Source organism: Vicia villosa, linkage group LG1 (genome assembly GCF_029867415.1).
Source record: "Vicia villosa cultivar HV-30 ecotype Madison, WI linkage group LG1, Vvil1.0, whole genome shotgun sequence".
Taxonomy (NCBI): Eukaryota; Viridiplantae; Streptophyta; class Magnoliopsida; order Fabales; family Fabaceae; genus Vicia; species Vicia villosa.
The window spans coordinates 124,886,788-124,958,876 of record NC_081180.1 but is presented as its reverse complement, the minus strand read 5'-3'; the positions used below and the strand labels follow the sequence as shown (position 1 = coordinate 124,958,876).

At 35.7% G+C, this 72,089-nt stretch overlaps 2 protein-coding genes across 2 annotated transcripts; one reads left to right on the top strand and one right to left on the bottom strand.

The window, feature by feature from the left end:
- Positions 1-40,986: 40,986 nt before the first annotated feature.
- On the bottom strand, positions 40,987-43,541 carry LOC131616277 (uncharacterized). Its single transcript, XM_058887562.1, has 7 exons — positions 43,365-43,541; positions 43,201-43,284; positions 42,803-43,107; positions 42,629-42,718; positions 42,352-42,458; positions 42,165-42,249; positions 40,987-42,001 (listed from the first exon to the last, which is right to left on the bottom strand). Exons 1-7 carry the CDS (start codon positions 43,474-43,476, stop codon positions 41,909-41,911), a joined length of 876 nt encoding a protein of 291 aa, XP_058743545.1. The 5' UTR covers positions 43,477-43,541; the 3' UTR covers positions 40,987-41,908.
- A 10,491-nt stretch (positions 43,542-54,032) lies between these two features.
- Positions 54,033-57,841, top strand: LOC131653363 (uncharacterized). Its single transcript, XM_058923479.1, has 7 exons — positions 54,033-54,597; positions 54,682-54,906; positions 54,952-55,017; positions 55,149-55,901; positions 55,989-56,207; positions 56,313-57,170; positions 57,264-57,841. The coding sequence occupies exons 1-7, from the start codon at positions 54,033-54,035 to the stop codon at positions 57,839-57,841; spliced, it is 3,264 nt and encodes a 1,087-aa protein (XP_058779462.1).
- Positions 57,842-72,089: the final 14,248 nt, after the last annotated feature.

Below are 72,089 nucleotides of genomic sequence, written 5' to 3'. Positions count from 1 at the left end.
AAGCATGATGGTTTTTAGGAGAAAAAGAAAAAAATCAGTTCATTGGGCTTGAAAAAAAAAACAAGTTTGGCCCATAAATAAACAGCATTGCCAAAAAAATAGAAACTAAACTGGATCGGGTCGATCCAGACCCGCCCCCTATTCTTATGCAAAATGAGTGTAATGAAAAACCCTATTTTTTTTCTTTTCAGCGGCTATCACTCTCTCTCACGATATCTCTGCTTCTCACTCGCGATTCTTTCTCATTCTCTCGGCTCTCTCTCGCGATTCATCTCTGTTTCACGATTTTGCCTCACGCCATGGATACAGAGCTTCGAGCTCTCTCATCAATCTCTCAATCTCGCTCTCAGTGAACGTTGCTTCTACACCTCTCACCTCTCTCGATTCACATGGTTTCTAATAAAAATAGAAATATACTACAACAATGAAACCTTCGATTCTCACTTCTCACCAAAAGGTTCTCATGATTCAACCTTCTCAACAATGCATCCTCTTATGATTTCTTACGATCTCTCTCGCAATATAGCCATGGAATATTCAGACAAAGACATGGAAACAACAAGTAAACCAGAGTCCCAACAAACCCTAAAACCCCAAATAGTTAATATTCAGCAATTGAAAGTTACAGGAAGCATAGTCAATACAAAAATGGAGAAGAAATAAGGTACTATATTTTGTTGTTTCTGCCCCCGCTTGATATTTTCTTCTCTCTTTGCACTGTTATCTCGTTGAGTTGCTGTGTGTTGTTCTTGCTGAGATATGATGATGGTGAGTTCGAGTAATTTGTGTTGCGTCCTGCGTGTGTGCGAGTTGTTGATTGTTCTGTTTGTGAGGTTAATGGTGGTGAGGTCTAAGAAATAAGGTATCGAGTGAAGATTGAAAATTGTGGCTGAGATTGAGGGGTCTGTTTGTTGAAGGTTTACGAAGGAGTATGGTGTTTTTTGGAGAGTGATTCGAGTAGAACTTTAGCAGAGGTTTTCTTAGGTTTTGGTGGCTGCCGCTCTAGGGTTTTTTCCGCCTTCCCCTTCTTGTTGTGAATCCCCCTGTTTTATAGACAGAATTATGGGTTTTGGGGGGAAAATATGATAGGTTTTGAACAATTATGGTAATTGTTTTTGTGCTTTTTCCTTTTGCAGGTTGTATGGCTATTTCAGTGCAAATTTTGGACAGATCATGCAGGGTTGATGGAGCAGATTATGTAGCAGGGTGGCAGCAAGAGGTGGAGCAGAAGAAACAGGGCTACAACGGGTAGAAGGACCATGTGGCTGTAACAAAAACCGTGAAAAGACAAAACCCAAATCTCTTTTTGTTTGACTTGTAATATTTGCAAAAATGTAACATAAAAAACATTATAAACTTCTATTTTTTTGTAATTTCAAAAGCAAGAAAAATGTAATAAAAAAAGTTACTTTATTATTACTAATGTTATTTAACACTAAAACAATTATATGTTTTTTCTGATTTTTTTTTTATAAAAGAAGAAGCTAGTTAAAACTTTATTATAACATTTAAATGCAAAGTTAAGTAAAAAATAAAAAATGCAAATATGATTTACTTATGCTAATTTAGATTAATAATTAATTAAATTATTAAAAGAAATATTAATTTCAATAATAATAAAATTGACTATTAATCCAATTAACAAATGATGCAAGAAAAAATAAATATCCAAAGTGTGAAAATCGATCACAATTCGGATGTGACGTGATTAGCAAGATGACTAGATCAATGGACTTCACAAACAGTCAACTATTAATTTGTATACACGAAAAATACAAATGATGCAAACGAATTTGATCGATGCTAATGCGAATGAATTAGATGAGAAAAACTTAGGTCAAAATTTAGGGTGCGACAGATGCCCCTATTTAATTATCTTTAGCCAGATAGCTCGAACGACTTTAGTCTTCGGGATATCAAGGAAAAAGGTAATTAAATACTAAGTGACCTGAATTTTGACCCTTGATGCGATGAAACGTCATGAATGCATGGATGCACGAACTCTTGTTGAGTGTATGAAGATGAAAAAAGTAAATTTTGTGGGGATTGATGAAATGATTGGAGAATTAATGGTACAAGGTGTCACAGGAGACAAACTACCACCATAGTAAAAAACGAATGAACTCCACAAAGGGAATATCTACAAAGCGACCCAATTGGAGAAAGAATTGTAACAAAAGGATATCCAAGTCCATTAGGGAATGGAATCCAACTCCATTGGAGAAGAGATTACAAATCTACAGGGGAAAATACCTCACTGGCGGAGAAACAAAAGAGATACACCGACGTTTACTGAAGGTGAGCTACCGACTTTTACTGAAGGTAGAGGAATGAAAGGTACACCGACGTTTACTGAAGGTGAACTACCAACGTTTACTGAAGGTAGAGGAATGAAAGATACACCGACGTTCACTGAAGGTGAACTACCGACTTTTACTGAAGGTGAACTACCAACGTTTACTGATGATAGAGAAATCTTCATCTGGACATCGACTTTTTACTTGAAGATGCAGGAATCTTGTCATCTGGATACCAACTTTCACTGAAGGCACAGGAATCTTCGTCTGGACATCGACATTTTACTTGAAGATGCAGGAATCTGGTCATCTGAATACCAACTTTTACAGAGGGCACAGGAATCTTCATCTGGACATCGACTTTTTACTTGAAGATGCAGGAATCTGGTCATCTGAATACCAACTTTTACTGAGGGCACAGGAATCTTCATCTGGACATCGACTTTTTACTTGAAGATGCAGGAATCTGGTCATCTGAATACCAACTTTTACTGAGGGCACAGGAATCTTCATCTGGACATCGACTTTTTACTTGAAGATGCAGGAATCTGGTCATCTGAATACCAACTTTTACTGAGGGCACAGGAATCTTCATCTGGACATCGACTTTTTACTTGAAGATGCAGGAATCTGGTCATCTGAATACCAACTTTTACTGAGGGCACAGGAATCTTCATCTGGACATCGACTTTTTACTTGAAGATGCAGGAATCTGGTCATCTGAATACCAACTTTTACTGAGGGTACAGGAATCTTCATCTGGACATCGACTTTTTACTTGACGATGCAGGGATCTTGTCATCTGAATACCAACTTTTACTGAAGGTACAGGAATCTTCATCTGGACATCGACTCTCACTTGAGGATGCAGGAATCTTGTCATCTGAATACCAACTTTTACTGATGGTACAGGAATCTTCATCTGGACATCGACTCTCACTCGAGGATGCAGGGATCTTGTCATCTGAATACCAACTTTTACTGATGGTACAGGAATCTTCATCTGGACATCGACTCTCACTCGAGGATGCAGGGATCTTGTCATCTGAATACCAACTTCTACTGAAGGTACAAGAATCTTCATCTGGACATCGACTCTCACTTGAGGATGCAGGAATCTTGTCATCTGGATACCAACTTTTACTGAAGGTACATGAATGACTTTATTAAAGGTGTAAAATAAATTCACTCTTGATCCAAATTTCATTGATTTGAAAGGTCTAAATGATTAGAGACAAAAATCAATACAGGAATGAGCTGGAGAGAAACGGTCAACCAAGACTCTTCCTCATGAGGAATAAGCTCATCTAAGGATTTATCCTATCCAAAATGGAAAGGAAAGCTAAAGCAAAACACTCCCACGAGGGATAAACTCAGTGGGGAATTTAGAAAGGATACATACTTTTCTGCTTATAGCTGACACTCTATTGGAGAGAGGGAATACACTACTTAGTGATAAACACAACCAAAATGGATTTAGGATCATTAGGAAATGCAAATGTGCATGAAAGGTGTAAGTATGAATGTATGAATGCCGTGCATATGCTGACAAAACGAACAAAACAGATAGACTGGAGATCTTCAAAACATCATAGTACAACGGGATACTCGACTAATCTTGACTGGATGGAGACTTCTACATAGAGCCTGTCTTTTATAACATCTTCTAGAAGAAATAAATTTATGCTGGAGATGAGAAAAATTTGATGGGAATAACATCCATTAGGGAAGTAAACCCTAGAGGGAAACCACACTTGTCAGAGAATCTTACTAGCGGCGGAACCACGCTCACTGGGATAACCCAAAGCGAAACTGCAAACATCAATTGTTGGAGAAGCTTTAGAATTGCTTGGGGAATCAGGATCGCCACTTAGGAAAAAACAGAATCAACTTACTCTATTGGGGAAATTAAAGATCAACTAGAAAACCCCCAAAATTCGTAAGGTTTCAAACACTCTCAATACTGAAACAAATAAATCAGTCGGAGGAGAACCACCATCAACCAATCAAATCATGATTCACAAATCACTGAAGAATCTTATGCACTGTTGTAAATGAGGATCTGAGATCTTATGCCCCTATGCTTGGCACTTGGAAGGAAATTGCCCCTGAATGTTGAGCCCTTTAAGTAATCGGCTTCACTATTTCAGTAATGTAACATGCCCCAGTGTGAGCCTTTGAGAGACTTTGTCTCGAGGTAACTGCCCCAGATCAACTGGATCTTGAAATAACTTGCCCCAAGTTAACTATGCTTGGGAAGAATGTGCCCTTGATTGAATCACTTGCAGATACCTAATTTCACACATATGCAATTCCTTTAATGCTAAGTGCTGACTTGCAGTTAATTCAAAATGGTAATTTTAATGCAACATATATGCAAAATTTTGAAAACAAATCATTTATTGGAATAGTAAAGGTATAACAAAAGGTGAATCCTTATGAGGAAATTTTTTGAAATTCAATTTGTGAAAGATAATGTGACAGCATGATGTCAACACAGATGATTAGCAAATAAATTAGGAGTCAAGTTAACACAACCTTGCAGTAGTATGCTTTCAAAATAAACCTTGCTTCAATTAGGTCTTTTTAGGGTTGTAATGTGGTCAGGTTCACGGTTTATGAAACAAAGGATATAGGCTCAAATTTTAATTTTAACCCACCCATTCTTCGTGATGTTCTCCAGTCCTATGTTCAGTTACTTGACACATGTATTCAATTTCCAAGAGGATTTGAAAATGGTGGTTTGAGAACCAATTACCTTTGAGGCGACAATTAACTATTCTTCTTTGGAAGTCACACAAGCTTATTCTTACTTTTCTTTTGACAATGATCTTTTATGATATTTCAATCTAGCGGAATGCCCTAATTTTTGCCTAAGTCTCCTTTTTAGGTTTTGACTTAGCGGGCCTTTCTATTTTTTCTTCTTTTTTTTTTTTATTTATTTTTTGAACAACTTGTGTGACGTTTGTCCATTTGATTAGAGAATTTATAGACTGCGTCTGCCACATTGATGGTTCCAGAGAGTACAACTGTCATAAGCTTTGGATTTTCACTACTTCTTCGACATTGTGTACGAAGAGAGGACACAGTTGAACCTCTTTTGGGATGGTCCCTTCAGAAATGAATGATTCTCTTGGAAATCAAATGAATTAGTCATTGTAACTAAATAACTACCCTGCCCCAGGTTAATATTTAAGGGTTTTGATTTTTTTGGAAATAAACACCAACTTCTAGGCTCAAAGGGGTTAACGAGGGATTATCTTCCTTATAACTCCAGTGTTTGGGGATTTGAAACAATGCCTGTACATCGTTAGCAAAGTTTTATTCGAAAGCATACTATTTCAATTCGTGTATTTCGTTTTCATCATTCTCCCTCCAATACTTGTTTAAACAAAAGTACGATAAAGGAAATGGGAGAAACAAAGACATTTTTTTGTTTTGTTTTTGTAAAGAAAGTAAAAAAAACAGAGTGAAACGAATGGATTGATTCATTTCATTAATACTACCATTAAGTTTAACAATGTTTTTTAAAAGCAAATAAACACTTAGTAATCAAGGAAAAAACTACAAATGCAAATGATAAAAGTGGCTCAATGATCTTCTTTGATTGGCTTTGAGGAGACGATTCAGGAAGTCATCACACTGATCATGGCATAGGATTGGTGACCATATTAGGACTGATATCCTTGAAAGAGAGTATCTCATTGTCAACCAGACCTTGAACTATTTCCTTCAGGACATTGCAATCTTCAATGGAGTGACCTGATATCCCACTATGAAAATCACACTTGACGTTTGGATCGTATTCCTTGGGAAATGGAAACTTTGCAGGTCGGGTTGGTCTGGGAGCCACCAATGAGTTCTGAATCAACACAGGATACAACTCTGTATAAGTCATAGGAATAGTATCAAAGCGGCGAGGCCTCTTTTGTTGTTTCCTCAATGTTTTATTCAGCTTCTTTCCTTGCCACTGATAACCTTGGCTTTGTCGAGGGACAAGCAAAGATTGTTGATCAGGAATTTTTGAAAAGGAGGGTTGAGAAGGATCCATAGGAGACAGGCCATGGGTTTCCACTTGAGCAACCACTGGATAATACTGCCTTTGGGCTATAGGAGCTTGCACTTCTGATGCAATGATCGGTGGAGAGATTTTTCCACCTTTCAGTAAGACTTCCAGAATTCCCACGATATGATTCATCTGCTCCCTCAACTGGCCAACTTCCGCTCTCAACAACTTTTGGTCTTGTTGAAGTTCTTCCATAGTCTTGAGGAATCAGCTTCTAGTCAATGTTTCGAGGAATCAACTTGACGATTGAGGGTGACAAAATGAAAGAGACAGTTGGAATGAGGTATAAGGACAACATGGATGTATGCATGATGCAAATGATATGCAATGGCATGCAATATTGAATGTAAAGCGTGATAACAAAACAACCTATAGGAAGGCTCTTTAAGTTAGGATAGTTCTAAGTTCTTTACCCAAAAAATCCCCTCACAAGGTTAGCTCTAAAGTTTTTTGGATATAACGGTTCCTAGAGGCACCCAAGCATGATCAGAATTTCATCATGCGACAGGTGAACCGTCTTATAACGAACTTCATGAATATGCAACCTCTAGGCGAGGTTATTGTATCAATCAGACAAGGAGTGCACCTTGGGGATCGATACATAACTTCTTTAGATGGAACGGGTTCTAAAAGGTCCTTGGAGTTAGCGACAAAATCAGATTTCGGCCATGCGATGGGCGAACCATCTTATGACAAATCTCATGACTAAGTCTCCTCCAAGTGGGGTTTTCGTATTAGCCATTCAAGGTGTTCACCTTGGGGGCTAGCACTACACAACCACCTCCTAACTTATGTTTTTTCTCTTGTTTTTCAAAAGCTCGGGTTGAGAGCTTCACTCAAGCATCATTCCCATTCCCACAGATGAATATATATATAGCAATATAAATACAAGTAATAAAGCAAGAGTAAAGAAACATAAATAATACAGGAGTAAACATAAATAACACATGAGCACAAGAATAAGCATAAAGAACATAATTATAAACATAAAGAACGTAAGAGTAAGCAAACAAAGGCAAACACTTAAACATAAACTAAACTAAACTAGGGTTGACTCTCTTAAGATTTCTACCTGTCCCCAGCAGAGTCGCCAATTCTGTAGCGCTAAAAATTACTCGAAGTGTCTACACACTCGAAAAAGAACAGAGTCGCCACCGATCTTTATTTATTCCAAAAATGGAAAGGGAAAATGTCGAATAAAACCCATGAATAAAACAAATGGATAAGACGGTCATTGTAACCAAATTAGGGTTCGGGAATCGGTTAAGCAAGGGGAAGGTATTAGCACCCCTCACCTCCATCGTACTCGATGGGACCCATTTAGCTAGTTTTATGAATGGGTGTTTGCGTAATGTTTGCGTTCTTTAATTTATTAATCGATAAAAGAAAAAGGATTTTTATTTTTTATTATTATGCTCGCCAAGACGCTTGTATCTTGTGCCTACGTATTCCCTCGTGCAATGGGAAAGTCAGAGCAATCGTAGTTCGAACGAACTACGAGTTTGTTGGTTAATCTTATGAAGGATGTTTAGTGTTTGGTTCAAAGGATCAAAGGTATTCAAGAGGTGTGCACCCCTTGTCACTTAATCACTTTGACTTAATTAAGAAAGATGTTTATTCAAAGGATCAAAGGTATTCAAGAGGTGTGCACCCCTTGTCACTTAATCACTTTGATTTAATTAAGAAAGATTTTTTTAAGTTTGATTCAAAGGATCAAAGGTATTCAAGAGGTGTGCACCCCTTGTCACTCGATCACTTCGATTTAATTAAGAGAGAATTTTAATATCTGATTCAAAGGATCAAAGGTATTCAAGAGGTGTGCACCCCTTGTCACTCGATCACTTCGATTTAATTAAGAAAGAAGATTATTCAAAGGATCAAAGGTATTCAAGAGGTGTGCACCCCTTGTCACTTAATCACTTTGATTTAATTAAGAAAGATTTTTATTCAAAGGATCAAAGGTATTCAAGAGGTGTGCACCCCTTGTCACTTAATCACTTCGATTTAATAAAAAAAGATTAACAACTTGACGTTGGATCAAGCGTTTTAAGGTTTATGAAATGAGTCTAATCGCACTTGGGCGGAAAAGACAATTTTTAAAATGAGATTCACACTTGGGTGAAATTTGCACGTGGGCAATGGAAAGACTTCGCGCTTGGGCGAAGAAGAAATAATGAGTTTGAATTGTTTTTGAAGTTTTTGCGAGAAGTTTTGAGATGGACTCGACATTAGATCGAGTATTTATTTGAATGAAAATTGTTTGTGAAAATGAATTGATTTTTATCATGATAGAGTTTAATTAACTAATTAAAATGTATTTAATTCATTAATTAAATTAATTAAAAATTAACTAGCATCATTAATTAATTTTAATTAATTAACAATATAGTCAAAATTTAATTAAAATGATTAATTAATCAAACTAATTAAATAATTAATTAAAATGAAGCATGATGGTTTTTAGGAGAAAAAGAAAAAAATCAGTTCATTGGGCTTGAAAAAAAAAAACAAGTTTGGCCCATAAATAAACAGCATTGCCAAAAAAATAGAAACTAAACTGGATCGGGTCGATCCAGACCCGCCCCCTATTCTTATGCAAAATGAGTGTAATGAAAAACCCTATTTTTTTTCTTTTCAGCGGCTATCACTCTCTCTCACGATATCTCTGCTTCTCACTCGCGATTCTTTCTCATTCTCTCGGCTCTCTCTCGCGATTCATCTCTGTTTCACGATTTTGCCTCACGCCATGGATACAGAGCTTCGAGCTCTCTCATCAATCTCTCAATCTCGCTCTCAGTGAACGTTGCTTCTACACCTCTCACCTCTCTCGATTCACATGGTTTCTAATAAAAATAGAAATATACTACAACAATGAAACCTTCGATTCTCACTTCTCACCAAAAGGTTCTCATGATTCAACCTTCTCAACAATGCATCCTCTTATGATTTCTTACGATCTCTCTCGCAATATAGCCATGGAATATTCAGACAAAGACATGGAAACAACAAGTAAACCAGAGTCCCAACAAACCCTAAAACCCCAAATAGTTAATATTCAGCAATTGAAAGTTACAGGAAGCATAGTCAATACAAAAATGGAGAAGAAATAAAGTACTATATTTTGTTGTTTCTGCCCCCGCTTGATATTTTCTTCTCTCTTTGCACTGTTATCTCGTTGAGTTGCTGTGTGTTGTTCTTGCTGAGATATGATGATGGTGAGTTCGAGTAATTTGTGTTGCGTCCTGCGTGTGTGCGAGTTGTTGATTGTTCTGTTTGTGAGGTTAATGGTGGTGAGGTCTAAGAAATAAGGTATCGAGTGAAGATTGAAAATTGTGGCTGAGATTGAGGGGTCTGTTTGTTGAAGGTTTACGAAGGAGTATGGTGTTTTTTGGAGAGTGATTCGAGTAGAACTTTAGCAGAGGTTTTCTTAGGTTTTGGTGGCTGCCGCTCTAGGGTTTTTTCCGCCTTCCCCTTCTTGTTGTGAATCCCCCTGTTTTATAGACAGAATTATGGGTTTTGGGGGGAAAATATGATAGGTTTTGAACAATTATGGTAATTGTTTTTGTGCTTTTTCCTTTTGCAGGTTGTATGGCTATTTCAGTGCAAATTTTGGACAGATCATGCAGGGTTGATGGAGCAGATTATGTAGCAGGGTGGCAGCAAGAGGTGGAGCAGAAGAAACAGGGCTACAACGGGTAGAAGGACCATGTGGCTGTAACAAAAACCGTGAAAAGACAAAACCCAAATCTCTTTTTGTTTGACTTGTAATATTTGCAAAAATGTAACATAAAAAACATTATAAACTTCTATTTTTTTGTAATTTCAAAAGCAAGAAAAATGTAATAAAAAAAGTTACTTCATTATTACTAATGTTATTTAACACTAAAACAATTATATGTTTTTTCTGATTTTTTTTTTATAAAAGAAGAAGCTAGTTAAAACTTTATTATAACATTTAAATGCAAAGTTAAGTAAAAAATAAAAAATGCAAATATGATTTACTTATGCTAATTTAGATTAATAATTAATTAAATTATTAAAAGAAATATTAATTTCAATAATAATAAAATTGACTATTAATCCAATTAACAAATGATGCAAGAAAAAATAAATATCCAAAGTGTGAAAATCGATCACAATTCGGATGTGACGTGATTAGCAAGATGACTAGATCAATGGACTTCACAAACAGTCAACTATTAATTTGTATACACGAAAAATACAAATGATGCAAACGAATTTGATCGATGCTAATGCGAATGAATTAGATGAGAAAAACTTAGGTCAAAATTTAGGGTGCGACACAGGTGTCTCATCCCACAAAAAAGAGGAACAAAACGATTTTTCGCCCGCGACAGAAAAATGGCGACTTCACTGGGGACCATCTTTTTATTGTTTCCAAAGGAAGGGTTAATTCTAATTATTGTTTTTATTTTAATTTTTGTTACATGCGTGATTCTTTGGCTCTGTTACTTGTGTGGTTCTGTTACAAGTGATACATTATGGACAAATCCTAACCCGGATTAAGTACACATAAGAAATTAGGTGGAGGGTATAGTCATGTGCAGGCGCACTTGAGAATCCTTCCGCTCAGTGGAGGTTCCTTGTTGGTAATATATGTTTAGCATGCTTTCGTAGCGAAGACATTATTGCCGCATTGAACTGTAGAAGCTGAGAGACCGTAGAACCCCAACCCATCCTGGCCTTATTAGGACGTGGTGCAGAAACGATCCAGGTGAAGACTTGGATAGTTGTCATGCGGAGAACCACACTCAGACGAGTTTTTCTTGAGAATATTTCTGGCTCATCAGTTTAGTTGTGAAAGCCGGTAATATCCGAAAGAAAAATGTAGACTCTGACGTATCAGTAGAACATGTTGTACAGGTGATTAACTAGATATATCCCTATTTGGTTCTCTGACCTCATGCTCGTGACGCTGGACCTTTGAACCTGTGTGTACTATGTTTGAATTACCACGTTTGTGTACCATGTTTGCGTTACCATTATCATGTCTGTTTTACCATGTTTGAATATGTGGCATTCATGCATCCACGCATTCATACATTCAAAAAAAAAAAACCCATTTTTTTTCATAAAAACATGATTTTTCCAAAGATTTAGAGAAATTTTCTTTGCAAACATTTTAGGATTTAGTCATGGAAGAAGTAAAAAGGCATACCAAGAAATACGGTTTCAAAGCGCCTGATGTGGGAAAACTGATAGAGTTAGCATCTTCTGTACAAAATCCTTCCAATTTTAGGAAAAGTTATGGAAAACTTTTGCCTATCTTGAACACTCATGTTGATGAAGGACTTCTCAAAACTTTGGTTCAGTTCTATGATCCCGTCTACCGTTGTTTCACCTTTCCAGACTACCAGTTGGTACCGACCTTGGAAGAATATGCCAATCTTTTGGGTATCCCTGTGTCTGACAAAATACCCTTCAATGGTTTGGAAGCCATTCCTAAGTCACATGTCATTGCAACAAATATCCATTTGAAAAAGTCTGAAGTAGAGAGTAATTGGACTACCAAAGGAAACCTCCCGGGTTTAACCTCACACTTCCTAATAAAGAAAGCCTTTGATTTCATCGAAACTGGTAGCATGATAGCTTTTGAAGCTGTACTAGCCTTGCTCATCTATGGGTTGGTTCTGTTTCCCAATGTCGACAACTTTGTTGATATCAATGCCATAAAGATCTTTCTGATTGGAAATCCTGTTCCGACTTTACTTGGTGACATGTATTTCTCTGTCCATCATAGGAATCGCCAAGGCGGTGGAATCATTGTATGTTGTGCACCTTTGTTGTTCAAATGGATTGTTTCACACTTACCTGAGTCTCCTATTTTCACAGAAAACCGAGAAGGTTTGCGTTGGCCTCGAAGACTTATGTCTCTTACTAATAATGATATCCGTTGGTATACCTTGGCTCGCTGTGGTACAGAAACCATTGAAAGTTGTGGAGAGTTCGCCAACGTACCCCTCATTGGTACACAAGGAGGAATTAACTACAATCCGATCTTAGCCCGACGACAACTCGGGTATGCAAATTCAGTTAAACCTGTTGGTCTCGCAGTAGAAAGCTACTTCTATCAAGAAAGGGAAGATCCTCAAAGGTTGAAGACAAGAATGATGAGAGCTTGGTACGACGTCCGATGGAAAGAAAAAGGTGAGGAAAGGAATTGCATTGCTACGGACGCCTACACCTGCTGGGTAAAGAAAAGAGCAAAGGAGTTTCAAATGCCTTATGATTATGAAAAACCCATGTCTCTTGCAGTATCTCAATTGCCCAACATTCCCACTATGGAGGAATACCAAGACACTTTAGCCAAGATGAGGTTAGAGAAAAATGCTTGGGAGCACAAGTTTCGCAGGACCGATATGGAAAACAGAAGGTTGAAGAAACAAGTGAAAGATCACGAAGAAACTCTCTACTGTCAAGATGGATGGCTCATGAGTAAAGATGAGAAGATTCGTCAGAAAGACGCTGCAATCAAGAGGTACATCAAAGAAAGCAAGAAAAAACCTGAAGGTTCAACAAGCAACGCTCCAACTCCTGACGATTGGAAGAATATTGTTGACAAGCTAAAGACCGAAAAGGCCGAATTGAAAGCTTACTATGGGAAAGAAATCATGAAGCTCAAGCTGCACAATGCATTTGGTTCTTCGTCTGATGAAGATGCTTAGGATTGTTTAGCTCTTTATTTATCATTTGCTTTTGTAAGGAGCTACGCTCCAATGTTGTAACATTTCCCATTATTGTAATAAAAAAATGAATGAATAAAAGATCAGTTTGTGTACAAATGTTTGCAAGAAAATAATCTTTAAAATATTTGGAAAAATCATAAATTTCTTTTTACATACATCATTCTGCATATCGAGTCTGTTGTATAGGGTCTCATCTTTTGGATCTTTCTCCATTAGATCGTCAAGCTGTCGCGTCTCAAAGTTTCTCGACCGCGCTCGCAATCAGATCACAGATACAATACTCGTTCAAGCAGAAGAAGAGTAATGGAACACTCTGAACAAGAGAATGTTGAGCTCCGTGGTACAGTGACCACCCTTCAGGAAAAGTTGGAAAGTCTCACTACTCTGGTTGACTCCTTAATGGCCGCACAGAATCAGCCGCCGCCACCCAACAGTCAAGCAACAGTAACATCTGAAGTCACTACTCCAGTTTCTACGGTTGCATTCGGCATTCCATCTTTCTCCATGCCAGAAGGTTGGGGCACGCCTTTTAGCTTTGGTACAGGTTTCCGCCATAATGTTTCTGGGGTTCAAACATCCACAACTGAAGCGCCTGCTGCTCAGAGTTCACAGTTCACTCCAAATCAGGGGATAACTTTTTCTCAAATCACTATGGCACTTTCTCAACCCACTATGACGGTTCTGACTCCTATGGTTCACACTGTTCCTTACGGAGACAATGAGATTTATCATGATCAGGGTGATAGCACAAATCAGCGAAGTCTTGTGGGAGATCTCCAAGAACAGTTTAACAAGATGCAGTTGGAAGTTAAAGCTATCCGTGGAAAAGATTTGTTTGGAAAGAATGCCCAGGAGCTATGTTTGGTTCCCAGTGTACAAATACCAGCTAAATTCAAGGTCCCAGACTTTGAGAAGTACAAAGGTAGTTCTTGTCCGCAAAGTCATCTCGTGATGTATGCCAGAAAGATGTCTACTTATGCAGACAATCATCAGTTGCTTATCCATTACTTTCAAGACAGTTTGACTGGTGCCGCACTGAAGTGGTACACAGGTTTGGATAGCACCAATATTCGGACTTTCAATGACCTAGGCGAGGCCTTTGTCCGACAATACAAGTATAACTCGGATATGGCTCCAGACCGAGATCAGCTTCGATCCATGGCTCAGAAAGACCATGAAGCTTTCAAAGAATATGCCCAACGATGGAGAGAAACCGCTGCTCAGATTAATCCACCGTTAAAAGAGAAAGAGATGACAAAGATCTTCTTGAATACTCTCAGTCCGTTTTATTATGAACGCATGATTGCTAGTGCTCCAAGTGATTTCACCGAAATGGTAAACATGGGGATGCGTCTAGAAGAAGGAGTCCGAACCGGACGTCTGACTAAAGAAGGTGGATCTTCAAGCGGAACCAAAAAGTTCGGAAGTGGTTTCCAAAAGAAGAAAGAACAAAGTGTTGACATGGTATCCCAAGGGAGGCCGAGAGGAAATGTCAATCGTCAGCGACAGGTTGCTTCTATCACACCAGTCGTTAACACAACACCAAATCCGGGATTCACTCCTCAGTTTCAACAACAACAGCCTCGACAACAGGCTCAGCAGTTAAACAATAATCAGAATCGAGTACAAAGAGCTCCACAGTTTGATCCGATTCCGATGACCTACACAGAATTGTACCCTGCACTGATTGAAAGAGGCCTTATTCAAACTAAAGCACCACCACCAGTACCTGAGAGACTCCCATGGTGGTACAAAGCTGAGGTTTCATGCCCTTATCATCAAGGGGCACCTGGCCATGATCTTGAGCATTGCATAGCTTTGAAATACGAAGTTCAGAGGTTGGTTAGATCTAATCTCCTCTCTTTCAGAAATTTGAATCCTAATGTGCAAGCAAATCCGCTGCCCAATCATGGAGGGCATGTTGTAAACATGGTGTATGGATGTCCTGGCCAATACCGAGTCTATAATATCAATTTCTCAAGAGCCGATTTGGTACAAATGCACGCTACTCTTTGTCGAGGGCCGAATTTTCGCCAGCATCAATACGGTTCCTGTAGAATATGTTGTGTGGATCCTCACGGGTGTTCGATTGTGAGAAGAGATCTCCAAGTTTTGCTAGATAATGGTACTATTGAGATCTACAGAAATAGGGATGAAAATGAAGTTAACATGATAGGATGTTATCCGCATGAGCTTTTAGTCTCAGATATCAACTCGGAAATGCCTACAGTTAACGTCATCGTTCCTCATTTCAACATGCCTGAGCGCATGGAAGTTACTTACAACAAGCCGAAGGTTCCTGTTGCTCCTTTAATCATTTGTCTACCTGGACCTGTTCCTTATGACTCTGACAAGGCAGTTCCATACAACTACAATGCCACAATGATAAAGAATGGACAAGAAGTTCCTTTACCTACTCTTTCATCTGTCGTGAATATAGCCGATGTGAGTCGAGTAACAAGAAGTGGACGTGTGTATACTCCACTACCTCCGAAGCAGCCTGTTGCTCCTGCTACCGGGCAAAATCCTGTCAATACACCAGTAGAGAATCTTGTGGAAACTCCTGTCAGTAATCCAAACACTGATGTTGGTCAATCCAGTGGAACCAATGTCAATCCTGACTTTGATGAAATTTTGAAGCTTATCAAAAGAAGTGAATACAAGATTGTGGATCAGCTTATGCAGACTCCTTCAAAAATCTCAATACTTTCATTGCTGTTGAATTCAGAAGCCCACAGGGAAGCCCTGATGAAAGTCTTAGATCAAGCTTTTGTAGACCATGATGTGACTGTTGATCACTTTGATGGGATAATAGCCAACATAACAGCTTGCAACAATTTAAGCTTCTGTGATGAAGAACTCCCCGAGGAGGGTAGAAATCACAATCTTGCTTTGCACATTTCTATGAACTGTCAGTCAGACTCTTTGTCCAATGTGTTGGTAGACACCGGATCTTCCTTGAATGTTATGCCAAAGACGACTCTTGCTCGCTTGTCTTACCAAGGAATGCCTATGAAATTCAGTGGTGTAGTAGTCAAAGCATTTGATGGATCGCGAAAATCTGTTATTGGTGAAGTCAACCTTCCCATGACAATTGGTCCACATACGTTTCAAATCACCTTCCAAGTCATGGACATTCAAGCTGCTTATAGCTGTCTGTTAGGACGACCATGGATCCATGAAGCAGGGGCAGTAACTTCTACGCTCCATCAAAAGTTAAAGTTTGTAACAAATGGAAAATTGGTAACAATAAGTGGAGAACAAGCCTTGATGGTGAGCCATTTATCCAATTTCTCCTTCATTGGTGCTGATGATGTGGAAGGAACTCAGTTCCAAGGTCTCTCTTTAGAAGACGAATCTTCCAAGAAGAAAACATCGATCTATTCTTACAAAGAGGCAGTGAAAGTAGTGAAAGATGGAACTACCACTGGCTGGGGGCAAGTTGTGATCCCGACCAAGAATGAAACTAGAGCAGGTCTCGGATGTTCACCAACATTCTCAAACTGCACCAAGAAGGATGAAACCCTTCGTCCGATCAAAGAAACATTCATTAGTGGAGGATTCCTTATCCCAATTCCTCAAGAGGTTAATGTCCTTATCGAAGAATGCATCGAAGAAGGTCTACCCGATACTGAAGAAGAATGGAAATGTTATCTCAATGACTCGGGATACATATCTCAGGAAGAACCATATCCTCCTTCAGAGAAATCCAAAGGCAAAGAAATTGAACCTGTTCCTGCAGAAATCTGGGACACCTTGGGACAACCAAGTGGAAAATTTGATTATATGGTGAAATACACTGCACCTGAAAGTTACAAGATTGCGATTGAGGATATCCAACCAACTGGATGGGGAGATTCCTTTGAATATAATAGTCAACCAGAAGAGGCTTATCAGCCCTGTCAATTTTCTCAGCAACCTGAAATTACTGGAGATTTCGGATTCAATGCATCTGCCAAGGTTTATAATCCTGAAGATGGTTATTATCACATAAATGCCATTTTTGAAGATGAAGGGGAAGATGGTCCCGCAACTGACTCGGAAAGTGTCGCTGACAATGAGTCTCTTCATCCTGAAGACTGGGAAGAACATCCTGAAAATTCTGAAGATTGTGACTCGTCTTATGCTCTTCAAGAAGTAGAAGAAGACCGTTTCAACTCTACAAAGAACAAGGTTGACAAACCAGGACCTTCAAATCCTGCTCGACCAGCGGTCAATGTCAATACTGAAGATAATTCTGGGGAGAACTTTCCTGAATACATAATACACAGAGGAGTTCGTTGCTACTGGAAGGCTGTCGACGTTCCGAATGTTGTTCGCCGCTCAAAGTAATCACCTCGCTGTTATTTTGACCTCCTGCCTTGCCCAAAGCAGAGAGATGTTTTATAGGGCTTTTCTTTTAAATGTTCCGCCCAAATAACTTTGTGTATAGGGCTTTGTTTTAAAAGTTTCCCTCTTTGTCCTGCCCAAGGCAAATGAGTTTGTGTTTAGGGCTTTGTTTCAAAAATGAATCATAAATAAAGTGTCATTTTGAATTCCCTACATTATATGTTTTATTTTTGCTTTTTTCTGGAAATGGTAATCCTAAAAAACCAAAATAAAATAAAAAAAAAACTTTCAAAAAAAATCTGCATACACTCCTGCATTCATAAATTTTCTGAAATAAATATAAATCACATGTGCAGATTTACTATTGATAAACCCATTGAATGCAATAACCCTATGCCCTCTCCCAACTTTGAGTTTCCTGTGTTCGAAGCCGAAGAAGAGGAAGAAGAGGAGATCCCGGACGAGATCTCTCGATTACTTAAGCACGAGGAAAGAGCCATTCTGCCTCACAAAGAGCCTTTAGAAAAAATCAACTTGGGTTCTGAAGAAGACAAAAAAGAAGTGACCATTGGATCGCTGCTTGATGCTGATATCAAGAGTAAGTTGACAGACCTTCTCAAAGAATATGTTGACGTGTTTGCCTGGTCCTACCAAGACATGCCTGGGTTGGATACCAATATTGTTCAGCATTACTTGCCATTGAAGCCAGAATGTCCGCCAGTTAAGCAGAAATTGCGAAGGACTCACCCTGATATGGCAAACAAGATCAAAGTGGAAGTTCAAAAGCAACTCGACGCAGGTTTTCTTGTCACCTCTGAGTATCCTCAATGGTTGGCTAACATAGTGCCAGTTCCGAAAAAAGATGGCAAAGTCCGAATGTGTGTTGATTACCGTGACTTGAACAAAGCCAGTCCAAAAGATGACTTTCCATTACCACATATCGACATGCTGGTCGATAACACCGCTAAGTTCAACGTCTTTTCCTTCATGGACGGGTTCTCCGGTTATAATCAGATCAAGATGGCTCCTGAAGACATGGAGAAGACATCTTTCATCACCCCATGGGGGACATTTTGCTACAAAGTGATGCCGTTTGGATTAAAGAATGAAGGCGCAACTTACCAAAGGGCAATGACTACTCTCTTTCATGACATGATGCATAAAGAAATAGAAGTTTATGTGGACGACATGATAGCCAAGTCCAGCACAGAAGAAGAACATATTGAATACCTTCTGAAGTTGTTTCAACGACTAAGGAAATATCAGCTTCGCTTGAATCCTAACAAATGTACTTTTGGGGTTAGATCTGGAAAACTCTTGGGTTTCATTGTCAGCCAAAGAGGTATTGAAGTGGATCCCGACAAAGTCAGAGCTATTCAAGAGATGCCTGCACCAAAAACTGAAAAGCAAGTAAGAGGATTTCTCGGACGATTGAACTATATCTCCAGATTTATCTCTCAAATGACTGCTACTTGTGGGCCAATTTTCAAGCTTCTCCGCAAAGATCAAGGGGTTGTATGGACTGAAGATTGCCAGAAAGCGTTTGACAGTATCAAAGAGTACCTGTTAGAACCACCAATATTGATTCCTCCAGTTGAAGGAAGACCATTAATCATGTACCTTACTGTGTTGGAAGAATCCATGGGCTGTATGCTTGGACAGCAAGATGAAACCGGTAAGAAGGAACATGCCATCTATTACTTGAGTAAGAAATTCACAGACTGTGAGTCTCGTTACTCCATGCTCGAAAAAACATGTTGTGCTTTGGCTTGGGCTTCAAAACGTCTCCGCCAATACATGATCAACAATACTACTTGGTTAATCTCCAAAATGGATCCGATCAAGTATGTCTTTGAAAAGCCTGCCTTAACAGGAAGGATTGCCCGATGGCAAATGCTGTTATCCGAATATGACATTGAATACCGTGCTTAAAAAGCGGTCAAAGGAAGCATTCTCGCCGATCACTTGGCGCATCAACCAATCAATGAATATCAATCTCTCAAGTTTGACTTTCCTGATGAAGATGTCTTGTACTTGAAGATGAAAGATTGTGATGAACCGTTACCTGAAGAAGGTCCTGAGCCTGGATCAAGATGGGGCCTAATTTTTGATGGAGCAGTAAACGCATTTGGCAATGGAATTGGGGCAATCATCATCACTCCCAAGGGTACTCATATCCCATTCTCCGCCAGACTGCTATTTGATTGTACCAACAACATCGCAGAATATGAAGCTTGTATCATGGGTCTCGAAGAAGCCATTGATTTAAGGATCAAGATCCTAGACATATATGGAGATTCAGCCCTCGTGATCAACCAAATCAAAGACAAATGGGAAACTTACCACCCCGGCTTGATTCCTTACAGAGATTATGCAAGACGTCTGTTGACTTTCTTCAACAAGGTTGAATTGCATCATATACCTCGAGATCAGAATCGAATGGCAGACGCTTTAGCTACTCTATCTTCCATGTTCAAAGTCAATCACTGGAATGATATGCCTACAGTCAGAATCACGCGCCTTGAAAGGCCCGCCTATGTGTTTGCAACCGAAGCCGTCATTGATGATAAACCGTGGTTTCACGACATCAAACGCTTCCTTCAAACTCAAGAGTACCCGCTTGGGGCATCAAACAAAGATAAGAAAACTCTAAGGAGGCTTTCTGGCAGTTTCTTCCTGAACGGAGATGTGCTATACAAAAGAAACTTCGACATGGTTTTGCTCAGATGCGTGGATAGACACGAAGCAGACATGTTAATGCATGAAGTGCATGAAGGGTCCTTTGGAACTCATTCAAATAGGCATGCAATGTCCAAGAAGATCTTAAGAGCAGGATACTATTGGTTGACAATGGAATCTGATTGTTGTAAACACGTGAAGAGATGTCACAAGTGCCAGATCTACGCAGATAAGATCCATGTGCCACCGACTCTACTCAACGTTCTCTCATCTCCATGGCCTTTTTCCATGTGGGGGATCGACATGATTGGAATGATCGAACCGAAAGCTTCAAACGGTCATCGTTTCATCTTGGTAGCTATTGATTACTTCACCAAATGGGTCGAAGCAGCATCTTACGCCAATGTTACAAGACAAGTGGTTGTGAGGTTTATCAAGAATAACATCATTTGCCGATATGGTATTCCCAGCAAGATCATTACTGATAATGGTTCAAACTTGAACAACAAGATGATGAAAGAACTGTGTGAGGAATTCAAGATTGAGCATCATAACTCTTCTCCTTACAGACCGAAAATGAACGGCGCCGTGGAAGCCGCCAACAAGAACATTAAGAAGATCGTCCAGAAAATGGTCGTCACTTACAAAGACTGGCATGAAATGCTGCCATTTGCTTTACATGGGTACCGTACTTCAGTGCGTACTTCGACAGGGGCAACTCCCTTTTCTCTAGTATACGGCATGGAAGCTGTGCTCCCCGTAGAAGTTGAAATCCCATCAATGAGAGTCCTCATGGAGACTAAGTTGTCAGAGGCTGAATGGTGTCAAAGCAGATACGATCAGTTGAACTTAATCGAAGAAAAACGTATGACTGCTCTATGCCATGGACAGTTATACCAAGCAAGAATGAAACAAGCCTTCAACAAAAAGGTTCGACCTCGTGAATTTCAAGAAGGCAACCTCGTGCTTAAAAAGATCTTGTCTTTTCAACCAGATTCTAGGGGCAAATGGTCTCCTAATTACGAAGGCCCGTATGTTGTCAAAAGAACATTTTCTGGCGGCGCCATGACTCTTGCAACCATGGATGGTGATGAACTCCCACATCCTGTAAATGCTGATGCAGTCAAGAAATACTTTGTCTAAAAATTACAAAAGAACAGCTCGGTAAGTCGAAAACCCGCAAAGGGCGACTTAGGCAAAAATGAGCGTCTCGGTGGACTGAAAACCCGAAAGGGCGGTCCAGGCAAAAATTAGAGACAATAAACAGAAAAAAATCATCCTGGTAGATTGAAAACCTGAAAGGGCAATCTAGGCAAAAATTAGGGATTTATGACAAAGTAACTGCATCAGTCCATACTTCGTCACCTGAGGAGTCTTTCTCATCAAAGGATCTTCAATCAAATCATCACCAATCTGAAGCAACAAGCACAGTTGGAACTCAAAGTTGTTAAGGGAATAGTGGTTATTGCTTTCAATGTAGCCTTTTCCGCATAATTACCATTTCCAACTTTTGTAAATACTCCATGGAATCACGCCTTTAGCTGATTACCATCCTATTAAATAAATTTGAGCCTTGTGCCCATTTGTTTGCAATCTTTAATTTCTTTCAGCTTGCAAAATGACGCTTTAATTGTGTTATTCGTTTTTGAAAGAAAAGAAGAAAAAAAGTTTTAAATGAATTTACTTCACTTTTCTTTTTCAAAATAAAAGCGAAATTTTCCTTTGAGTTGTGAACAACGGAAGGAACATCAGCAGTCGTCTCCACAGGATGAACAAAAGGATTCTCCCTGAAAAATTGTTGAGACAACGGTATTCTTGTCCTAGAAAAGAATTCTTGAAGCAATTATCCCCAGTGAAGAAGCTCTTCTATTCCCAGTGACCTAAGATACCACCTCATATCATTGCATATGCATCATTTGCATCTCTAACAAATTGCATAGCTTGTGTTTGCTACTTGTGACTCAGCAGGATTTAATCAGGAAATCACTCATCAGTACAAGTAACAATCATTTAGGGTTTTGTTCTCCCTTCATCTCAAATGAACCATCTTCATCAACAATCAACATTTGGTCCTCAGAGATTCATTTCAACAAGTTCAAAGGCTCTGAACCAACCAGATTAGGGTTTTGACTGAAGTTAGCATACTCCTGACTTTTGCTCAGGGGTTTGACCTAATGACTTGGGACATGATATCAAGACCTCAAGTGCATCATTTTGACCTAATCCATTGGCTCATAACATCTTCTGCACAAAGATTGATCAGACAAATCCTCAGATCAGGGTTTTGAAATATCAGGGACTGAAATCAGGGATCACATTTGGGAAACCCTAAAAATCCCCAGGAAGTCAATCAAAGGTTTAAATCATTTTCAAATAATCCCTATGACAATATACAATGGAAATTACATCTCAATTCAAGATCCACAGTCATCAATTTCATCAGGTCGATAATTAGGGTTTTTGACCTAATTCACTGAACCACTGACTTTTTAATCAGGACATGGTGCCACAACTCAAACCATGGCTCAATATCCTCTAATGCTTCAACATGATTCATTCATACCATTCATTTGGTGAGGGTAGCCTGTTTCATTTGAAATCTCCAGAAACGCGATTCGACTGAAAAAGTCAACAGTACAAGATCACCATTGACTTTTGGGGAATTTTGGTCAACCATGACTTTTGAAGTTTTGAATCATCAATATGTGATATATGAAGTCATTTGATCAAGAAAAATCAAGAAAATCAATCAAGAATCAAAAAGTCAAAAGTTTGACTTTTCATACTTAGAAAAATTTCTAAGTGTTTTTCATGGTTTTTTCCAAACTTTGAAAGGGAATTTCTCAAAATTTCACCTACAAACTGAAAAAAACTTCCAACATGAAAGTTGTAGATTTTGATCCAATAAACAACTTTGACACATATAATTTTTTTCCATAAGATCAACCATTTAAGAGATATGGAGCTTCAAAGTTGGTACTTTTTGAAAACTTCACTTAAAACTTCATTTTTCTCAAAGTTCATGGATCTTTTTCACCCATTTCCTTAAAGAGTTTGAAGAAACTTTCAACTAGAGTTTTGAAGTATGTAATATGAGCTTTCCAAAATGTCAAAGAGCATGAAAAAATATGGAGTGTAGCCATGGTTTTGAATTTTGACATTAGTGAACTTTTCACTTGAAATTTCAAGTCATTTTGCCAAAGTTATGAACCATTTTGCCAAATGATCCAAATAATGATGCATAGATGCAATAACTGGTAGATATTTGCTGATTTGAGATCAGAATGGAAGAGGATAAGAAGCTTGAGAAATAACCATGGTTAAGTCACTTTTAACCATTTGCATTTAATGTGAAAGATTCCATTTTATCTCTTAAGCCAAATCATCACTTCTTTGATCAACTTGCAAAGCTCTTCATTCAGAATCCTTGGCCTATAAATAGAGGTTCAAATCACTCTTCAAATCACACCAAAACCTCATAAACATAGGTTTTCTCTTCCTTTCTTAGAATGCAAGTTTCATGGTTTTCAAAAGAGGTAAAATTCTCAACCTCTAAACCTTTGAAGTTCTAAGCAAAGTAATGCTTCTAACACTTCCCAAATACCATATGGAAGTTGTTTGAACCTTTGAAACCTTCCAAAAACACCTCAAACTCAGAATCATCATCTCACCTCCATATATGCATATAAAGAACCTTATCATGCCAAAATCCACACAAGCTCATTTCTGTCCAAACTAATGCTTCTAACACATCCTATATACCATATGTGAGCTATCCCAATCATCATCCCTGACCTGTAACTCCAAAATCACTAAGCTTGATCCTCACTTGAACCATACTGCAGATCGAGTACCATGGATTGATCAAGGGGTTTTCAAATTGTTCCAGACATCCAAACATGTTCCATAAGGTCCACTGAAGGTGTTCAGATCAAGAAACAACATCTGGAATCCCTCATTTGCAGAATTCGATTTCCAGTTTTGCCATTTTTAAGGTAAGCTCTCTTGAACTTCAAACTCATACATACATGCATCATAAACTAAATATTGATATACCATCTTGTTTCTGCACCTATGAGGATCATTAACCCTCAATCAATTGCATCATAACTTGCACCTACACGATTTCAGATTGAATCATAGAATTAGGGTTCTTCACGATTTCCAGAAAATTAATGATCTTAGAGTGAAAATAAATGAAATTAAATGCTATCATCATGTTCCTCGTCCAAAACCGAGCAAGATAGACCCTTCACTTGATCAATTTGGTTCGGTTTCAAGAATTTTCAAAATCAAATGGGGATGGTGTTCTTGGCGCCATTTTCTGTTCATAAATTTCAAATATCAGTTTTCAAATATAATTAAATGAAGTTGTTATAATAACAAGCTGCGCGCGCAGCTGGGTTGGCAAGTGTTTTGGCTGGTAAACACAAGGGCGTGGGTTCAACACCTCTAGGGACCAAAACAAATTTTTTTACAACTATTTTTCTTTCATTTTTTTTAACAAACTTCAATTAATTATTTAACTAACCAAATCAATTCATTTTTCATTCATTTTTCACACACCTCTCATTTAATATATATATTTTAAGAATATCAAAAAAAAAATCATCAAAAAATATTTATTTGATACATTTTTAATTAGTTTTAAAATGACTTGTTTTTAAGTAATTTTAATACTTTTAAGTACTATTTTTCATTTGATTTTCAAACTTAGTAACTTGTAAATATTTTTTGAAGCAAACCCTAATCATCTAAGTGTTATTTGAGGATGATCTTTTGATTAAATTGACTTCTTTCAAAATTCAAATTGTTTTAAAACGAGCGATCGCGATTCTTTTCAAAAACAATAAACCATTTCTTTTTGAAACTATTGATTAAATCTTTTTAATTGATCAATTGATTTTCAAAACGATGTGGGGCCTCTCGAATATTAGAGAGTATAAGACCCACTCTTTTTTCTTTTATACAGTTTTTCTTTGTACAGAAAACTCTTTCAAAACAAAAAACTTTCAAACAGTTTTTCAAACAACGCATCTGTAAATAAACAATCAACCATGTTTTTGTAAATATACCATGGGCCTCCATGTAGGTATAAGTCCCGAGCCCCTTTTTGTACATACCCATTCCAGTACATGAAATTAGGTATTTCATTGTACGCTTTTTTTGTACATCACTTTTTTGCATACCTCGATCAGTTTGTTTTTTAACTTTGAATAACAAACCAAAAAATGAAGGTTTCTTTAAATCTTCCCAAAAATACCATGGGCCTCCATGTAGGTATAAGTCCCAAGCCCCTTTGTAAATACCTGTGTACATAGCTTTGAATAAATTCAAGTGGACTTCTCCCCGAGTGTAAGTCCCGAGCCCTGTGTATACAAATGGATCATGCTTACAGGTATATTTCCTTCATAAACTCCATTATATACACACACTTTGTCATATATATAACTGTTCATATTTGTTCATGTACTTGTTCGTATTTGTTCGTACTTGTTCGTACTTGTGATTGTGTTATATGCTTGTTCAACTTAGTACAACACTAGGTTCCCTATAGTCTCCTATTGGGCTTCGTGCAAAGAATCTCCCTAGTTTAGGTTAGGACATAGAGTATGGTTTCCCGGTGAAATCGCTCTAAGAGCTCAAACCAGCTATACCATGCCTCCCCTTGGGCTTTGTACAAACGAGTGTCCCTCCCATAGCCTCCTCTTGGGCTTACAATGCAAGGACCCTGGATTGTCCCTCCCATAGCCTCCTCTTGGGCTTACAATGCAAGGACCTTCGGATAGCCTCCTCTTGGGCTTCGTACAAGGACCCACAGGCTTCTTATAAGCATCCCCCAATATCCAAATCAAATACCCTAGGAGATTAGACATTTTTCATCTCTATGCTAGGAGTATCTCTTATATATCATCACAAATAATCAATCAATCTTCTTTTGCCACAAGGCTGGCTAATCAATCAAACTGTTTTACCACCGTACTGGATGATTAATCAAAGTTTTTGTCACAAGGCTGACTTCATTGAAACTTTTGCCACGAGGCTGGCTGATTAATCAAAACTTTTTGTCACAAGGCTGACTTCATTGAAAGTTTTTGCCACAAGGCTGGTTAAACAAACAAAAATCAAACAGATGTATGTGATGATATAGATTAGATACATCTAGCATTTAGACGACATTTGTCTATTTTCCTTTGCTTCCACTAGCATAAGTGGGAACTACGATTGCTCTGACTTTCTCAACATCTCTTTGAGAATACGTAGGCACAAGGTCGATCCTTGGCGAGCAAAACAAAACAAAAAAAAAAAAAAAAACCATTCAAACCTTAGCACCCGTAGACCCCGAGCTACAGATGCTCTGATTCCCTCTAAGGGATATGTATGCAGAGGATCGCGATGATCTTTGCGAGCATAATCAAACAAACACCTTAGGTCCCACCTCTTTTCTCACAACAGAACCTTCACCGTAGCATAGAATAAAAAACAATAAAGAACCCTGTAGAGTACTACAGATACGTTGGGTGCTAATACCTTCCCTTCGTATAACCAACCCTCTTACCCAAGATCTCCCCCCACTTTTAGGTTATTGCAGCTTTTTTCCTTTTCCTCCTTTGGAAATAATAAAAAGTTTGGTCGAAACAAAGAAAAATCATTTTTAATGAGCACTCGAGCCCAAAGAAGGCATCAGGTGTCTCATCCCACAAAAAAGAGGAACAAAACGATTTTTCGCCCGCGACACCCTCCCCACTGACGTTTAGTTGGTTCAACCTGTCCTAGAATAGTAAAGGTTCTATGGTGCTCATATCCCTGATCTTTCTCGTGGGCATTGTCTCAACATAGCGCACAATCGGCCAGCCAAAAGCATCCCTTGAGTCCAATCTCAATGAGTGTAGCATCGAGTATCAACCAGCTTCAGTCAGGAATCCAAAGCTAGCCATCTCGCTACTTTCTATAGGCCAAGGTCAAGTTCAACTAAGGTTCTAAGGGCGAATTAGTGCTTATGACACCACGCGGTAGCCAAACGTCTCCTCGATCATGTTCAAGGGCCATCAGGACAAACCAAAGCGTCGCACTAACGATGGCCACCAGTTCAACCATAACGATACATGTCGTACAGTCTCCTTGGTCTATTGCCACATACCTAAGGCACACTAGATCCGGGTGTAGGATCTTTCACACAGCAAAATACCCAAAACAACCTTTAGAATATAAATCAAACAAATCAAACAATTTTAAAGTGAATCCTAAACTTTAAGGTAACCCCTCTTTTTAATCGAAAGCATCCCCAGCAGAGTCGCCAGTTCTGTAATACGGTGAACTGACTTTTTTGAAATGTTACGGATAGCAAGAGTCGCCACCGACTTTTATTTTATCCAAATTAATCAGAAAGGCTAAAAGAACAGGAAAAACCTTTTTAAAAGAAAACGGGTTCGGGGGGTAAGTTATACAAAGGGAAGGTGTAAAGCACCCTTTGCATCCATGGTTTTCCATGGGCTCTTAATTGCTTAGCTCACTTTGTTTTCAAAATGTTTGGATTGTTTGAAAAAGCGGGGTGTAAATAGAAAAACTTTGAAGAAGAACTTTAGCTTGTAAATAAGCGTAGTCTTTTTGAAAAGTATTTGAAAATTAGTGGGAAAAAGAGTTTGAATTTTGAATTTGAATTTGAAAAAAGAGCAAGCAATTAATAGCAACTACCCTAAGTTTGAAAAGTGTTCCTTTAGCTTTTCAGGCGAAAGGGTCTATCCATACCATAAGAGGGCAGGAAGTCTTTCAATTGGATGTTAAAGGGTCATCGAGAATAATCGTTCGCCATAAGACTGTCCCTACCATAAAGAGGGCAGGTAGTCTAAGGGAAGGATATAATAGTCATTTTATCTTTTAGGCAACAGGCGAGGATACCTTAGCAATTGAGACTATTATTCATTATAAGGCAACCTCGAGGGAGTTTCAATAACTTTGAAGGCAACATTGCTTTAGGTATCCTCGGAATCGAGGGACTTGACTATTTAGTATAAATAGAGGCAACAAGGCAACAATATAAGGCAACAGGCAACAAGAGGGATTACCCTAAAGGTGTGTGGGTGCAACAATCACGTGGTTAACTTCGATGATATTTATCTTGTAAATTAGTGATCTATGTTCAATTCATGGTTTACCACTCCCTAAATTACTAACCATGCAATTAAAATAAAATAAAAGCAGAAATAAAATTTCCTACGCTATTACAATAAACACCTGCGGGGTGGGGGAAATTAAAAGGCGGAAAAATAAGAAGGATCAACAATTGGTTTTAAACATCCTTGAACGCTTTGGTCTTCCTCGAACCCTTGATTGACTATGAACATCTGAGAATTAGACGGAAAATAAATAAAAGAGAACAGTGATTAGTAATCATAATGAAAAATAGCTGACCAAAATAAAATCAAGGTTTACAAATATTAAAATAATTAATCAGCCAAAAATTAAATTATTACCCTAAAACAATTACTGGCTTAAAAACCTTAACTAATTATTTAACCTAATTAATTTAAAATTATCAACTTAAATTAATTAAAATTATTTATATATATATATATATATATATATATATATATATATATATATATATATATATATATATATATAAATATATATATATATATATATATATATATATATATATATATATATAAATAAAGAAGGAGGTTGAAATTAAAAAAAAAACTAAGCAAAAGAAATATGTAATGATAAGAAAAATTAAGGGAACTTAGCTTTTTTTTTTATCTGGAGGCCCGTGGCTGAAAGATTTTGATTAACCCTGAAAATTAGCCACGAAGAAGAAAAATGTTAGTGCATTAAAGATCTTATAATTTAGGCAAACTAAAAGGCAAGGCAAAAGGCAAACCCTGTATGGGGCAAAAGTTAATTTATAGTTAATATAAGAAACAGGTAAAAGCCTAGACTAAGGTTAATGGACAACCCCTACCAGTAACAATGATTAGTGATCATGATAAAATCAGGATTTTAAGGCATAAAACATTTAATTAGCCCAAAAATAATTATTAACTAAAAACCTTAATTAAATTATTATTGTAAAAGAAATTTTGATATTACGAAAAAAAATTGAGTTTCGGATTAAATAATTACCACAATATAATATTATTTTATAAATGAAAAAAAAACAAATTTTAGAAAAAATAAATTAAAGAAATAACGAAAAATAAAAATAAAGATAAAATAAAAAGGAAAAGGAATTATAATTAAAACAAAATTTTTAATGGAAACTTAGCTGGTGATCAGGTGTGGTTGGCTCCTGAAAGTGCATCATGGGAAAGTGGCCAACAAAGTGTCAGGAATGAGAGATAATATTTACACCCGCTCCTTGTTGGCCAAAGAAAGTACCTGCAAAAATATGATATAATAGGAATAATAATAATGTAATAAAAATAATAATAGTAATAATAACAATAATATAATAATAATAATAAACAAAAATATTAGTAATAATAATAATAATAATAATAATAATAATAATAATAATAATAATAATAATAATAATAATAATAATAAAAAGTTAGTAATGATAATAGTTACAATAATAAAATAAAAAATATTATAAAATGGGTTTGGCCTCATATAATATAAATTTTCCCAAGAAATAAAGAAAGATTCAGAAAATTAGATCATGGCTAAAAGGCCAAAAATTCCCAAGAGTTTAAAAAAGATTATGATTGTAAAAACATAAATTTAAACTAAAATGTAGCAACAATGACCAAAGCAATGATTTAAAAAAAAAACAGGCCTCAGGTATCATCATTGGCCAAAACCTTTTGAAAGATTTAAAATTGAGAAAAACTTTTGTAAAGGGAGGCCTCATATGAAATCATTGGCCATCAATTGAACCAATAAAAAGCTAACAAAAATAAAAAATAAACAACGCCACCTGAGGGCTTCGATGGCAGTTTGTGGAGGAAAGATGTGCGTTGAACCACTCGGTTCTACGGTGAGAGGAAGATGTAAGTTCTTGAGTTTCTTTTTTAAAGTGTTCTTGATGTTCTTCAACAACCTTTTAACCTCAAATCCTTACCAACTGTGCTATGTCAATTATTCGAAATAAAATGACATTTGCAAATATATGAGGGCAAATTTTGGGGTATGACACATTGTAATCTCGTGTGATTAGTGGATTAAATCCTCAGATGAGGTAAATCACCTTGTCAAGGATGGACTGGAGTAGTTTAGTTAACAACGAACCAGGATAAAAATAATTGTGCAAGTTGTTTTTATCTTACTAGTTTTGAAACTGCACTTATTCAAACCCCCCCTTTCTAAGTGTTTTTCTACCCTTCAATTGGCATCAGAGCGCCGGTTCTAGGTGCAAGCACTTAACCGTGTTAGAAAAGATTCAGGAAGAGAAAAACACGAATTTAAATGGCTGGTGAAGTTCCAACAAATTCACCTACACCTGCTTCCACTGAGCAATACAATGGAATTGATAACAATGGTTATACTAGACCACCAGTATTTGATGGTGAAAACTTTGAATACTGGAAAGATAAACTTGAAAGTTACTTTCTTGGTTTAGATGCTGACTTATGGGATCTTCTGTTGGATGGTTACAAACATCCAGTCAAAGCTAGTGGTGTAAGGCTCACAAGAAAAGAAATGAATGATGAGCAAAAGAAGCAATTCAAAGATCATCCCAAGTGTAGAACTGTTTTGCTGAATGCTATCTCTCATGCTGAATATGAGAAGATATCTAACAGGGAAACTGCCTATGATATATATGAGTCATTGAAAATGACCCATGAAGGAAATGCTCAAGTCAAGGAGACCAAAGCTCTTGCCTTGATCCAAAAGTATGAAGCCTTCAAGATGGAGGATAATGAAAACATTGAAACAATGTTCTCTAGATTTCAAACTCTTACTGCTGGATTGAGAGTTCTTGACAAAGGTTACATCAAGGCTGATCATGTAAAGAAGATCATCAGAAGCTTGCCCAGAAGATGGGGCCCAATGGTGACTGCATTCAAGATAGCAAAGAATCTGAATGAAGTCTCTTTGGAAGAGCTGATCAGCGCCCTGAGGAGTCATGAAATTGAGCTTGACGCAAATGAACCTCAGAAGAAAGGTAAGTTTATTGCTCAAGTGGTAGCAGGAATTTTTTAATGTAACACCCCGATATCCGCTGCACGCATCAACCGTGTCGGCCAACCGAGCATGTTACCGGCTTAATCAATAATCCCCCCTAGGTCCGCTTATCGGCTGCCCGGGAAATATTGTTTTTGCCTTCCGCAGGAATCGAACCATGTACCTAGGGGTTAAGTACATATTCATAGCAATTCCTGCTACCAATTGACCATATGGTCAAGTGGTAGCAGGAATTGCTATGAATATGTACTTAACCCCTAGGTACATGGTTCGATTCCTGCGGAAGGCAAAAACAATATTTCCTGGGCAGCCGATAAGCGGACCTAGGGGGGATTATTGATTAAGCCGGTAACATGCTCGGTTGGCCGACACGGTTGATGCGTGCAGCGGATATCGGGGTGTTACATTAAAAAGGCGCCTTTTTAATGTAACACCCCGATATCCGCTGCACGCATCAACCGTGTCGGCCAACCGAGCATGTTACCGGCTTAATCAATAATCCCCCCTAGGTCCGCTTATCGGCTGCCTAGGAAATATTGTTTTTGCCTCCCGCAGGAATCGAACCATGTACCTAGGGGATAAGTACATATTCATAGCAATTCCTGCTACCAATTGAGCTACATAGCTCAATTGGTAGTGGGAATGGAATGAACATGTACTTGAACCCCAGGGTACAGGGTTCGATTCCCACGAAAGGCAAAAACTCTACTAGTGAGGGGGGTAGAGAAGATCATGAGGTGACAGTGCCGGGAACGCCGAAGGCTCGGGCTGTTACATAAAAAGGCGCCTTTTTAATGTAACACCCCGATATCCGCTGCACGCATCAACCGTGTCGGCCAACCGAGCATGTTACCCGGCTTAATCAATAATCCCCCCTAGGTCCGCTTATCGGCTGCCCAGGAAATATTGTTTTTGCCTCCCGCAGGAATCGAACCATGTACCTAGGGGTTAAGTACATATTCATAGCAATTCCTGCTACCAATTGACCATATGGTCAAGTGGTAGCAGGAATTGCTATGAATATGTACTTAACCCCTAGGTACATGGTTCGATTCCTGCGGGAGGCAAAAACAATATTTCCTGGGCAGCCGATAAGCGGACCTATGGGGGATTATTGATTAAGCCGGTAACATGCTCGGTTGGCCGACACGGTTGATGCGTGCAGCGGATATCGGGGTGTTACACCCAAAACTTCCGAAGGAGAATCCCAAGAAGAAGTTTCATAAGAAGAAAGGTCTTATGGCAACATGGGATGACTCAGAATCAGAATCAGACTCTGAAGGCGAGCCGGCAAACCTTGCACTAATGGCCACAGTGGATGATGGATCAGAATCTACATCAGAATCAGAGAAGAGTTAGTTTCCAGTTTAACTGAACTTCTGGAACTCAAGGCTCATCTGAGTATCAAATACAAAAAGCTAAAAAAGCAATTTGAATTTGAAACTAAGAAGCTGGAATTGGAAAATTCTGAATTAAAAGAAAAAGTTTTAAAATTATCCAATAATGTTGGATTTTCTTCTGATTCAGAAAAGTCCATTCCGAGTCTGAATCATATTCTGAAAGAATATGACTCGAGCTTCAGAAAGTTCCTATCTAGAAGTATTAGCAGAAGTCGTCTTGCTTCTATGATATATGGTGTTTCTGGAAACAAAAGGATTGGCGTTGACTATGAGGGTGATATCCCACACAAATTTGAACCTGTTGATGATTTGAAAATCACATACAAGCCATTGTATGATCAGTTCAAATGTGGCCACTCCCATGATATTAGGCACACATCACATGCCAAAAGCTTTCACATAACACACACTAAGAAGCATGTGACACAACCTAAGAAATATCATGTAACTCAGGATAAAGACTATCATGTTGTTCCTCCTATTTCTTATAATGTTAAACCCAAGTTCAATCAGAACTTCAGGAAAACTAACAAGAAAGGACCCAAGAAAATGTGGGTACCTAAGGAAAAGATTATTCCTATTGCAGATATCCTTGGCTGCAAAGAAGACAAAGCACAACATGTCATGGTACCTGGACTCTGGGTGCTCGCGACACATGACAGGAAGAAGGTCTATGTTCCAAGACCTGGTGCTTAAATCTGGTGGAGAAGTCAAGTTCGGAGGAGATCAGAAGGGCAAGATAATTGGCTCTGGAACCATAAAGTCTGGTAACTCTCCTTCCATAACTAATGTACTTCTTGTAGAAGGATTAACGCATAACTTATTGTCCATAAGTCAATTAAGTGACAATGGTTATGACATTACCTTTAATCAAAAGTCTTGCAAGGCTGTAAGTCAGAAGGATGGCTCAATCCTATTTACAGGCAAGAGGAAGAACAACATTTATAAGACGGATCTTCAAGATCTTAAGAATCAGAAGGTAACATGTCTTATGTCTGTTTCTGAAGAGCAATGGGTCTGGCACAGAAGATTAGGACATGCTAGTTTGAGAAAAATTTCTCAGATTAACAAACTAAATCTTGTCAGAGGACTCCCTAATCTAAAATACCAATCAGATGCTCTTTGTGAAGCATGTCAGAAGGGCAAGTTCTCCAAACCTGCATTCAAGTCTAAGAATGTTGTTTCTACCTCAAGGCCGTTAGAACTTCTGCACATTGATCTGTTTGGCCCAATCAAAACAGCATTTGTCAGAGGGAAGAAATATGGATTAGTCATCATAGATGATTATAGCCGCTGGACATGGGTAAAGTTCTTAAAACACAAGGATGAGTCTCATTCAGTGTTCTTTGAATTCTGCACTCAGATTCAGTCTGAGAAGGAGTGCAAAGTCATAAATGTCAGAAGTGATCATGGTGGCGAATTTGAGAACAGATTCTTTGAGGAGTTCTTCAAAGAAAATGGTATTGCCCATGGTTTCTCTTGCCCTAGAACTCCACAGCAAAATGGAGTTGTAGAGCGAAAGAATAGGACTCTACAAGAAATGGCCAGAACCATGATCAATGAAACCAATATGGCTAAGCATTTCTGGGCAGAAGCAATAAACACTGCATGTTATATTCAGAATAGAATCTCTATAAGACCTATTCTAAATAAGACTCCTTATGAATTGTGGAAGAACAGAAAGCCCAACATTTCATATTTCCATCCTTTTGGATGTGTATGTTTTATTCTGAACACTAAAGATCATCTTGGTAAGTTTGATTCTAAGGCACAAAAATGTTTCCTTCTTGGATATTCTGAACGCTCTAAAGGCTTCAGGGTATACAATACTGAAACATTGGTTGTAGAAGAATCAATCAATACCAGGTTTGATGATAAGCTTGGTCTTGAAAAGCCAAAGCAGTTTGAGAATTTTGCAGACTTTGATATTGATATATCAGAAGCAGTAGAACCAAGAAGCAAAGCATCAGAAGCTGAACTTCTCAGAAGCAAAGAATCTGAAAATCAAGTTGCTGCTTCTTTAGAGAATCTAAGCATTTCTGAAGAACCAAAAGTCAGAAGATCTTCTAGACTCACTTTTGCTCATTCAGAAGATGTCATTCTTGGAAAGAAAGATGATCCTATCAGAACCAGATCGTTTCTAAAGAATGATAGTCATAATCAGTGACCAGCATCAAAAGATGAACAAGTTCTACTCATCTTCAGAAGCAACTTCAATGCAGCACAGCTGTCAACAAGTATCTTCTGTTGGCGAACACGTGTTTGCACGATTGGTAAAAGCATAAGTGAATCTGATAGGACGCCGCCCTAGGTAACTGTGTAAATCATTTCATTTACCACGTTCTCTCACCTAACGTCACTCATCATTTAATGCTGTTGATTTCCATTGATTCTGTAACTGTTCATTCTCATAAATGCATTACATATTCTTTTCAAATCCGTCTCTATAAATTCAATTCAAATTCATTAGGGTTTCTTTTCGCTCTCTTTTTCATTTCTTCGTTCTTGCATGCATTTTTGTAACCTGTTTGCTGTCTTCTCAAACCCTAAGCGAAAACCCAGATATTGTTCTAAGAATCACAGAGCTTCTCAAATGGCTGCTTCATCCTCTCAAAATCCTGGTTCTTCTGCTCCTCAAAGTATTCAAGTAGAAGAACAACCTATTGTTCCTGTTATCACTTGCTCAATACCCAAAGATGAGTTGGAAGTTATCTGTGAACTCATGTGGATTTTGATAATATCGAAGTACATGAGTATCATCTTAAAGAGGATATGATCTTTCAAGGCTGGACATCGTTATTCGCTGAGTTCTGTGGACCGGTTTATCCAAAACTAGTGAAGGAATTCTGGGTACATGCTGTTGTTGGCCCTAAATCTATTATGTCGTTTGTTCATGGAAAAATCGTGGTGATCACTGAAGACATCCTGAGAGTGATGTTTGATCTAAAAACCGCCGAAGGAGTTTATGAACTTGATAAAAGAGAAAACTGGAATGTCGCTCTGTCCACTCTCTATACAGATGTGAATGAAACCAAGCGTGTCAGAGATTTGAAGGAGCTCTATCAAATCTGGACCAAAATTCTTCTAGGGTGTTTTTACCACAAAAAATCTACCCATTCTGCTGACTTCATCAACAAAGAGCAGCAATACATTCTGTATTGCATTTCCACTCAGAAGAAGGTTGATATCATCTATATCATCTTCAAACATATGTGCAAAGCTGTGAAGGATTCCAGAGATGCCTTCAGAACGAAAAAGGGTAACATCATTCCTTTTGGAAGAATCTTTACAAATCTTCTGGTTCACTCCAAGATTGTTGAGGAATTGGAAGCTGAAGGAACCATCAAAGATCTGGCTGTTATTACAGGAAACTGTTTGGATGCTTTCACCTTGAGAAAGATGAATGTTATTAAAGCTACCAATCATATCCCTCAACCTCTTCCTGGAGCTACAGACAGAAGAGATCTTGTTCTTGCTGAATTTGAATCATTCTTCAAAAGCGAGATACCAGAAGTTAAGACGAAATATCTTAACTCTCTCAACAATGATGAATCTGAAGAAGTTCCGAAGAAAGTCCAAAGAAAAAGAGCGTCCACTTTTAGCACTGTTGTGTCAGAAGAAGCTTCAGAACGGGCTCAAGCTGCTGCTGTCAACAAAGAAAGAAGAACAAAAAGAAGGCTTGATCGTTCTTCTGATAATCAGGAAAAGGTAGCTCTAGAAGAAGCTACAACAGTAGTGGTTGATAATGCTACTAATCAAGTAGTTGTTGACAATACTGAAGTGCAAGAAGCTGTTGTTGAAGCAGATCCTGTTCCTGAGCAAGCAGCAGCAGAAGAAGAAGTGGTGTTAAAACAGAAGAAAAAGAAGTCAAAGAATGTTGTTGTTGAGAAGAAGACGATGAAGAAGAAGAGAAGAAAACTAATTTTAGAAAATTCTGAAGAGGAAGAAGCTCAAGAAGCTATGAATCAGCCAGAAGAAACTATCCAAGGACCATCAACTCAAAATGTTGAAAGTCAAAAGGCTATCGATAGTGAGAAGGAGAAATTGGAATCTGCCAGAAGAAGAGAAATTTCTCTTGGGAAGGAAAAGATTGTGGAAGAACCAAAGAGCAAGAAGCAGAGGAAACTGGAAGCTGTGTTTGAGGCCATTCAAAAGGTGTCCAAAGGTATACATCTCTCTGAACCTGATTCTGTTCCTACTTTACGTTCAGAAGTTGCACCAATAAATATTGCTCAAACCCCTGAACCAGTAAATCAACCAGAAAAAGCCCCATCAGAATCACCCATAAATATCTGTTTCCTCACACCTCCTTCTTCCCCTGTAACCAATACTCTTACCCCTTCTCAATCACCCGTCACAAATGTTCTCATTCCTCCGTCTCCATCAAAACCAATCTTGTTCTTGATCAGGCCCTTGAAAACCCTGTTCTTGAAATTGAACCTCTTCAAACTCTCTTTCCACCTCACACAAATATATCCACCTCTCAACCTCCACCTCATGCTAACTATGAACCCATCTCTTCCCAACCACAAATCAATTCTCCCTCATCTGACCTTCCAGATTCTGCATCACATGAGCAATTGCTCCATGACTGCAACTATACTCCTAGGCCTCGCCCTGAGCCAGAGCTAGTAGTGTTAGATTCTGAAAATGAGGCAGAATCATCTCTTCATCTTGATAGAGAACCTCAACCCTATTCTGTCCCAAAACCTGTTTCTGCCCAAACAAACATAAAATCCCGCCGAGCATATCCTATTGGTGTAATTTTTTAAATGGTCAAGAGGAATGTCACAAGAGTCTTTGACACTCTCATAATAGCTCATCAAGGTGGTTTAAATGATGTTGCTATGAGGAGATTTTGGAGATTCTTCAGAAGACAAGCAGATGCTTATTTTCAAGAACTTCAGGAAATTTGTGTAGAACTTGCTCCTCGACCTAATGGCTTTCTGAGGCAGTCAGAAGATTTCTGGTTTACTTATCTGGGTGGCAGATACTTCCTTGAAGAGAAGGACTTCATTGATGAACTTGCAGAAGAACAAGTTCCTGTTGCTGAAGAAAATCTTTGCAGGGAGATTGTAGTGTGGAAGCCTCGTTACTCTGTGTTGATTGGAGATTTTCGGTCAATATTCAAATGGCTAAGGGAAAATCCCTCTGAAGAAGCGCCAGATATGGTATATCCATCAGTTGACTCCCCACCAGAAGTTGATGCTCCTTCTCCTCCAAACAATCTTGCTGAAATTCTTCTGGCTCTGGAAAATGGAGAAGATGTTATTCCAGAAGCAGTCTACGGCAACATCGCTGAAGGAACTTCTGCACAGGAAAATCACGATGATGTTCTTATGGTTGATACCTCTGTGGCGAACATCTCTCCTCTGAACAGAAGTGGTCCAGCTTCTTCTGAAGAACCCTCTCTTCTCACGAAGACTTTGGAAATTCTTCAAAAGAACCAAGCGGAGATAGCTTCTCCCATGGAAAGGCAAGAAGAAACAAATGATGAATTCCGCTCATTCATGGTGAGACAGTATGAGAGCAATGCTGGGATTCAAGACATGCTGGCCAAGATTATGTCCAAGCTAGGGTAGTCTTAGTGTCTTAGTTGTCTCGTTGTTTCTTGCATCTGCTTCTTTGCATCTTTCTCTGTACTTCTGATAGTTCTTCCTTTTGAAATCAATGAAAACTATCTTCTTTTCTCTCATTTTATTTTGTTTTTTATCTGAATCTTTGTGCTTTTTGATGGTATGACAAAAAGGGGGAGAAAAATGTAATAAATGATCTGATTTTTATTATCAGTTGCTGGGAGAAAGTCTCCACATTTCTAACAAGAACTTGCAAGTTCTGTGTTTTTAAGTGTTTTGCAGGATTGAAGAAAATCTTAAAAGCTAAACATGAGAAGCAAAATCACGAGGAAAAGCAATTCTGTAAAGAATATGCTCATGGAAATTGAAGCAAGCTGAGTGCTGTGAAGCTTCAAGATCAGAAGCAAGAAGGAAGAATGTTATGATATTCTGATAGAATATGCTCTAACTCCTTCTTATTTTCTTAAATGTTCTGATGCATGTTTTTGTTCTAAATATGCTCTGAAACATTAGCATTTATGCTCTGATACATATTATATGTTCTGATACATATTTTATGTTCTGAATCATTCATGTTCTGACTTTTGTCGTATAGTTTGTTCTGTAACATTTCAGAATGTAGAGATGCTCTGATGATGCTCTGGTACATTCAACAATGTTCTGATACAATCTAGCATGAAGTGGTCCAAGAAGAAATTCAAGCTCTGAAGCTGTCCTACGGAAGCAAGAAGCAGAAGCTATGAATTTTGTTAAGATCTAAGCATATGTGATCGTCTCAACTGAAATGGAAAATACTCAGGGAAGTCCTTTATTATAAATTTCTTCCAGTATTTATTTCAGGGGGAGATTGTTAATCTCAGAGGGAGACATATTTACACACTATGTTTATATGCTTATGCTATAACTGTGTAATTGTCTTTAGCCGTCTGTTATTCTGATTGCAAATTCATATCATTTATATATGTTTTTGTAATCATCAAAAAGGGGGAGATTGTTTGAACAAGATTTGTTCTGAGCAATATTTTTAGTTTTGATGATAACAATGTATATGAATTTTGAATGAGATAATGTGGTACTCTAATACTATGCAATTTCCATTTCAGGAATTATATAAAGAGTATGCACAAAATCAGCGCAAGAAGCACTGACTCAGAAGGTTCAGCATGCAACATCAGAACATGGTCTGGCAAGACATCATAAGATGGTCAAGCAAAAGCAGAACATGGTCTATGGAAGCATCAGAAGAACTTGAGATCAGAAGCAGAAGCACTGAAGTTCTCATGTTATCACGCTCAGAAGCACTTCAAGGTCAGAAGACAAGAAGATGCTCTGCACCAAGCTGTATTGACTCTGAAGATTCAAACGTTGTATCTACAAAAGATCAATCAGAATCAAGTACAAGATGGCAGGCTACGCTGACTGACAAAAGGAATGTTAGAAGCTATTAACGGCAACGTCAGTAGACACAGCGAAAGCAAGGCTCGAGGTAGTTGACAAAACAGTGAAACATTAAATGCAATGCTGTACGGAATACGCAAAGCATTAAATGCTCCCAACGGTCATCTTCTCATACGCCTATATATTGAAGTTCTGATGAGAAGCTGAACACAACACTTTATGCAAAAACGCTAAAACGCAGTCAAATTCAAAAGCTCTCATAACTTCATCTTCAACCTCACTTATTGCTGTTGTAATATTATAGTGAGATTAAGCTTAAACTTTAAGAGAAATATCACTGTTGTGATTATAGCTTTTCAGAAGCATTGTAATACTCTTAGAATTTGTTTACATTAATTTGTAAAGGACTAGAGTGATCAAGTGTGATCAGAATACTCTAGAAAAGTCTTAGAGGGTATCTAAACAGATTGTTCCTAGAGTGATCAGGTTGTGATCAGAATACTCTAGAAGACTTAGAAGTTGTCTAAGTGGAAAACCATTTTAATCTCGTGTGATTAGTGGATTAAATCCTCAGTTGAGGTAAATCACCTTGTCAAGGGTGGACTGGAGTAGTTTAGTTAACAACGAACCAGGATAAAAATAATTGTGCAAGTTGTTTTTATCTTACTAGTTTTGAAACTACACTTATTCAACCCCCCCCTTTCTAAGTGTTTTTCTACCCTTCAACCGCAAGACAAAAGATCGTGCAGTTTGGTTTGATTCGGTTGGCTTTTAGAAAAAAACCGAATCAAACCAATGTGGTTTAGTTTGGTTGGTTCGGTTTTTACAAATATTTTATTGAGCCATATATACACATATAGATGACAACATAACTTTGTATTTAGACATTTATACACTATCAAATAACAACAAAACTCGTCATATTTTGACAACAATTTTGCATTTAATATGTAAAAATCAAATTAGACAAAAGTGAAATAATAAACATAAAATAATAGCATAAAGCAATATAAAAAATTATTATAATGAAAAATAATATAAAAGACGAGAGATTAGTTAAGATAAAAAACAAAACACAAAATAGTTGAGAGATTAGAGAAGAAGATTTGCGATAAAAGCGAAACTGAAATAAGAAACATTTCCATAAAATTGAGGAGGTGAAAAAGAAAGAATATAAGAGAGTAGAGATTAGAGAAGAAGAGAAAAGATGTATGTGGCAAAGAATGCGCAATAATTTTATTAGAGATTTGAGAATATCAAGACTGAAATCATATGTGTAATGATGAGAAAATTTTTGAAATCATAAGACTAATGTATAATAGATTTAAGTTTGGGTTGAATGTGAGTTAAGTAAAAGTTAGGTTGTAACATAATGCGAGTTGATTCGGTTTACAAAATACAAACCGCAAATCGAACCGTGCAGTTTTGTTAAAAGATGACCTCAATAAATCCAAATCAAATACGATTTTTTGCGGTTTCGATTTAGTTTACTTTGTGATTTTCTATTGGGTTGGTTTGGTTTTGAACACCCATCAAAAACACTAAGATAGAAATAGCATAGCATGTATTCTGAAAAAAGAAAAAACACATTTGAGGACCTGCACCTTGAAGCTTTTCCCTTTACAGTTTGTGACTATCCTGGACACCTAACCAAGTTTATTTCTTGACAGTATTTTCTTTCTTTTATTTTAAATAAATCCTAAATTTCATTTCCACCAAAAACATAATGTACCTAAACACCATAACACATTAGTAAATTCTTTAAAAAAACAAAAAATGCTTTTTCTATGATAAAATTTTTAAACTTCTTACATTTTAATCCATACTAACTTGAATGAAAAAGAAATCAAATCACAAAATAAACATTAATATATGATATTTTTATTAAAAACATAATGCCCCATCATCGTGTATGTATAGGATAAAATATGATGACACCTCATTTTGTACAAGTTGAGTTTTACCTAAGATATATATTACGAAATTAATAATACTTATTTGAAACAATAACAAACAAAAAGTATATTAAAAAATCGTTTAATAATTTTATTTAAAAACATAAAATAATTTGTGAAAAAAATAAAATAGATAGACACTCATGCACTTATAGCCTGTTTGAATTGGCGGTAGGATTCACAATATCGCAATGAAAATTCACAGTAGACCAAAAGCTACCTTTTGTAGCTTCTCCAAATCGCGATGGGAGAGGAAGAAAAGTGCGTTTGCAGCAAACGCCAATCCAAAAAGAGCTACTTTGTATGTTTAGCACATGAGTAAATGACATAACAGGCAGATGAACAAAAAAGTAAATTCATAAAATTAAATTTCAGAGAAACTTCCGCTTCTTGGTAGTGTTCATGTATGGTCTCAAGACCCATTCTGTTTGAGCTTCAGCTTGATCCACTATTCCCAATTTTATCTGCAAAAGGTTTCAGAAACATGAAGGACGGGAGGACGGGTTTTTGGTAACCAATCTTAGGAATAAGATTGGAGATTAATGTAAACCAGTAAATGCAAAAACTTCTGATATAGTGGAAACATGTTAGATAAGAACTAATAGTGAACTTAATTGCAACACAAACCTGATATAGTCGCAGTTCAAACCGTGGACCAATTTCCTTCAATTCGACAGAGTTAGGACCCGCAAGTTTTTGATATATATGATGCCTGTATGGCAGCAGACAGGGTATTTTAAATGAGAAGGAAACGAGTAAATGTAACTGTAAAGAAGGCTTAATGCATAAAACAGATAAATCAAATGTAACCAACCTGAAACTGATATAGTCTGAATTATTGGAAAAAGAGACAATACGCTTTGCGTCAGGTTTTGGCTCCGGAAACAGATGCTTTAGAATATTGGAAGTCCTTTCACCTAACTGTTTCAGGACCAAAAGAAATGTCATTAGCAGTCAGCCCTATAGATGGTCATAACTGTTTACTTTATAATATTTTCAAATTAAGTGTTCCCAATGTTCTAGGGATTCTCTACATTACATCGTAATAAAACCTATATCGGACAATTTTACATAGATAATAAAGCTCGTACCGAAGTTGAGAAATTATTAAGTATAATTCTTGGATAAGCCCCCGACATGGCTCCAAGAGCTTTTTTGTCTTTAATTTCATGTCTTGTAACCTTCAAGAAACAACAAATTAACATAGAGTCTCCTAAATTATACACATATAAATCTATATAGTTAACATTAAGACCGAAACATACCACATTGACTAAACTAAAACATGCAGTTGGGCCAAATGGTAGATGGTAAAGAGTTAAACCAGCAGGCACGCCACGGTGTTCATGAACCAATATTACATCTGTATAGTCGTGCGACCGACAAGCATTTATAATCTCTGAAATAGCCTGACCACCACGGTTTATTCGTTGAGCATTGGGAAAGACAGTACTCAACTCCGTTACAAACTGTTTAAGAGGAGCGCTTGGATCCCTCGATGTGGTGAGCATGATTTTAGGATCTTTCTCGGCCGCAAATGCATACTCATCATCAATGTGAGTTGTTGGAACTGAACTCAATAGAGCACAAAGTATTAAAATTAAAACCCTAAACTCACGAACACAGACAAATTTGTAAAGTAAAAAACAGAGAAATTGAATACCAGTTGTGTTTTCATCTTCGAGATCAATTTGACGACGAAGTGCCGTCTCCTCTTTTCGAAGCTCAGTAGGTATAGGTTTACCTTCTGCAAAAGGTAATAAAAAAACAAAGAAAATCAACAAAACAAATTTGAAAAAAAGTAAAAAAAACTGATGAATGAAAAACCTTCAAGAGCTTCTCTGATTTTGCGCTTCTTCTCATAAAGGAGACGCTCCTTTCCTTCTAAGCTTTTTCTATACAAATACTCTCTCCGCAAACGGATGTTTCTTCGCAACATTGAGAACAACAGAACAATTATGGCGGTAAGGGTTCGGCAGGGAAGGATGCCTCTCCTATATGGCTTTTCTATTTATTTAAAAACCGAACGTAGTACTTGGTTTTCTTTATATATAAAGGTTTTCTTTTCTAGGATAGAGATCAAATGTTAGATTTAATCCAACGGTCAAGAATCGCACAGGAGAAATAATAGGCTTTTCCAAAATAATCTATCAAATAAATTTATTTTCTATTAAATTGATTCATCCAGATCTTTTATTTTAATTTGTTCTTTGTTAAATTGATTCTGTTACTATAACCTATTTAAATCTCTTACTTTTCATTTATTCTTTATTAAATTGACTTCACTATTAATTTATCCAAAATTTTCATTATTAATATATTATCTATTAAGTTAACCTTATTTTCTATTCTCTAACAGAAAATCTCAACAAAATATTTGATATGACGATATTATTAATTTATTCAAATCCTTAATTTTTTATTTATTTGATATTAAAGTAATCCATTTTTATATCCTCTAATAAAAAAAATATTATGATGCAGATGCTACTCTTTTAGTTATAGTTGGCATTGGAGATATCCAAATAAGTCATTATATAATCCTTAAAAGGATCATCCATGTTCCAAAACTATCTATGAACCTTGTTTCCATACAAAAACTTACAAACAATTCAATCTTGTAGTGTGACTTTTCATATTGTTGTATATCTCAGGATAAGGAGTCAGGAAAAATAATTGGACGTGCTAGAGAAAGGAATGACTTTAGTTGAAGAACCAAGTCAATGTACAAATTAAATTCGACTTGTCCCACTCATTTATGTTAGAGTCAATATTCTCTCAAAAGGAAAAAGTCTTTCTTTTTCATTGTCGATTATGTCATCCTTCTTTTGGAGTCACAAAAGTTTTATTTACATCTTTATTCAATAAGGTAGATATTGAAAGTCTTCGAATTATGATGTGTGTGATTTTACTAAACATAAGTGTTTATAAAAAATTAGTAAAATCAAGTTTAAAAAACAATATATTTTAAAAATGTACTGTTATTTTTTGTGAAAACATTATAATGTTTAGAGCATTCTTTTTCATTGAGGTTGGAAAAAAATCATTCATTTAAAATGAGTTTTAGTGAGTGGTAGTTCATGTAACCTCAAGAATTCTCTCAACGCTATGTAAATTGAGAATATAAAATTGAAATTTAAAATAAAAATTTATTATCTTATTAAAATTATATGTAAAAAAGTATCTCATACTACTTTAGCTAAAGTGTATATTATAAACTGCAATTTTAATGGTTAAAATGTGTGAAAGAATTTTAAGAGGCAAATGTATTTCTAAAGATCAATAAAAATATGTGCATAATACTAAAATAGTGAATCAGCTAATAAATTCAACCATGTCATTCAGGGCCGGTCCCGATTATTTAGAGGCCCAGGGCAAATAAAAAAATAGACCCTTAATTAAAAAACTATTTTACTCACCTCAAAATAAAAGAAGAATCTCGAATCAAAAATATGAAGTCATGGTTGTTTTTAACAATAAAAGAATTTTAATGTAGATAAAAAGGTATATACAAATCATTAAAGAATTCAAAATCGAAATATGATTAATGGAAATAAGAATGAGAATCTTTTAAGTGTCTTAATTGCTCAAATTTCTAAGACTAATTGATAAAAAGTTTATTTATATAATCAGATAATTAGTAAAAAGTTTATTTTAAAGCATAATTGATAATGAATTTAATTTCATCATAAAAATTTGATAGTAAATGAGCTAATTGTATAACAAACTTTTAAATATTTAATTATAACATATAAATATTCTCTAAAATAGTAAAATTTATACTGAAATAAATTAATATTATTGGAATACACTCACAATAAATAAATTTTACCCCGTCAATTAATCACAAACGTTAATTTATTAAAAATATTTGACTCTTATTTTAATTTCTTTTAAAATAATATAATTGAGTGGTTGTGATACATTGATAGTGTAAAAAGTTTTACACAGAAAATGCATAAAAATTAAACTCGAAATAAATTAAAATAAAATTATAAGAGTTACAATAAATAATAAGAATAAAATTTGATTTCAATTCTTATTATAAATTTTAATTAATTATATACAAATTATTTTATAATTAAAATTTAATAATTGTTAATTGTCATAAAAATTATATCAAGCTATGGAATGACTTGGCACTAAGTATTAATTAAAATTTATTAAGATTGAAGCGTGAAAAATTGAAGTAGTATTTGAAAGCCATCAAGAATCGAACTGGAAACACTATAATTCCAATAGAGTTGGTTAAACCGCTGCGCAAAAGCTACAGAAGTGTTTGCTAGTATCGCTGACAGGGATATATTTTATAATTTCAGTATTATAAATTTTAACCACACCCCCCAAATGAGGCCCCCATTTTTCTGAGACCCTGGGCTATGGGCCTGCTTGCCCGGGCCCAGGGCCGGCCCTGATGTCATTGCATTTGACAACTAAAACCAACAAATACACTGATTTTAGGAAAACAATAGAACAAGGGTGAGTAACGAGTGCTAAAATTTCAAAGGTTGTCCAAGCACCATCATATCCATGACTATCCATTGATTTGGGAAATCAGCAATAGAATAGATTAACGAATGCTAAAATTTCAGTATCATGGGTATATATGACTTGATTATCAAAAGCTGTCCATCAACAGCATATCCATATCTCTTAAAATCAATATTGTTTGATGTGAATTATAGTGTTGTGGGACGTGTGATTACAAATCACACCGCAATTGCGGTTTTGATGCGGATGCGGAAGCTACCGCATCAATAATATTGCGGCTGCAATTGCGGTTGCGGACCGCAATTTAAAACCATGCTAATCACAGACATATTGTATGAACAATCACTCATTCCGATTTCTTTTCTGTCTTTTCCTTCTTTCCAGCCCTTTTTACATCATCATCTTTAGGTAGTTTATTTTCACAGGACATATCTTCAGTATGCTGTAAAATTTGGAAAGAAAAAAAAAAGTTAGCAACAATTAGAATGTCCAATAAATAGAAAATTAAATTGTTGATTGATATCACACAGGTTTTGGACAGATTGTAAGGAGAAAGTGCATTTTTGGAACTAAAGTGTGTATGCCTATTGAGTGATAAGGAACAGATGCTAGCAAGACAAACAACTTGCTTCCATTGTAATAGCCAACATAGCATCAACCAAAAAATAGATTAAATAGTGTTAAATGAAGTACCTCAACCTCCTTTGTAATTTCAATTTGGCTTGAAACAGAATCAGCAGGATTACTAACTTGCACTTTAGGAGCTCTTTTTACATCATCAAAGTTATTCTGAAATAACCAAAATTACATAGACAATGTACTATAAACTAGGGATGTTCATGGTTTAAGAACTGCACTGAACTGAACCAAATTAATAGTTCGGTTCAGTTTTTGAAAACCATTTTAATAAAAAATCAATTAAATGTTAAAACAGTTTCAATTCAATTTCAAACTAGTTTTGAACCAGTTTGTATTTATAAACTGGTTTACAATCAATTTCCAGTTATAAACTAGTTTAAAACCAATTTATAATTAAAAATCAAATTTAATTTCAAAATTATTTTTTCTTTTTTATTTCTCTTCATCTTATATATATATAATTTTGTATTTTTTAATGTACGGTACAAATAATTTGGCTTCTATTATAATTGTAACTAAATCTATTGTCGGTTAATATTATTTTTTTTTATAGTTTTCTCTACCGCGTGATATTTGTTTGCTAACTAGAAGATGCAAATTGAACTTCCAAGTTTTTCATCTTTGGTTTTAGTTTGCAAAGTGATTTTTTTTCACAGTTATGCAACCAACACGCATGATATAGACATAAACAGTAGTTTATATGCTGATTAAAAAATTGGATAAACTTCTTTGTGGGGAATCCATTTTCATATGATTACTTTAAAGTAAACAAACATTTTCTGTTTCAATTATCGTTAATCAATTAATTAATTGATTGTAATTTTATAAATTTTAAATGTAATATAAATTGAACTTAATTAAAATGCAGTGTAAATGAATTTTACATCGATGAATTACCATGATTAGTAATTAATTTTTATATTTTGTTATTTTTAATTAACATTTTTTTTTATGTTGTACACGTAACTAAAAGTATTTTATAAATTTTTGAAAAAAATAATTAAAAATAACATTTCTTTTTAGTTCCTGAAGAAAAAAATATTTATATTTTTTCTTTTGTACATTCCGAATAAAAAAACTCAAAATTTTATAATTTTATAATTTTCTTGTTTTTTTTATAATTTAGAAAAAAAATATTTTTAAATTTAATTTTAAAAAAAGTTCATTTTTTAATTAAAAAAATATTTATGTTATTTTTTAAAAATAATTAGTTAAACAGTTTAAACTGGTCTTTAACTTAAATATGGTTAATTGAATTGTTTATAATATGTGGTTCAGTTCATTAACCATTTAAATGGTTCAAATTTTTTGTGGTTCAATGCAATTTAGTTTGAGAAATATGGTTTGCACACCCCTACTATGAACTAAAGAAACAGAAAGTAAAGCCACATAAACACATTACAGTGAAATAGATAGCCACCTTAATAATACGCTTTCTGATCATTTTTTCAATCGACTCCTCTGAGTTGAATACAGGAACACGTTCTACAACATTCTCAAACTCAAAATCTTCAGAGTCAACCTCTGAAGCCTAGTAAATCACCATAGTAACAAAATAAACATTAATAACAAAATAAAGCACCATAGTAAATCATCAAATTTGTTAAACACTCAGTAAATGGATAATTAATTGTACCATCCCTTTCACGCGCCAAAAGATTCTATTCTCGTATCTCGGTGGAACACCATCTTTCTTCGGATCCCCCTAAAGAAGTATCCAAACCAAACAAAAATGAGATTGGAGCAGAAAATGCTGAAGAAGAAGAAAGGTTGAAGAAGAAAAGGTTACCAAATGGTCAGGAGAAGAAGATGGAGACAGTGGCGGAGCCAGAAATTTTAGGGAGTCTGGGCAAAAACTTTATACCTTATTTTTACTAACTTTACACCCTGTTTCTACTAATTTTGCCCTTGATTTTGTCTAAAAAATTTGCCCTTGATTTTCTCCAAAAATTTCACACCCTATTTTTATTAGTTTTGCCCTTAATTTTGTCTAAAGTTTACTAATTTTGTCCCTGGTGTTGTCCAAGAATCGACTATTAGGTGGGGAGTATACAACAAAAGCAAGGGTCGAGCCCGGGCGCGTGCCCGGGCTCGCTGGGCTGTAGCTCCGCCCCTATGGAGAAGATGATGATACGGGAGGGTTTTGCATGGCGCAAGAAAAGTGTGTATTTGGTTTCGTGATAGTATAATCTTGAAAGTTACGCAAGAAAAGTGTACTCCCTCCGTTTTTTTATTATAAGTCGTTTTAAACTTTTCACACAGTTTAAGAAAAATAATAATTGTTGTATGAAAATGAGAAATTATGAAGGTTTTTACAAAATTATCCTTCATTAATGACATATGGAAGATAAATTTATATAATTGAAAGGAGAGAGAATAATAAATATCTACTTTTAATATAATAAAGTACAATACATATGAAATCCTATCATTAACCCTCTAATCATCCAATTTGAGGGTGATAATCGGGGACACAACGGTAATTGCATATACTTTAATAATTTAATTAAAAATATATATTCCTTAATCATTGCATTACTTTTCAATTGTCCAATTTCTTTTCCATAATTAATATTATTGTCATGCTTTTGTAGATAGTTGTGCAAATCTGCATGGAATACAGCAAAACCCTTTGCACGCTTTTTCTCTTTGGTTGCTCAAGAAAACTTCAGTTCTTCTATCATCCTTCTATATATATTATGGCTTTTGATTTCAAGCTCCAAACCCTACATTTGGCTTATCTTCCTCTCCTGTTTCTGCCCATCAATATTAGGTTTATCTTTTTCACGTAGATTCTGCCATACATCCTCCATGCCACACTGTTAGTTGTTTTTCTAAACAACTTTTGTTTTAAGCTATCTATTTTTCGATTTCTGCAGAATATGAGTCGAAAATTTGACTGCATAAAAGACATCAGCGACAAGAAGGAAACATGGAGATTGGCTGTTCGAATTATTGATCTATGGAGCGTTGTTAACAGTAAGGGTGCTGAACATCTGGAGATGGTTATCATGGATGCTGCGGTATAAATATTTCATTTTCCTTTAATCTTGCATTTTTTCATTATTAGCAATCTTTTTCTGGGATTAACCATGTCTTACATTTGTTGTTAGGGTGGTCGAATTCAACAATGTTGTAAACTTTTTTTTCCTTCAATCAGTATCCAATGCATGGAGTGGTTCAAAGCTGCTAATCAACGAAGACATCCCGGAGATTTCTGAGTTTTTGTCAAAGTATTAACATTAGGCAGTCTTTCAATTCAATTAGTTTTGTATGTTGATTCCAATTTATAACATGGATTTATTATAATATTCTCAGGTTGCCTGCAAATGAGCAATCCCAAAAGCCTTCGCAATCTGCCAAATCTATGTCTCTTTGGTCTGGTGGATCTCAGTTTACAACACTTGAAAAATTTGTTCATAAGGCAAAGTGCATTCCTTTGAGTCAATTCTGCAAAATCAAACAAGTATAACTCATAAATTCGTAAATGTATATTCAAGTTATTACCAATTATCTATATGTATTTGTAATGTTTTTATTTTTATTTTTAGGACATGTTATGTGTTACTGTTGGAACTACCACGAAATTTTATGTATCCAAGCATGGTTTGGTTTTACTATGGTTGCACAAAGTGCTCTGTGAAGGCTACTGATTTGAACAATCCATACAAGTGTATCTGTGGCGAAAATGTTCACAAACCCATACCAAGGTTGTTTGTTATAATATTTTCTATTTATGACCTTTTAACCCTTTTTGTCTAAGATCACTCAATTTTATTATATGTATTTATGTAATAGGTACAAAGTTGATATATATGTTTATGACGGTGAATCAAAGTTCCGATTTGTATTTTGGGATGCCGACTGTGAGCAGATTATAGGACAGTCTGCTGATAGCATGCATAAATCAATGTTAGAGGTATGTTAATAATTTAGTTTCTTTGTAAAATAGTATAATATATGGTTTCTAACATACTTTTTCAACTTTAGAATGGTGAAGATGATCCCATGGTTTATCCTGACGAGCTTGACATGTTATTGGAAAAGAAAATGGCTTTGAGAGCTAAAGTACAACCAACCTTTGGGCAAGCATCTATTTGGAAGCTTTCTTATGATGAAGAATTTGTCAGTCAAATTGAAAAGGATTATATTGCTGATGAGGTTTTTCAGTTTATAGTAATCCGCTTGAATATCTTAAATTAACTGGAATCCAACTGTATTAATAATATCCTATTGTATAACACAGGCTCATAGTCTTCCTCCCATGCAAAATGCTGTTGCTGATCATGTTGATACTTCCATGGTATGTTATTTGATAATTTGCAATGTTCTCATGCAAAACATGTATTTTATTCCATATTTACTAAATCTGTTTACTACATTTGAAGGAGTCCTTATATGCATTTGGAGAAAATGATCCTGACAAGAGTTTGGCCAATACCCCTTCAAAGAGTGTTTCTCATGCTGTTGATGTTGAAGAATCGGATTGTCAGATTTTAGGACTTACACAATATTCAGGAACCAAACCACCCAAAAAAGTGAAGATTGAACCAAATGCTTGAAGACTTCATCAACTTTTTTATTTTATGCATCTTATATCTTATTTGGTGGAACTTAAAATCCTATGGTTTATGTTTTTTTGTTGTTAAGTTTATGGGATGTATTGTTTAATTTACTTAGTAGTACTGCTTTTTGTACCAACAAACCTTTCACTCTTGGACAACATGTATTTTTTGTATTCAAGCATTTTATTTAATTTCAATTTCGAGATTGCCATGGAATTATTTAGTTCAGTTTTAATCAATATCTTATTCTGAATTTATTGTTATGACAGTTTATTTGGGTTGTATTGTTTCAAAATTATATCTACTTTTGTTTATCACTTTTGGACAAGATGCATGTGAGATATTTTTACATTTATGCCCAATCCAATTGTACTTTTACTTAATCATATTATTTATATAATATGATTATAATATATGCTGCAGGTGAGATATTGTGATTTAAATTTTTTATGTAACAATGTAGCCATCTCACATTTAACCTATATATTTTATTTACAAAATCATAATAACAAAATTATACAAGTTTAATTTGAACTTTTTTTTGTGTGTGCATATTTAGGGTTCTTTTTAAATATTGTATGAATTACTAAATCATGCTCCTATTAATATTTTCAAAAACAGATATTCTCATCAACCAATATAACTTTTGCTATTCCATTATTTTTGTTTCTAAACTTAGAATAGTTTTTATTTATTTATGAAATATTTTCAATAATCTCCCTTTTTTACTCAAGCCACTTACTCACTCATTTCATTTATTACATGCTTTGGAAACTAGACAAGTTAAGTTTGTTTCACACTTTAAACAATCATCATTGCTTTTCTATCATGCTTTGGATGTTTAATGACACTTAACGTGTAATGCCAAGAATGATAATCATTACAATTTCAAAACAAAATTGTGTATGAAAGATATTAATTAATGACTATGCTAAGCGTGCAGATGAAAGCAAAGGACCAAATAAAAGCATCTCAACTCCTACTATAATTATTACATATCCACATAACTTAAACATACATATATTATGGCTTTATATTCCTACCAAGTCTTTGTCCGAAATTTTGTCTAAACAAATAAAATTAGCAGAAATATGGATGATCTGAATCAAAAGGCTCTTGAAGATAAATGGTTTAGCAGTGTGTTAAGCAAAAAAAGATTAGCAGAAGCAAGACTTCATCGTAAACGTCAACTCCAATCCAAGAGAGCAAAGAAATTGAATGGACTGCAGAAGGAGAATGTAGGAAAGACTACCCCAATTAGTAGACATGATAATGCTCATACAAGAATTCCATTTTCTACCATCTCTCAGAACATTCCAAGTTCCAGCAATTTGGTTTTAACACCTTTGCAGAAAACTCATGCTTCCTCAGTGATCAGTAGTCTTGCAAATTCGTTGAATAAAAAACGTCCAAGAGTCGTTACTTGCAGGAACATCAATAATTTAGGGACGAATTTAAAGAAGAGATTTGATAACGTTGTTGGTGAATGTGGTTCTACATCTTCAAAAAACTCTCCATTACGGACTACTGAAATTAATGAACTTTTTGAAGATGACAACGAAGAGGATAATATGCATGATGATTCGTCAGAGAGTATGGTTTATTTATGGTAATGTACATTCTCAATGAATTTAAACATTAAACAAATTTCTAATTAACTTTGCATGTATCAATTTCCAAAGGTTGGAGTTCAGACGACAGCATGGTTATGGACGAAGATGAAGAAGATATGGACAATCAAGCTGTAATGGTCAATGCACTACCATCAGGTTTTGTAACAATCATGTAATCATTGTGAGTTAAATTATATTGTTAAACATCCTTTGATCTGTTAACTTAGCTATGCATTCATTTAGGAGATTTTTACGACATAGGTGATCCAGTGTTTGAATGTCCAAAATATGGTGCAAACATGTGGTATTTAGAAAGGAAGACCAAGTGTCGGCAAACATTAAATCCTAAGTTCACAATGTGTTGCGGGGATGGTAAAGTTCAAATTCCTCTATTGAGAGAACCTCCACCGGTGTTACAGAAACTGCTGTTTGACCAAACAAACCCTGAATCAAAACTATTTCAACAACAAATACGTCTTTTCAACATGATGTTTGCATTTACGTCTCAAGGTGCTAAAATGGACAACCGTTTTAACAATGGTAGAGGTCCTCCAAATTATCGAATTCAAGGACAATCATGTCATCGTATAGGTAGCATGTTACCATTGCCAAGACAAAATCCCTGATTTGCACAACTCTATATATATATGATACTGAACATGAAATACAGCATAGAGTAAACGGATTCAAGTATGTCTATTAATTACTTCATGTATAATAATATGCTCTGTTTTATGCGATATGGACCATATACCATTTTTTTGTTTTCATTCTTTGCAGGACAAAAGACGGAATAGATGTTGACATAGTGAAAAAAACTCTCTTCTATGTTATATCAACACAATGTTCATGCTCAAAGTTTTAAGATGGCAAGGGATATACTTTCCGAAGGCAATGTTTCTGACCTAAAGCTCCGTCTTATTTCCGAGCGACGCACCGATGGAAGAATTTATAATCAACCAACTGTTTCCGAAGTTGCTGCTCTAATTGTTGGTGATGTTGATACTGCTGAGAAGAGGGACATAATAATGCACAAACAGACTTGACAACTTCAAAGAATAGATGAATATCATACATCATATTTGGGATTTCAATATCCATTGCTTTTCCCTTATGGCGAAGATGGTTACAGGCCTAACATTAGACATCGCAATCAAGATTCCAACAATAGACGTAACTCAGAATCAATGATTGGAGTAGCCGACAACGAGGATGTTCCGTGGGAGCAAGCAACTAAAAGAAATAGACTCACAATTAGAGAGTGGTTCGCATTTCGTATTCAAGCCAGAAAGAATGAGGCCCAAACAGTTATCAGATCAAGAAGGTTATTTCAACAGTTTTTGGTTGATGGTTATACAATGATGGAATCTGAGAGACTTCGATGGTTAAGAAAAAAATCTAAACTTCGAGTTGGAAAGTATAACTATCTAACAGATGTCAGAACCAATGGACATACCGATGGTGCAAACACAGGGAAAAGGGTTGTCCTTCCATCTTCGTATGTTGGTAGTCGCAGATACATGGATCAACTTTACTTTGATGGAATGGCAATATGTAGTTATGTTGGATTCCCCGATCTATTCATAACGTTTACGTGTAATCCAGACTGGCCAGAATTGAAACGTGTACTTGCTTCTAATAATCTGACACCAGTAGATCGGCCGGACCTCATAACGAGAATATTTAAGATGAAATTCGATGAGTTACTGTCAGATTTGACTAAAAAAAGTATTATGGGCAAAGTTCTTGCATGTAAGTATTGATTCATTTCAAAACTTGGCATATATTATTTTGATTCTTAAACATCATTATTCATACATTTTTTTTCTGTTGTAGATATGTACACCATTGAGTTTCAGAAAAGAGGCCTGCCCCACGCTCATATTTTGATATTTCTACATCCATCCAGCAAATATCCAACACCTGTTGATATTGACCGTATCATATCTGCCGAAATTCCGAACAAGGACACCGACGGAGACTTATATAACTTGGTAAAAAGTCACATGATTCACGGACCATGCGGAAACGCAAACCGGTCTTCGCAATGCATGAAGGAAGGTAAATGTTCCAAATAATTTCCTAAAGACTTTCGGGCTGATACAGTCGTCGATCAAGATGGTTATCCAGTTTACAGAAGAAGGGACAACGGCCACACTGTCATTAGGAATGGTATAGAGGTTGACAATAGATTTGTTGTTCCTTACAATGCAAAATTGTTGTTGAAGTTTAGAACTCATATTAATATGGAATGGTGCAATCAAAGCACATCCATAAATATTTGTTTAAATACATCAACAAAGGCTATGATCGAATAACCGCTGCAATTGTCATGAATGAAAATGGATGTCCTATCGAGAGTCAAGATGTTGATGAAATCAAGCAGTATATTGACTGTAGGTATGTTTCTCCAAGTGAAGCATCTTGGAGAATTTATGGTTTCCCCATTCATGGAAGGAAACCAGCTGTGGAAAGATTACACTTCCATTGCGAAGGTCAACATTCAGTCTACTATACTGACATCAGCAATGTTTCTAATGTTCTTGAGAAACCAAGTGTAACTGAATTGATGTTTATGGCATGGTTTGAAGCTAATCAGAAATACATCGAAGCTCAACAGTTAACTTATAGCAATTTTGTTTCAAAGTTTGTATATGTCAAAAAGAAAAGAGAGTGGAAACCCAGGCAGAAGGGTTACACAATTGGCAGGTTAATTTGGGTTCCTCCAACTACAGGAGAATTGTACTTTCTCAGAATGATGCTAACACATGTGAAGGGCCCTCGAAATTATTCAGAACTGAAAATAGTTAATAACGTCAAGTACGATACATTCCGTGATGCATGTTTTGCAATGGGTTTTATTGGGGATGATCGCGAATTTATAGCTGCTATTTCAGAGGCATTTCAGTGGGGTTCTGGCCATTATTTAAGATTTCTTTTTGTCCACATGTTATTGTCAAGTAGCATTAACAGACCAAGGCATGTATGGAGCAAAACACGACATCTTATATCCGATGGAATTCTTTACTCTCAGCAGACTATTGCCAACAACAGAGGTAACATGTCATTGAAGTAAAAAGTAGATATCAACTTCCTTAACTTCATTTTTTAAATAATTCTATTGCACACTTCTGTTAAAATAGGTTTGAGGTTATCAGAACAAGAAATCTACAATCTGACATTGATTGAGATAGAAAAGCTACTACAATGCAATCGTAAGAGCCTAAGCGACTTTCCTGGGATGCCAAAACCACAAGGATATGTTCCCGAAGAATTTGGCAACAAGCTTATTTACGAAGAGCGGAACTACAATCCCGATGAACAACTTCAAGAATTTAACATGCTGTATCAGAATCTCACAGGTTTCTTCACTGTCCATTTGTATTTTGTTATAAATGTAAAACCAAATTATATAGTATAGCATAGTATATTAATTTAATTAAGAATAATCTTCTAATTACCAACAGATGAAGAAAGGGATGTATTCAAGCAAATCATGATGGCCGTGAATAACCAGAATGGAGGCGTGTTCTTTCTTTATGGTTACGGCGGTACAGGCAAAACCTATATGTGGAGAACATTAGCTTCTTATATAAGATCAAAGAAACAAATATGTTTGACAGTTGCTTCTTCTGGAATTGCCTCACTATTACTTCCAGGTGGCCGGACGGCGCATTCTGAATTCAAAATTCCAATTCCCACGCTTGAATCTTCCACATGCGACATAAACAAAGGGAGCGATAGAGGTGATCTACTAAAACTATCAAAGTTGATAATCTGGGACGAGGCTCCAATGTGTCATAAATTTTGTTTTGAGGCATTGGATAAAACTCTGAAGGATATCATGGGTGGATCCAAAGCATCAAATAAAATATTTGGAGGTAAGGTAATAGTCTTCGGCGGTGATTTCAGGCAAATTCTTCCATTTATTCCAAGAGGCAGCCGCTCAGATATAGTTCATGCTACAATAAATTCATCATACATATGGGATCACTGCAAGGTTTTGAAACTTACAAAGAACATGCGACTACAGCAGTCGGCAACATCCACCAGTTCTGCAGAGTTAAGACATTTCTCAGATTGGATTTTAACTGTTGGAGATGGGAAGATATCAGAACCAAATGATGGTTACGCAGAGATCGACGTTCCTAAAGATCTGTTGATCTCTAACTTTGATGATCCCCTTGAGGCAATATTTGAAAACACTTACCCAAATTTTGATGTTAATTTCAATAATGTGGATTTTCTACAGTCAAGGGCAATATTAGCTGGAACCATAGAGACTGTTGATCAAATCAATCAGTATATTTTAGAATTTGTTCCCGGTAATCAACATTTCTTTCTAAGATTTCATTGTGTATTTTATTTTTTCATGCCCAATATTATGTACGACAACTAATAATATTATGAACCTGCAGGTCAAGAGAAAGAGTATTTAAGCTCGGATTCAGTTGATACCACAAACGGTGACGACAATGAATCTTTTGATGTTTTAACTCCTGAATTTTTGAATGCCTTGCAAGCTTCTGGTGTCCCCAATCATAAAATCAAATTGAAAATCGGTACTCCAATAATGCTTCTCAGGAATATTGATCAAGCAGAAGGTCTTTGCAATGGAACACGTCTCATTGTTACCAAATTGGCCGATCATGTTATCGAAGCAAAAATTATTTCTGGAAAGAACATTGGTGGTGTCGTATACATTTCACGAATGGACATAACTCCGACTCAATCCCCATGGCCCTTCCGAATGACCAGAAGACAGTTTCCTATAACGGTATGCTACGCTATGACAATTAACAAATCTCAAGGTCAGTCTTTAGATTTTGTCGGTATATATTTGCCAAGAAGCGTGTTCAGCCATGGTCAATTTTATGTGGCAGTTTCAAGAGTAAAGAGCAAAAAGGGTCTAAAGATTTTAATTCACGACAAAGACAAACAACCATTGTCGGTGACGACGAATGTCGTTTTCAATGAAGTCTTTGAAAATTTATAGTTGGACATTTAAATGTTCTATTCAATTAGTATTTTGAAATTTTAAACGCCATGCACGTTAATCATTTCAAGTTCGGGGGTTTCTAATGAAGATCTTGAAGGATACTATGATTTTATTGTAGATGCACAATATATTTTTTTGTAATTGCAATAGATAATATATGCAACTCATGTATATCTATTTTTTTTCAATTCACACATTCTTCAATTATAAATCATTAATCTAAAGATTTAGTAAAACATAAACATGCCCTAAAAGAATTACATCATAAAAAGATCCACTCTTTAATAAAATAAGTCAACGACACCGTAATTCACGTTGTTACCAAACAATGTAACATTTGCATAATCTTTCATAGAATTTAACAGACGTAAAACTAAATCACAGTCAACATAAAATCCATATTCTTAAACAAATACATTTCACAACACAAACACTAAAGATAAAAAACAACCAACCCAACACAGTACCTTCGTATTAAAACATACCAGCAACATCAATTCCTGTTCACTAACTCAACAAATATCAGATCTGAAAATGGAATCATTGAGAATTCAAGCACGTCTCCTGATTTAAGTTTCTTCTCTTTTGCAAAAGAGTACCATCCAAGCCCAATATGTTTTTCATACTGATTCCTTCCGGCCCTAAGAATTACACAGTGATATCCTTTTCCATCAACAAGATCTACCATCCTTATTGCATTCTGCGTCTTACCAAAACATGTCTTTGATATTTCCATTGGAATATTCTACAGAATTTATAACATGCATGATATGTAAAATATAATTACAAATATAAACATAAATACATTAAATTGTTCAAGATATTTACCAATGCATTTTGTCCAAGCATGTTTGATTCTGTGACATGCTTCCTCCACTTTACTTCCCCACTATAATCAGCCATGCATTCCACCTCAGTAAGAAATCCATCGTTTATGAGAGTTTTTAACATTTCATCTTGCTCTTCGTCGAACTCTTTAATGATTTGACGTGCCCACTCAAGGGAGTCTCTTTCCGGATCACTTAAACATTATATACAACAGTATAATTATTTTACAAATTATAAAATAATTATTTCGAATATGTACTATTCACTTTTTTGTTGTTGTTAAGAACAGCAGCCATATAAGTACAGATCTAACAAAAATCTTTAATAAATACTTAGTTTTCAACTATATATCCCTATATGAGATCAAGTTTTTTAGTGCATGCAAAAGTAGAGAAAACTGAAATATTCTTATGTCTTTCATAAATTTTCTACTTAAGCATGCACAGTCTACTTACCTGCTGGAAGGAGAAGGAACAAATGGTACACCCCACTTCACCATCTCCAAAGTTGTAGTGATAATAGAGCAAGATATTTCCATTTCTCTACAACTTCCTATATATGCTCATAGGTACACACTTACATTTTGGGCCGTGGAACTTGATGGGCCTTTATTTCATATGACATAAAAACCAAAACAAATTAAAATAATATTCAACATTATACTTTGTAACATGTATACATATATTGTAAATCATACATTATTACTTATTTTAATTTCTTATTTATGTTTCAAATATAAATCTTATTTTACTCGCAATACAACATAAATTAATTCCTATAGTTTTTTTGTTTATAAAAAACATCTATTTTAAAATCCAATAGAGTTTGGACTTATCTATTTTTAAAATATTTTCACATTCTTAATAGATACAGTAAAAAGGAATTCATATCTTAAATGACAGCATTGTAACAAAATAATAGTTTTCATATTCCAAACATATGAATCACATTAAAGTTAGATGCCACAATAGTTATGCATAACATACAAATAAACTTATAGATTCCATAACATCAGAATTATAAAAAAGATGTAACCATTAGAAATTTAACAAAAAAGATAGTTCAGTTTTGATAGAGTTAAGGAGCATTGCAGGAAAAGTCAACACATAATGTCATCCAACAACAAGATTTAAATTATCCCATACATAAAGGAAAAAGAGTTTGTGAACTGAAAATACTTAAACAACATAATAGAAAGCAAGTTTCTTCCACAACTTTTCCAAGACCCATCATTTCTTCTTCATCGTAACATAAATGAAAGTACCATGTCGCGCCAATTGACATGTCAGTTTGTCACCTCTCTTAAACCCTTTGGCCTTCACATATGCATACCATCCTTGAGTCATGTATTTCTCAGATGGACTTGGAACCCCGTTACGATATGCCGTCTTCACAGTACACTTGAACTGTTGATACAAATCACAATCTCTAATGGTTACCTCCTTCTGATTACTTGCCAAGCAGTCTATTGCTATCTGCTTAGGGAAATGCTGCAACAACATAGAAATTCATTGATCAAACACTTGACATCAGCAAAGTATTAAAACACTAGGAAAATTTCGAGCATGCTTACCTGGACATTATCCTTCTTTACTTTTGAATTCTTTATAGCAATATCCCAGCAGTAAGTTGGCTTTTCCCCCCACATTCTTATCCTAATATTTGAAACATTTTTGCCCTTTTTTGCAAGTTTCATTGTTCTTTTCTGATTCCCATCTGTAACAGCTCTTTTGTTGGCAGTCCTGCACTCAGCCTTCCTATTTGTTCTCTTATCAAGGACAGTTGCTTTGTTCCCAACTGTTTTCTCAACAACAGTGTTGGAGTTCTCAGTGGTTTTGCTACTGGGTTCACTATCCTTCCCAGAGACAAGGGGGACATCATATTCTTCAACCTTAACATTCCTTATAGGAACAACTGTGTTGATGACATTTGAAACAACTTCAGGGGCATTCTTGGAAGTTTCTGCAAATGTAACAGATTTCTTCGATTTTGTCCTACCTTTTCTAACAGACCTGGCACAAGATTGTTTTTCAGAACCATCTGCAACCTCATTCACGAGTTTCTCTATTTCATTCATTGCTGTCTCCTCACTGGAAGAACAGTTGTAAGTCCGTTAGGACGTCATGAATGCGAAATAAACAATAATAACCCTAAGTCTTACTTAAAACAGCGAAAAATTGAAAGATTAACAACTTGAAAATATATATAAGATGACAATCTGGACCGAAAATGAAACTCTTATGAAATAGTGAGTAACACTAACAGGCAAACAAAGATAAATCAAACTTTCACAATATTCTGAAAGGTGGATTTCAGAAATAGTAAGGGTTCAACTCCATTCACATCATTTTCTAAAACTCACACAAAACCATTTTACCATGCAGCATAAATCAAAAAACCCTAAAACTTAAATAGATCGGGCATGGAAAAAATCCCAACAAGTGAAATAGAGCAGGAATTCATGTTTCTGACCTGATGACCTCTTCTTCGTCGTCTGATATCCACCCATGCGTTGGCTTTCGTCCACCCCTCAATGTCTTCATTTCTTACTATCTTCAGAAGAAATGTCTGTTTTTTTTCTAAACGAGAGGAATGAAATCCGGAAAAGTGATGTAATGTGAATAGTCCAAAATATATCCTGACTATACCTTGCACGCTTCAGTTTCCCTAGACTTCTTCAATAAATGACACCTATTTAATCAATCATAACTGTTGCCTATTATCCACGGTGTAACCAAAGCAATTACTAAACCATTTGGAACAACGCTTTGTATTGTAACTAAAAAAATGCATTTAAGTTATCTTTATCTATTAACTTCAAATATACATGCATACCCTACTTTTTTTAGCTTTAGCAATACCATGCAGTGTTTTTATATTTAGTTCTCCTTTGTTTTGTTTTTTATTACTTCCTCTTTACCATTTTTTACGGCATTTCAAAACAGTAAAAAACTATATATATTTTTTTATTTATACCTTTATAGTATAATCCAATTATTAGGGACAATTATTATATGTTATCAACTATTTTTAAATGAACTATTAGTTTTTGTCATCACATTTATTATCAAAATAAAATTTATCATATGCAGAAATTAAGTCACATATTAGTTTATAAATACTTCATATATAATTTTTTTAAAATTTTAATGTACATGTTAGAGCAAATATTTCAAACAAAAACTGTCAAGTTATTTTTTTCCACTCACATAATAATTAGGAATCAATAAATCCAGATAACATGAAATTTATATTTCAAAAGAATATTATATTAACACACTTATTATTGGGCCTTAACTGTTGGAATTTTAAACTGGGCCGTGACATAAAATTATTAAATTTCAATCTTTTTTTCGAAATTGTTAAATTTAATTTAGATTTAATTCCATTCAAATAATATTGCTATTATCATTTCTCCTACTAATTAAAAAATCCTACAGGTCTTATTTTTATAAAAAATACTATAAATAATTTTAAACACTTAATATTTTATTACAAAAATAAACGTAATTTATACATAATTTGTGCTTTCAGATGCTTTTTTCTATAAAATTTTATTATTACCAATTATATTGAACTGCAAATGTTGTTACAATATTACTTACACATAATTATATAAAAACTATAAAATAAACATTTCAAATGTTTTTTTCTCTCTTTCATAATTAATAATAATAATTATTTTGTTCTAATTATTTATTTTTTTATTATTTTATTTTTTCTGTCATACATAATTCATTTTTATTTCGTAATAATTATGATTTATTTATTTTTATTTATATACATATTTCATTTTTTTTAATATAATTATTTAACCATAACAATATTATATTTATTTAATATTTATAATGTAATCCACAAATTTTAATTATTTGTTTTGATACATTATCAAACGTTTAAGATTACTTAATATTAAAACTATTACATTTATGTTCAAAAGTTTTTTTCCTCTCTGTCATAATTAATAATAATAACTGTTTTATTCTAATTATTTATTTATTTATTATTTTTTTTAGTCATACATATTTCATTTTTATTTCTTAATCATTATGATTTCTTTATTTTTATTTATATACATATTTCATTATTTTTAATATAATTATTTAACCATAACAATATTATATTTATTTAATATTTATATCGACTTTACGTGACCCGTGCGGGCGCACGGGTCCTTTACTAGTTTAAGGATATAATAGGAAAAGTAGCATTAATTATTCATTGGAATTGTAAAGCGACTTATATTTAAATACAAATTTTTTTCCAAAACGACTTATAATAAAAAACGGAGAGAGTATTTGGTTTCGTGACAGTTGACATTTGAAAATAACTGCATAAATCTACTTATAGTAGGGATCCGTCACCTGCTATAGCAGGTTAGCCTAGAGATTAACTGACACGTGTCAGTCAGTCCGTTATAAGTTTGTTACAACAATTTTTTATTTTTTTTTGGTTTTTGTGTAATAATAAAAAATGCTGTGATAATTTATTTTAAAACAGCTATTATAATTTTAACTGATTAATTAAAATAAATTATTTGAATTGATTTATGTATATATTTAATATAAGTAAGTTTCAGGTTAATATATAAAGTTATAAATTATTATAACTTATTTAGTTTAATTTAATTTGTATTTTAATAGGTGTTTAATGAATATGCACTGATATCGAATAGAAAACCATATTTCTATTATATCATTAAAAAAATTTAAAAATAAAAAATATTTTAATTAAATATATAATTGTGATTGATTCACAGTATAAAAGTGGATCATTCATTTTCTGTTTTAATATTTATAAAATAGAAAATTAAGATTTTTGTATTACTATGAAAATTGAACACTCACTCATACACGTTTTAGTTGGTTAGTAAAAAAATACTACTATTAATCTTTAATATACTGTTTCAACGTGAACTTGGTGCAATTATAGGTAACATAAATATTTCCATTTTTTTGTTTTCATCTCACTTCTCTCATATTTCTTTATCAATTGAGATTAAACAAAAATGTTAAAAATGTTAAGGGGACCCATATATTTTTATTTTCTCTTCACAAGTCATCTTTTATCCAATCATGAGAAATGCATTACTTCTCTTCTATTTTTCTCGTAAATGAATTCCAGATTCTAAATCAATTTTACCTAAATATTTCATATATCAATCAATTTATTATTAACAAAATTAATTATATCCGACTCAATTTTAATCAACGCAAAATTAAATATACGCTAACTCTCTCAAACAATCAGAACCATAGAGATTTATTTATTTTGATCAAGTAATGTGGTCAAAATTTTGAGTTGTATGTCTCAAAAAATTAACTTTTTCAAAAAAATCTCATATAATTATTATAAGTCATACAATGATACAAATACTTTTATCATATATTTTTATGTGTAACTTGAATATTTCTGCTAGTATCCTAATTAACTTTGAAAAGCAATTGATTTTACTTTTGATAAACATGTCTCGTTAAAATCAAAACTAAAATCAAATTGTTGATGGTAGTCTTTTGCTACGAGCCTAGTTTTATATTTGTTCGTTGTGCCATAAAGATTCTTTATCACCATTTACAACCAACAGGATTTCAATGAGGTGGAAGTATTGTCAAATTCCAATTTTGGTTAGTCAAAAGAGCATCATATTCAAGTTGTATAGCATGATGCCAATCATGTTGAGAAAATGCTAGAAGAAAAGAGATGGGAGAGAAACACAGACAGAGAGAAAATACAGAGAGAAAAAACAAGTTTTAATCTTCTACTAACTTTCATTGGTCTATCCATGGCGTCTTCCATTAATACGGGAGGTGGAGAATGGAGTATTGTAGGTAAGAAACTCGGTAAAAAGGAGTCACAAGGAAGGTGGAATATCATGAAGAATGAGAGAGGTTTTGTCAAAGGAATGACGACAATGTTCTTCCTCACGGACTTTGGAGATGGTTGGAAGGCTAGGGATTTGTTTTTTGAGTTTAAAGACATTGGTGTGGTGGATGAATTTGTTATCCCGGCTAAAAAAGATTGGAGGGGTTTGAAGTATGGCTTTGTGAGGGTTGTGAATGTAGAGGATGAGAGGATGGTGGAGACCAAGCTCAATAATATCTTTTGAGATGGAAGGAGGATAGCTGCTAACATCTCAAGATTCAAAAGAAAGATTGTTAGCAACCATGAGGGTAGGGTTCCTTTCAAGAGGAATGTTGGCAATGGTGTTAGGAACAAAGTCATATTTGGGAAAAATAATGTTGTGTTTGCTGGTCCTTCATGTGCTTATGAAGGGTGTGGGGATGGATCAAAAAAAGTTACGTAGAGGCGGTGAAAAAATTCAAGGGGGAAAGTAAGGATAGGAAGGAGGAAACGGATAAGTCCTTCACTTTCAATTCATTAGAGGAAGAGAAACGCAGGTTCTGTAAAGCTATGGTGGGCATCACGGTTGCAACGGACCTTGCTTTTGGGGTAGCTCAGAGTTTGATAGAGGAAGGAATTTTTACGGTTCAAGCTACATCGTTAGGACCAAACTAATGCTTGTTAGAGGAGACTACGGAGGGAGATCTAAAAACTTTGCTCGAAGAGGGAGAAGAATGGAAAAAGAAGTGGTTTCGGGAGGTGAGAAAATGGAAAACGACGGATGTTGAATGCTTTAGAGCTGCATGGGTCTCTATATATGGAATACCTTGTCATGTGAGGAATATACGTTTTATTGAATAACTTCTGTCTGATATTGGTATTATTGTCAATTTCGATTTTCTCGATAAACCATCGGAGAGGCTTGACGTTCTATCTTGCATGATTTTCACTAAGTGCATAGAACCTGTAAGAAGTATGGTGAAGGCTAAGGTGGATGGAGGATGGACAAACTTGATGATAATGGAAGATCTCTTAGTACATAGCGACTCCAATCGTGGTCATGGGGGAGATGTGTAACACCCCTCTAATTCCCCCGCGACAATTAACAAATTAAATCAGAGTAACATGCAATAAGGGTGTCACAATTCATAATAAAATAAACCTCATTCGTCTTATGTCATGCATTCACCAAGAACATCTAATCATAACTCATAATTCAAATTATCATGTTTACACATCGGAAATAAATCGTCAAGTCAACATCACATCATTAAAATAAATTAAACAAATAGAGTTATCCTCTCAAACTCAAACATCGCGTTCCCAGTGTTACATCTATCAGACCATGACACCTGACGCTAACTAATACATCGACTTATGAGCTAATCCTCACCAAGTCAAGCCGCTATCCTCATTATCAAAATGACAACAAGTAAGGGTGAGTCTCATCACAATTAACCAATGTTATTGCATCATAAACAACAATATATCATAGTTATATCATTCACCCAATCGTTTCATATTCAGACACATCATCATCACACATTCACAATCATCAAGTCATAACATAACATATATTAATCATGTTATAAAAGTCATGCATATGTATGAAACTGACACTATGCATGTGGTACCAACATCATCAATGGGAAAACCCACCGATCGATCTAACCTCATCAAGATACGGCCCTGTCAGTATAATTCCACACAATGGGAATTATACCCTTCACTGAATCCCCACATCAAGATACGGCCCTACCAGTATAATTCCACACAATGGTTATGAATGCATGCAAACATATATACAACATACTTTCATCATCATCATTTTATGAGTAACATCATCTTATACTCATTTCATCATCATCATCATCATTAACAAGCATGTTCATATATACATTAACATCATTCAATAAAATCATATATCAATTAATCATACAGATTATCTCATTCTACTCATCATAGTCCAAACATCATTCCAAACAGATCATTAGTTCAAAAGTTACGCAACATCAACTTTCAAAATTTACAAACAGCAAAAATATGCATTTCACGCTGGCGATACGCGTACCAACAGGGCCAAAATTCCACAAACACACACACCATACGCGTATCATACGCGTATGAACAGAACCACATTTCCACACAAACGCACACATACGCGTATCACAAGGCCATACGCGTACCAATATCTCATCATACACGTACCATACGCGTACCAGCAGAAGGTGCATTTTGGTGCACAACAAGGAGTGTACCATACACGTACCACCCCCATACGCGTATCATACGTGAATGGGCAGAAGTTCCCAAAAACTGCAACTTACTCATTCGTCTTCCTCGCGAATCCATTTGTTACAGCCTGCGATTTGGATCTAAAACCAGAAATTCCACACTCTTAACAGTATAAGATTAATCTAAAATCAATAGTATATGACCCTTTATTCGATTTTACTCATCACAACCTAATTCTACTCAATTTATTAGGGATTCACATTCATAGATTTCAATCTAAGGATGAACACAACAGCAAAATCAGAATACAGAACCTATTGATCTAAACAACATCCCTAGTCAATATTATCATTCATAACATACAATAATAGAGATTAACTGGAGAGTCCCCCTTACCTTAGCCAAGAGTTCTTGACTGGTCTCTCCCTCTTCAGTTCTCCTTTCACGTTCTTCGTGTTCCAACCTTCAGTCTCTCTTTTCACGTTTTGTCCTTTCTTTCCCAATTCTTATTATTTTATGAAAAATAATATTAAAATTAGTAAAGGCTTTACTACACCACACCCCCTCTTTTACTAATCTCACACATGGCCCAAATGCCATAAACCATACACCACACCCCCTCTTTTACTAATCTCACACATGGCGCAAATGCCATAAACCATCATCTTTTACATTATTTTCATAAAATCCATAAAAATTCTAATTATTAATCAAATATCCAAATTAAATTAAAATTAAAATTATACGGGTGTTACAACTCTCCCTCACTAAAAGAGTTTTCGTCCTCGAAAACATACCTCAGGTAAAGAGTTCCGGATAAGAATCCTTCATCTGGCTCTCTAGCTCCCAGGTAACATTTCCCTCAGCTGGTCCTCCCCAAGCTACTCTGACCAAAGCTATTTCCTTGCCACGTAATTGCTTCAGTCTTCGATCTTCAATCCTCAGAGCTAAAGTCTCAACCGTCAAGTTGTCTTTCACCTGCACATCATCTACTTGGATCACATGGGGCGGTTCCAAAATGTATTTCCTCAACTAAGACACATGAAATACATCATGCAAGTTTGCAAGCATCGGCGATAAAGCGATACGATATGCTATTTCTCCCACTCTTTCAGAAATTTGGAATGGTCCAATAAAATGCGGAGTCAACTTCTTCGACTTAAGCTCGACCAATACCCGTCATAGGAGTAACTCTCATAAACACATGATCTCCCTCTTGAACCTCAAGTGTTTTCCTCCTCTTGTCATGATAACTCTTCTGACGACTCTGAGAAGCTTTCATTTTCTCTTGAATCATCTAAATCTTCTACGTAGTCTGTTGTACAATTTCTGGTCCAATAACGGCACTCTCACCAGATTCATACCAACATAATGGAGTTTGACACCTCCTACCGTACAACGCCTCAAACGGAGCCATATCAATACTCGAATGAAAACTGTTGTTGTAGGTAAACTCAATCAAAGGCAGATAACTATCCCAAGAACCTCCTTTTTCCAACACACAAGCACGTAACAAATCTTCTAATGACTGAATCGTCCTCTCAGTTTGTCCATTCGTCTGCGGATGATAAGCAGAACTCAATTTCAGCTTAGTACCCAAAGCCTTCTGCAAACCTTCCCAGAATTTCGACATAAACCTCGGATATCTATCTGACACGATACTTGAAGGAATACCATGTAGACTAACTACCTTCTCAATATACAACTGAGCCAGTTTTTCCATCGGATAATCCATTCTTACTAGTATAAAATGTGCAGACTTCGACAATCTGTCCACTACGACCCAGATAGCTTCACAATTCTTGACAGTTCTCGATAAACCAAAAACAAAAATCCATTGATATGCTATCCCACTTCCACTCAGGAATAAACATCAGTTGCATAAACCCATACGACTTCTGATGCTCAACTTTTGACTTCTGACACGTCAAACAAGAATACACAAACTCAGCAATTTCTTTCTTCATTCTAGGCCATCAAAACATCTTTTTCAAATCATGATACATCTTGGTAGAACCAGGATGAATACTTAATCCACTACGGTGTCCTTCTTCCAGAATACTTTTTCGAAGTTCAGCAACATCAGGAACACAAACTCGATCACCAAACCTCAATATACCATTCTCGTCGATTCTGAATTCACCGCCTTTACCTTGGTTAATCAAAGTTATCTTATCAATCAACTCAACATCAGCTTTCTGACCCTCTCTAATCTCTTCAAGAATACCACTAGTCAGCTTTAGCATACCCAATTTAATACTAGAAGGAATACCTTCACATACCAAACTCAAATCTTTGAATTGTTCAATCAAATCCAATTCTTTCACCATTAGCATAGACATATGCAAAGTCTTCCTACTCAATGCATCAGCAACCACGTTTTCTTTACCAGGATGGTAATTCAAACTAAAATCATAGTCTTTAAGGAATTCTAACCACCTTCTCTGCCTCATATTCAGCTCCTTTTGATCGAATAGATACTTCAGACTCTTATGATCACTGAATACTTCGAACCTCGAACGATACAAATAATGTCGCCACAACTTCAAAACAAAAACCACAGCTGCCAACTCTAAATCAGGAGTCGGATAATTCATTTCATGCATTTTGAGTTGTCTTGACGCATACGCGACTACTTGTTGATTATGCATCAGCACACCTCCTAAACCCATCAGTGAAGCATTACAATAAACCACAAATGACTCTGTCAGATTCAGCATAATCAAGATAGGAGCACTAGTCAACTTCCTCTTCAGCTCTTGGAATCCTTCTTCACATTTTGCATCCCAAATAAAAGCCTGACCCTTTCTAGTTAATTTAGTTAACGCCAATGCTAACTTTGAAAAGCCTTCTATAAACTTTCTGTAGTAACCTGCAAGACCAAGAAAACTACGAATCTCTGACACTGACTTCAGAGCTTCCCACTGAGATACTGCTTCTATCTTTGTAGGATCAACATCAATACCATTCTTAGAAATCACATGTCCCAGAAGACTGACTTCCTCCAACCAAAATTCACACTTCGACAGTTTGGCAAAAAGTTGCTTCTCTTTTAACAGCTCTAACACCGTTCTGAGATGTTCCGCATGTTCTTCCTCATTCTTAGAAAATATCAGGATATCATCTATAAACACCACCACGAACTTATCGAGATAAGGATGAAAAATCCTGTTCATATACTCCATAAAAACACCAGGTGCATTAGTAACTCCAAACGGCATTACCGAATACTCATAATATCCATACCTTGTTCTAAAGGCAGTCTTATGAACATCATCATCCTTCACACTAATTTGGTGATTCCCAGACCTCATATCAATTTTACTAAATACACACGCTCCAACCAGCTGATCCATCAAATCATCAATCCTCGGCAGTGGATATCGATTCTTGATAGTAACTTTGTTCAATTGTCTGTAATCCACACACAGCCTCATCGAACCCTCTTTCTTCTTCACTAGCAGCACAGACGCACCCCACGAAGAAAAACTAGGACGAATGAATTTCTTCTCAAGAAATTCTTCCAACTACTTCTTCAGTTCAGCCAACTCAGACGGCGACATACGATACAGTGCCATCGACACTGGACTAGTTCCCGGAACCAAACCAATAGAAAATTCTACTTCTCTTTCTGGTGGTAATTCATTCACATCTTCCGGAAAAACTTTTGGAAACTCACATACCACTGGTAGTTCGTTACTCACCACTTTCTCTTTCCAATCCATCAATGCAAACAACATAAATACAGTTGCACCGTCTTCAATAGCATCATTCACTTGTCTAGCTGTCATGTTCAGATCGTCAGCACTGACGGCTTTAGGAAAAATTACCGTCTTCGCAAAACAGTTGATATGAACACGGTTGAATTCCAACCAGTTCATTCCCAGGATTACATCAAGTTGTTTCAATGGAAGACATACTAAGTCCATCCCGAATTCCCTACCAAAAATGTCAACCGGACAATTCAAACAGGCAGATGAAGTAGTTACTGAACCCGACGCGGGAGTGTCAATAACCATACTTCCATTTATGTCAGATATCTCTAAATTCAACCTCTTAGGACAATCCAAAGAAATAAAAGAATGAGTTGCCCTAGTATGAATAATCGCAACTAAAGGTGTGCCATGAATGAAACACATACCTTTAATCAATCTATCTTCTGGAGTAGTCTCTGACCCGGTCAAAGCAAAAACCTTTCCTCCCGATTGGTTCTTCTTTGGCTTAACACAATTCGGACTAATGTGACCCTCTTCACCACAGTTGTAACAAGTCACAACCTTCTTACATTCAGCAGCAATATGGCCCACTTGGTCACACTTGAAACACTTTTTCTGATCAAGCTTACATTCATGTCTACGATGTCCTATCTCACCACAATTGTAGCATCTGATACGAGCACTGGAATCTCCTCCACTCGGTTTCTTCCAATCATCAGATTTACCTCTATCGTATGGCTTACCTCTATCCATAGGCTTCTTACCTTTCTGTCTACTAACTCGCGAGAGTGAGATGACTTCAGCTTAATGTTATCCTCTTCAAAAATCCTGCTACAGTCCACTAAATCGACAAATCTCCGAATCCTATGATATTTGATGCCTTGCTTGATCTCATCACGAAGGCCATTCTCAAATTTGACACACTTTGAGAACTCACTGGCTTCATCATTGTTGTAGTGAACATAGTACTTTGCCAACTCAACAAACTTTGAAGCATACTCTGGTACCGTCATATTACCTTGAACCAGCTCCAGAAATTCAATTTCTTTTCTGTCCTTAACATCCTCAGGGAAGTACCTTCTAAAAAATTCTCTTTTGAACACCGCCCAAGTAACTTCTATACCATCAGCATCCAGTTCAGCTCTGGTTGCCATCCACCAGTCACCAGCTTCTTTAGACACCATATGTGTGCCATACATCACCTTAAGATTCTCAGCACAATCGATGACTCTGAATATCCTCTCAATCTATTTAATCCATTTCTTAGCACTCTCGGGATCATGCATACCCTTGAACAATGGAGGATTGTTCCACTGAAAATTCCCCAGTTGCCTATCAGCACCGATCCCTGCTCCTCCGACATCGTTTCTTCCTCCTATTCCACCCATTGTTCTGCTTAAATCAAAAACAATTCAGTCAGAACAAAAGTATTGACAAGTTAACTCTTACTAGTCGCATACACAGGAAAGACTGACACTAAGACTCTGGTCACAACGACTGACTATGCTCTGATACCACTATTGTAACACCCCTCTAATTCCCCCGCGGCAATTAACAAATTAAATCAGAGTAACATGCAATAAGGGTGTCACAATTCATAATAAAATAAACCTCATTCATCTTAT

Coding starts and splice junctions, on each gene's coding strand:
- LOC131616277 (XM_058887562.1), bottom strand. CDS start 43,476: ATGTTGCGAAGAAACATCCGTTTGCGGAGAGAGTATTTGTATAGAAAA. Junction 43,285..43,364: donor AATCAGAGAAGCTCTTGAAG/GTTTTTCATTCA, acceptor TACCTTTTGCAG/AAGGTAAACCTATACCTACT. Junction 42,459..42,628: donor TTAATAATTTCTCAACTTCG/GTACGAGCTTTA, acceptor GTCCTGAAACAG/TTAGGTGAAAGGACTTCCAA.
- LOC131653363 (XM_058923479.1), top strand. CDS start 54,033: ATGATTGGAGTAGCCGACAACGAGGATGTTCCGTGGGAGCAAGCAACT. Junction 54,598..54,681: donor TATGGGCAAAGTTCTTGCAT/GTAAGTATTGAT, acceptor TTTCTGTTGTAG/ATATGTACACCATTGAGTTT. Junction 54,907..54,951: donor TTCGCAATGCATGAAGGAAG/GTAAATGTTCCA, acceptor GGGCTGATACAG/TCGTCGATCAAGATGGTTAT.